At 40.8% G+C, this 72,089-nt stretch overlaps 1 long non-coding RNA gene across 1 annotated transcript; it reads left to right on the forward strand.

Moving 5' to 3' along the window:
• The first annotated feature begins 20,419 nt into the window (after window positions 1–20,419).
• On the forward strand, window positions 20,420–45,424 carry LOC134319225 (uncharacterized). The gene is made up of 3 exons (XR_010013478.1): window positions 20,420–20,528; window positions 44,586–44,735; window positions 44,838–45,424. It is a non-coding gene; the product is annotated as an uncharacterized LOC134319225 (long non-coding RNA).
• Window positions 45,425–72,089: the final 26,665 nt, after the last annotated feature.

Raw genomic sequence — 72,089 nt, forward strand, 5'->3', positions numbered from 1 at the left:
CACCTCTGGGAAACTCTGATCACTGTCTAATTTACTTAATTCCAAATTACAGGCAAAAACTTAAAACGTCTAAGCCTGTAGTTAAAACAGTGAAGAAATGGACCAGAGAGGCTAAACTAGAACTACAGGACTGTTTTGAACACACGGATTGGTCTGTTTTTGAAACTGCAGCTGCAAACCTGGACGAACTGACGGACACTAATATCTTACATCAGTTTCTGTGAAGAGGTGTGTGTGCAAACTAAAACCTTCTGCACATACAGCAACAACAAACCATGGTTTACACCCAAACTCAAACAACTGCGTCGGGTCAAGGCGGACGCCTACAGGAGTGGAGATAGGGCCCTGTACAACAAGGCAAGAAACACACTAACCAGGGAGATCAGTGTGGCTAAAAGAAACTACACTGAAAAGCTGAAAAAAAACGTTTTTCAGCCAACGACCCTGCTACAGTGTGGAGAGGCCTTGGAGAAATCACCAGTTACAGGAAACCTCCCCCACCCATAGATGCAAATAAAGACCTTGCAGACGACCTCAACGACTACTTTTGTAGGTTTGAAAGTGACCACTTCACACCCATCAATCTACCCACCCCATCTGCATCTGTTATTTCATCTCTGACACCACCACCACCTTCCCCCCCAGTCACCCAGGCTACACTTGAGATAGGTGTGAAAGATGTCAGCCAGCTCTTCCGGAGACAAAAGACCAGGAAATCGTCAGGCCCGGACAACATCTCTCCCTCCTGTCTCAAAGCCTGCGCTGACCAACTGGCTCCAATTTTCACACGTATCTTCAACAGATCCCTGGAACTGTCTGTTGTTCCCTCCTGTTTCAAATGCTCCACCATCATCCCGATCCCCAAGAAACCCTCCATAACTGGACTGAATGACTACAGACCGGTAGCATTGACATCAGTAGTCATGAAGTCATTTGAACGATTGGTGCTAGCCCATCTGAAGGAAGCACTGGACACCTACTGGACCCACTGCAGTTTGCATATAGGGCTAACAGGTCAGTGGATGATGCAATCAACATGGGCCTTCACTACGTCCTGCAACACCTCGACTGCCCTGGGACTTATGTAAGGATCCTGTTTGTGGACTTCAGTTCGGCTTTCAACACTGTCAACCCTGGAATTCTCTCCTACAAACTCTCTCAGCTCACTGTGCCCCCTGCCATGTGTCAATGGATTACCAGCTTCCTGACAGGCAGAACACAGCAGGTGAAGCTAGGAGAAGTCACTTCTCACACTCAGACAGTCAGTACTGGTACTCCTCAGGGAAGTGTTATCTCACCACTGCTCTTTTCACTCTACACCAATGACTGCATCTCCAGTGACCCATCTGTGAAACTCTTGAAGTTTGCAGATGATACTACAATCATTGGTCTGATTCGCGACGGAGATGAATCTGCTTACCGGTGAGAGGTCGACCAGCTGGTGCACTGGTGCAGTCAGAACAACCTGGAGCTTAACACGCTCGAGACTGTAGAGATGACAGTGGACTTCAGGAAACACTCACAATTTTAGGCAGTCCTGTTTCAACTGTGGAGTCCTTCAAGTTTTTGGGCACTATCATTTCCCAGGACCTGAAGTCAGCTGAAAAAATCATTGGTGCTCCTCTGCCCTCTCTCCAGGACTTGTATACTTCAAGAACCAAGAAACTGGCAGAGAAAATTATCACTGTCTCCACACACTGGACATTACTTTATCCAACCCCTCCCCTCCGGCAGGCGCTATAGATCCATCCACATTAAAACCACCAGATTCAAAAGCAGTTTCTTCCCACAGGCCATCTCCCTACTAAATAAATAAATGACTGATAATACATAATACGTAAGCGTAAAAATATTCATCTGCTGCCAAATTGACTACACTGTAGTACTCATCCTACATGTTGTGCACTTTACTGTTTTGTAAATATTTCAGATGCTGCTAAATTACATATCTGTATATTGTGTGCTTGTACACTGTATCGTACCATTACTAGAGAGATACCATCAGCCGGAAACAAATTCCTTGTGTGTATCCACATACCTGGCCAATAAATCTGATTCTGATTCTGATGTATAAACTTACTGACCACCAATGCTAATTGCAGGGTTTTAAGTGATTGTATAACTGACCACCAATGCCAATTGCATGGTTTTAAGTGATTGTATAACCGACCACCAATGCTAATTGCCTGGTTTTAAGTAATTGTATGACTAGCCACTAGTGGCACTTGCATGGTCTTAAAGCAGTGTATGACTGACCCAGGGCTTTTCATTTTTGTATTTTTCTTTTTGTTTGAGTGAGCACTTATCACCTCCGTGTTTGATTTAAGGTTGTTTTGGGGAGTGGTTAATTTTCATTCTTTTTTTGGTTTGTATTTTGGGCTGATTATTGTCTATTTTCTTTTTATTGGTTGGTGCCTGTGGGGTTTTATGTGCTACACTCTCTATTATTTTGTTATTTTCTTTTTGGCTTATGGTTCAGGATTTAATAAAGCACTGGGGCACATTGGGACTGCTGGTATAACTCCCCTGATTGTTGCGAGTATTTATTAAATAAAGTTTATCTTTCTTTGTTAAACTGCCTTATCTCTCATTTATTTGAGAATCTCGCAGGGATCCCCTACCCTTTATAAAAAAAAAGTGGGGTGGCGTTGTCACAGTTTATGGGGTGCTGTTGGCTCCTCTCCCAGCACCCCCCTGAGTCGGCCACATCATGAAAGTAGGGCATTTAAGTAGAAGCATGCATTGGTGATTTCCTTATCTCAACAATTTATTGAAACAAAAGCCAACAACAGTGGTGGGTATACCCCAACAAAAAATATCAATGTCTCAATAACTTGTCATGTGCCCTTGAGCATCAATTACAGCTTGACAACGACGTCTCATGCTGTTCACAAGTTGACTTATTATCTGCTGAGGCATGGCATCCCACGCTTCTGGAAGGGTGGCCCTCAGGTCATTGAGGTTCTGGGGTACCGAGTTACGAGCCTCTACATGACATCTACATTGAGAAAGTGCAGGCCACTCCATTTGAGGTACCCCATTCTCCAGCAGCCGTTCCCTAATGATGCGACCTCGATGAGCTGGAGCATTGTCGTTCATGAAGATGAAATTAGGCCTGTGTTGTTCATGCAGAGGCACAATGACTGGACTAATGATGTTATTCAAGTAGTATGGGCTTGTCACAGAGAGTAGGGCAGTTCTGTATTGACTAGACACACCTGCCCACACTGTAACACCACCACCACCAAAGGCTCATCTGGTGACAACAGTGGCTAATGCTCCCGTAAATGACGCCTGTGCCTGGTGGTGTGGTCAGGTACCCTTGCAGGTCATCTAGCATGCAGACTACGCTGATGTAAACGATTTCGAATAGTCTGATGTGGCACTTGGGTGCCTCTCACCTCCCTTAAATGTGCCTGGAGTTGTGTGGCATTCATCATCCGGTTCCGCAGGGCACTGTTTACAATAAAGCGGTCATCAGTGTGGGATGTGGCCAAAGGAAGTCCACTCCTATGCCTTTTTGTGACTCCTCCAGTCTCTCTGTATCTCTGTTGCAGTGGTCATCTGTGTGGGATGTGGCCAAAGGAAGTCTACTCCTATGCCTTTTTTTTTACTCTTCCAGTCTCTCTGTATCTCTGTTGCAACATATATATACATATATATATTATGGCAAGCCAAACAGGAAATATATAGCAAACGCTGATATATATATAATGAAACTCGATATATATATAATGAAACTCGATATATATATATATAATGAAACTCGATATATATATATAATGAAACTTGATATATACAGTGTATCACAAAAGTGAGTACACCCCTCACATTTCTGCAAATATTTTATTATATCTTTTCATGGGACAACACTATAGAAATAAAACTTGGATATAACTTAGAGTAGTCAGTGTACAGCTTGTATAGCAGTGTAGATTTACTAACTTCTGAAAATAACTCAACACACAGCCATTAATGTCTAAATGGCTGGCAACGTAAGTGAGTACACCCCACAGTGAACATGTCCAAATTGTGCCCAAAGTGTCAATATTTTGTGTGACCACCATTATTATCCAGCACTGCCTTAACCCTCCTGGGCATGGAATTCACCAGAGCTGCACAGGTTGCTACTGGAATCCTCTTCCACTCCTCCATGATGACATCACGGAGCTGGTGGATGTTAGACACCTTGAACTCCTCCACCTTCCACTTGAGGATACGCCACAGGTGCTCAATTGGGTTTAGTCCATCACCTTTACCTTCAGCTTCCTCAGCAAGGCAGTTATCATCTTGGAGGTTGTGTTTGTGGTCGTTATCCTGTTGGAAAACTGCCATGAGGCCCAGTTTTCGAAGGGAGGGGATCATGCTCTGTTTCAGAATGTCACAATACATGTTGGAATTTATGTTTCCCTCAATGAACTGCAGCTCCCCAGTGCCAGCAACACTCATGCAGCCCAAGACCATGATGCTACCACCACCATGCTTGACTGTAGGCAAGATAAAGTTGTCTTGGTACTTCTCACCAGGGCGCCGCCAAACATGCTGGACACCATCTGAGCCAAACAAGTTTATCTTGGTCTCGTCAGACCACAGGGCATTCCAGTAATCCATGTTCTTGGACTGCTTGTCTTCAGCAAACTGTTTGTGGGCTTTCTTGTGCGTCAGCTTCCTTCTGGGATGACGACCATGCAGACCGAGTTGATGCAGTGTGCGGTGTATGGTCTGAGCACTGACAGGTTGACCGCCCACGTCTTCAACCTCTGCAGCAATGCTGGCAGCACTCATGTGTCTATTTTTTTAAAGCCAACCTCTGGATATGACGCCGAACACGTGGACTCAACTTCTTTGGTCGGCCCTGGCGAAGCCTGTTCCGAGTGGAACCTGTCCTGGAAAACCGCTGTATGACCTTGGCCACCATGCTGTAGCTCAGTTTCAGGGTGTTAGCAATCTTCTTATAGCCCAGGCCATCTTTGTGGAGAGCAACAATTCTATTTCTCACATCCTCAGAGAGTTCTTTGCCATGAGGTGCCATGTTGAATATCCAGTGGCCAGTATAAGAGAATTGTACCCAAAACACCAAATTTAACAGCCCTGCTCCCCATTTACACCTGGGACCTTGACACATGACACCAGGGAGGGACAACGACACATTTGGGCACAATTTGGACATGTTCACTGTGGGGTGTACTCACTTATGTTGCCAGCTATTTAGACATTAATGGCTGTGTGTTGAGTTATTTTCAGAAGACAGTAAATCTACACTGCTATACAAGCTGTACACTGACTACTCTAAGTTATATCCAAGTTTCATGTCTATAGTGTTGTCCCATGAAAAGATATAATGAAATATTTGCAGAAATGTGAGGGGTGTACTCACTTTTGTGATACACTGTATATAATGAAACTCGATATATATATAATGAAACTCGATATATATATAATGAAACTTGATATATATATAATGAAACTTGATATATATAATGAAACTCGATATATATATAATGAAACTCGATATATATATATAATGAAACTCGATATATATATAATGAAACTTGATATATATATAATGAAACTCGATATATATATAATGAAACTTGATATATATAAATTGAAACTTGATATATATATAATGAAACTTGATATATATATAATGAAACTTGATATATATATAATGAAACTCGATATATATATAATGAAACTTGATATATATATAATGAAACTTGATATATATATATAATGAAACTCGATATATATATAATGAAACTTGATATATATATATATAATGAAACTCAATATATATATAATGAAACTTGATATATATATAATGAAACTTGATATATATATAGTGAAACTCGATATATATATAATGAAACTTGATATATATATAATGAAACTTGATATATATATATATAATGAAACTCGATATATATATAATGAAACTTGATATATATATATATAATGAAACTCGATATATATATATAATGAAACTTGATATATATATAATGAAACTCGATATATATATATATATATAAAATGAAACTTGATATATATATATATATAATGAAACTCAATATATATATAATGAAACTTGATATATATATATAATGAAACTCGATATATATATATATTTAATGAAACTTGATATATATGGAATGAAAACTACCCCCCAAGCGCAATGCAAAGGGGTTTGTGTACCTTTGGTCATTAGTTTTTCACTTCAAATCCCAAAGTTGAAAAGGTTTCAGTTTTCAGTTTCGTTTCAAATAATAAACAAACACACATTGATAGTAATAATGACATGATCTGACCCCTGTTCTGACTTTTGTCTATAAAACTAGGGTTGCCAACTTTCATAATTAAGGAACACCCTGGGCTAGCGAGTTGGCGGGTTGGCGGAAGGCATAGGGTGTGGGGTGGGATGTTGGGCCAGTGTGACAACCAGCTTGGCCCCCCTACGGCCCCCCCTAATTGCGAACTTGCGAACATACGGCGACAAGGCTGCACACCAAAGTAACCCACATTTTATTAAGTAATTGGCCCCTCTAGAACCCCCACTGTAAAGAACATCATGTAACATTTTTTCTCAATAGTGCAAACAACATTTTTACATAATCCATCATTACACTGACATGCAGCCCCGGTTCTGGACGCGCTGCCCACTGCGCTACTTAAACACTGAAATAGTAAAAAGTTTATGCTGATATGTCTGCGCACACAACTTAAATACTACTTAAATACAATAACCAGACGCTTTCTTATTCCCACGACAGCAGCAGTTTCCTTCTGTTTCATACAAATTGCCATCGTCTCAGTCTAATCTGCGGCATTTCTCTCCCATTGATAAAAATACAGAACAAAGCGCGTCCTGTATCATTTTAATACAGAATGCGATGTTTAGTTTCCAAATAAGGAACGATTCTGTATTTTAGAGGACAGTTGGCAACCCTATAACTTACATGACAACGTTACAACGTCCAGTACGAAAATCGCTTCCCCACATTGTTTATTTAATTTTTTGCAGATAGAGCAAATATGTGCACGTCACTAATACAAACACAAAAGTCAGAACAACAGGACGCGTTGTTATTATTACTTTTTAAACACTTGTGTTTGATTTACACTGTCTAAACAATAATATAAGCATGTAAGCGCATGCACGCGCGTGTGCGTTTATTTCCGATCTCCAGTGAGAAAATCGGGGGTCCTAGGGCCTGCCCTGGTTTCATTTAAGTTTCATTATATATATATCAAGTTTCATTATATATATATCGAGTTTCATTATATATATCAAGTTTCATTATATATATATCAAGTTTATTATATATATATCAAGTTTCATTATATATATATCAAGTTTCATTATATATATATCGAGTTTCATTATATATATCAAGTTTCATTATATATATATCGAGTTTCATTATATATATATCAAGTTTCATTATATATATATCAAGTTTCATTATATATATATCGAGTTTCATTATATATATATCAAGTTTATTATATATATATCGAGTTTCATTATATATATATCGAGTTTCATTATATATATATCGAGTTTCATTATATATATATCGAGTTTCATTATATATATATCGAGTTTCATGAAACTGGATATATATGGAATGAAACCTGATATACAGTGTATCACAAAAGTGAGTACACCCCTCACATTTCTGCAAATATTTGATTATATCTTTTCATGGGACAACACTATAGACATGAAACTTGGATATAACTTAGAGTAGTCAGTGTACAACTTGTATAGCAGTGTAGATTTACTGTCTTCTGAAAATAACTCAACACACAGCCATTAATGTCTAAATGGCTGGCAACATAAGTGAGTACACCCCACAGTGAACATGTCCAAATTGTGCCCAAAGTGTCAATATTTTGTGTGACCACCATTATTATCCAGCACTGCCTTAACCCTCCTGGGCATGGAATTCACCAGAGCTGCACAGGTTGCTACTGGAATCCTCTTCCACTCCTCCATGATGACATCACGGAGCTGGTGGATGTTAGACACCTTGAACTCCTCCACCTTCCACTTGAGGATGCGCCACAGGTGCTCAATTGGGTTTAGTCCATCACCTTTACCTTCAGCTTCCTCAGCAAGGCAGTTGTCATCTTGGAGTTGTGTTTGGGGTCGTTATCCTGTTGGAAAACTGCCATGAGGCCCAGTTTTCGAAGGGAGGGGATCATGCTCTGTTTCAGAATGTCACAGTACATGTTGGAATTCATGTTTCCCTCAATGAACTGCAGCTCCCCAGTGCCAGCAACACTCATGCAGCCCAAGACCATGATGCTACCACCACAATGCTTGACTGTAGGCAAGATACAGTTGTCTTGGTACTTCTCACCAGGGCGCCGCCACACATGCTGGACACCATCTGAGCCAAACAAGTTTATCTTGGTCTCGTCAGACCACAGGGCATTCCAGTAATCCATGTTCTTGGACTGCTTGTCTTCAGCAAACTGTTTGCGGGCTTTCTTGTGCGTCAGCTTCCTTCTGGGATGACGACCATGCAGACCGAGTTGATGCAGTGTGCGGCGTATGGTCTGAGCACTGACAGGCTGACCTCCCACGTCTTCAACCTCTGCAGCAATGCTGGCAGCACTCATGTGTCTATTTTTTAAAGCCAACCTCTGGATATGACGCCGAACACGTGGACTCAACTTCTTTGGTCGACCCTGGCGAAGCCTGTTCCGAGTGGAACCTGTCCTGGAAAACCGCTGTATGACCTTGGCCACCATGCTGTAGCTCAGTTTCAGGGTGTTAGCAATCTTCTTATAGCCCAGGCCATCTTTGTGGAGAGCAACAATTCTATTTCTCACATCCTCAGAGAGTTCTTTGCCATGAGGTGCCATGTTGAATATCCAGTGGCCAGTATGAGAGAATTGTACCCAAAACACCAAATTTAACAGCCCTGCTCCCCATTTACACCTGGGACCTTGACACATGACACCAGGGAGGGACAACGACACATTTGGGCACAATTTGGACATGTTCACTGTGGGGTGTACTCACTTATGTTGCCAGCTATTTAGACATTAATGGCTGTGTGTTGAGTTATTTTCAGAAGACAGTAAATCTACACTGCTATACAAGCTGTACACTGACTACTCTAAGTTATATCCAAGTTTCATGTCTATAGTGTTGTCCCATGAAAAGATATAATCAAATATTTGCAGAAATGTGAGGGGTGTACTCACTTTTGTGATACACTGTATATATAATGAAACTTGAATGAAACAGGGCAGGCGCTAGGACCCCGCGATTTCCTCATTGCTCCTCCAAACGCAAAGCAAGCTCTTTGATCATCAGTTTTATACTTCACATTCCAGGTTTCAGTTTTCAGTTTGTTTTCAAATAACAACAAACACACATTGAAAACGGCTCGTATTTTAATTTTCCGAAATCAACATTTATATCAGTTCAATTGGAAATAAACGCGCCTGCGTGTGCATGCGCTTACATACTTATATTATTGTTTAGACAGTGTAAATCAAACACAAGTGTTAAAAAAGTAATAATAACGACGCGTCATGTTGTTCTGATTTTTGTGTTTGTATTTGTGACCTGCACATATTTGCTCTATCTGCAGAAAATTAAAGTGAGGAAGCGATTTTCGTACTGGACGTTGTAACGTTGTCATGTTTTATACACAAACGTCAGAACAGGGGTCAGATCATGTCGTTATTACTATCAATGTGTGTTTGTTTGAAACGAAACTGAAAACTGAAACCTTTTTAATTTTGGGATTTGAAGTGAAAAACTAATGACCAAAAGGAACCCAAACCCCTTTGCATTGCGCTTGGGGGGTAGTTTTCATTCCATATATATCAAGTTTCATTATATATATATATCAAGTTTCATTATATATATATCAAGTTTCATTATATATATATCAAGTTTCATTATATATATATATCAAGTTTCATTATATATATATCAAGTTTCATTATATATATATCAAGTTTCATTCCATATATATCAAGTTTCATTATATATATATATCAAGTTTCATTATATATATATCAAGTTTCATTATATATATATCAAGTTTCATTATATATATATCAAGTTTCATTATATATATATCAAGTTTCATTAAATATATATCGAGTTTCATTATATATACAACCCCTGGCAAAAATTATGGAATCACCACTCTTGGAAGATCACCACTCTTGTAGAAAAAAAATAAATCACAGACATGCCACAAAACTATCATTTTTCAAAATGTCAAACTTCTGGCATTAAGAAACAATAAAAAAAAGAAACAAATATAATAGTTGTGGTCAGTCACAATTGCTTTTTTTAGATCAAGTAGAGGAAAAAAATATGGAATCACTCAAATCTGAGGAAAAAATTATGGAATCACTCTGTAATTTGCAGTTTAAAAACAAAACATCTGCAGCAGATTAGATTTGCTAATTATTCTTCAGTTTAAAAAGAGTGCTTACACCTCGGAGAGCTGTTGCACAAAGCAGATTGTCATGAATCATGGTTCCAACACAAGATATGTCAGTTGAAACAAATGAGAGGATTATAAAACTCCTTCAAGAAGATAAATCATTGTGGAATGTCGCAAAAGATGTTGGTTGTTCCCAGTAAGCTGTGTTTAAAATCTGGACCAAGTACAAACAAAATGGGAAGGTTGTAAAAGGGAAGCATACTGGTAGACCAAGTAAGACATCAAAGCATCCAGATAGAAAACTTAAAGCAATATGTCTTGAAAACAGAAAATGCACAACAAAACAAATGAGAAACAAGTGGCCGGAAAGTGGAGTCAATGTCTGTGACTGAACTGTAAGAAATCACCTAAAAGAAATGGGATTTACATACAGAAAAGCCAAACAAAAGCCATCATTAACACCTAAAAAGAAAAGAACAAGGTTAAAGTAGGCTAAAGAAAAGCAATCGTGGACTGTGGGTAACTGGATAAAAGTGATCTTCAGTGATGAATCACGAATCTGCATTGGGCAAGGTGATGATGCTGGAACTTTTGTTTGGTGTCTGTCCAATGAAATTTATGAAGATAACTGCCTAAAGAAAACATGTTAATTTCCACAGTTGTTGATGATATGGGCCTGCATGTCGGGTAAAGGCACAGGGGAGATGGTCTTCAATAAATGCCAAAGTCCACATTGAAATTTTGGACGCTTTTCTTATTCCATCAGTTGAAAGGATGTTTGGTGATGATGACTTCATTTTTCAAGATGATAATGCATCTTGCCATAGGGCAAAGGACGTGAAAACTTTCCTTCAAGAAAACATATAATGTCAATGGCATGGCCTGCCATGCCATTGGATCTCAATCCATTTGAAAATCTCTGGTGGAAATCGAAGAAAATGGTCAATGACAAGGTTCCAACCTGCAAAGCTGATCTGGCAACAGCAAGAGACAGTTGAAGGCAGATTGATGAAGAATACTGTTTGTCATTAGTTAACTCCATGCCTCAGAGAGTTTAAACCATTATAAAAGCCAGAGGTGGTGCAACAAAGTAATAATGGTGCAGTGTTTTCTAATGATTCCATAATTTTTTCCTCAGATTTGAGTGATTCCATATTTTTTTCCTCTACTTGATCTAAAAAAAGCAATTGTGACTGACCACAACTATTATATTTGTTTCTTTTTTTATTGTTTCTTAATGCCAGAGGGTTGACAGTTTGAGAAATGATAGTTTTGTGGCATGTCTGTGATTTTTTTTTTTTTCTACAACATTAAACAATTGAAAGAACATCTTCCAAGTGGTGATTCCATAATTTTTGCCAGGGGTTGTATATATGGAGTTTCATTATATATATATCAGGTTTCATTATATATATCGAGTTTCATTATATATATATCAAGTTTTATTATATATATATCGAGTTTCATTATATATATATATGAGTTTCATTATATATATATCAAGTTTCATTATATATATATCGAGTTTCATTATATATATATATATCGAGTTTCATTATATATATATCGAGTTTCATTATATATATATCAAGTTTCATTCCATATATATCAGCATTTGCTATATATTTCCTGTTTGGCTTGCCATAATATATATACAGTGTATCACAAAAGTGAGTACACCCCTCACATTTCTGCAAATATTTCATTATATCTTTTCATGGGACAACACTATAGACATGAAACTTGGATATAACTTAGAGTAGTCAGTGTACAGCTTGTATAGCAGTGTAGATTTACTGTCTTCTGAAAATAACTCAACACACAGCCATTAATGTCTAAATAGCTGGCAACATAAGTGAGTACACCCCACAGTGAACATGTCCAAATTGTGCCCAAATGTGTCGTTGTCCCTCCCTGGTGTCATGTGTCAAGGTCCCAGGTGTAAATGGGGAGCAGGGCTGTTAAATTTGGTGTTTTGGGTACAATTCTCTCATACTGGCCACTGGATATTCAACATGGCACCTCATGGCAAAGAACTCTCTGAGGATGTGAGAAATATAATTGTTGCTCTCCACAAAGATGGCCTGGGCTATAAGAAGATTGCTAACACCCTGAAACTGAGCTACAGCATGGTGGCCAAGGTCATACAGCGGTTTTCCAGGACAGGTTCCACTCGGAACAGGCTTCGCCAGGGTCGACCAAAGAAGTTGAGTCCACGTGTTCGGCGTCATATCCAGAGGTTGGCTTTAAATAATAGACACATGAGTGCTGCCAGCATTGCTGCAAAGGTTGAAGACGTGGGAGGTCAGCCTGTCAGTGCTCAGACCATACGCCGCACACTGCATCAACTCGGTCTGCATGGTCGTCATCCCAGAAGGAAGCTGACGCACAAGAAAGCCCGCAAACAGTTTGCTGAAGACAAGCAGTCCAAGAACATGGATTACTGGAATGCCCTGTGGTCTGACGAGACCAAGATAAACTTGTTTGGCTCAGATGGTGTCCAGCATGTGTGGCGGCGCCCTGGTGAGAAGTACCAAGACAACTGTATCTTGCCTACAGTCAAGCATGGTGGTGGTAGCATCATGGTCTTGGGCTGCATGATGTTGCTGGCACTGGGGAGCTGCAGTTCATTGAGGGAAACATGAATTCCAACATGTACTGTGACATTCTGAAACAGAGCATGATCCCCTCCCTTCGAAAACTGTTGAAAAACAGTTTTCCAACAGGATAACGACCCCAAACACAACCTCCAAGATGACAACTGCCTTGCTGAGGAAGCTGAAGGTAAAGGTGATGGACTAAACCCAATTGAGCACCTGTGGCGCATCCTCAAGTGGAAGGTGGAGGAGTTCAAGGTGTCTAACATCCACCAGCTCCGTGATGTCATCATGGAGGAGTGGAAGAGGATTCCAGTAGCAAACTGTGCAGCTCTGGTGAATTCCATGCCCAGGAGGGTTAAGGCAGTGCTGGATAATAATGGTGGTCACACAAAATATTGACACATTGGGCACAATTTGGACATGTTCACTGTGGGGTGTACTTACTTATGTTGCCAGCCATTTAGACATTAATGGCTGTGTGTTGAGTTATTTTCAGAAGACAGTAAATCTACACTGCTATACAAGTTGTACACTGACTACTCTAAGTTATATCCAAGTTTTATTTCTATAGTGTTGTCCCATGAAAAGATATAATAAAATATTTGCAGAAATGTGAGGGGTGTACTCACTTTTGTGATACACTGTATACATATATATATATATATATATATATATATATATATATATATATATATATATATATATGTATATATTTGTTAAAAAGTTCTCCACACATTCTCAGAAAACTTAATATTGCTTCTGGACATGGTTAACATAAGGCTTTTTTTTACACAGTTAAGTTTTAAGTGGCATTTGTGAATGGAACTCATATTGCAGTGTTTGACTAAGGTTTACCAAAGTAATCCCCTGCTCATGTGGTTATATCAGCTGTTAATGAATGATGGTTAATTGATGCAGTGCTGTCTGAGGAATGAAGGATTATAGGCGTTCAGCTTAGGCTTGCACTCTTGGCCTTTATGCACTATAATTCCTTCTGATTACTTGAATTGTTTAATGATATTATGCACTGTAGAGCAAGAAATATGCAAATCACTTATAATCGTTCTATGAGGTACATTGTTTTTCAATATTTCAACAATTTTCTCATGTATTTGTTGACAGACTAGAGATCCTCTGTCAATTTTCGCTTCTCAAAGACCTTTGTGGGTACTGCGATGTTAGCAATGACATTAAGTAGAGCTTCATTCATGTAAGTTTTTAGCTGCCATGGAAGTAACAATGGCCTAGTTCTCAGAAGAAAACATTACATGCTATCTGCTATCACAAAAGCACATTTCTAAAGTTTGCTAAAATGCATTTCAAAAAATGAACATACAAACAATTCAGAACAAAGTTAATGTTCCACTGACAGTGGTTGTGCTGTTTTCTAGTTTGTCTAGCTTATCCTTTGTTCAATTTTATGTTCACTGCTTATTTGTCATACATTTAGTGTGAAGCAATGACACAGGCAGTTAGAAAATATACAAATATTTTTCACACCACTGAAAAAACTTGGGTCTGAAAATAGTTGCAGAGGAGAGAGAAAGAGATCAAACTAAACTATTATTATTATTATTATTATTATTATTATTATTATTAGGCTTATATTACCATTACCTTGACTGAACATGACTATAAGAACAAATCCCCTTCCCTCTGTATCTTTTATTTCCCAGAGAGAAAAGCACCTTTTTTCACCATAACATGCAAGTGTATGATTGTCTTTATGGTCTAATGCCAGGACTAATCCTGTGGAGGCAAGTGGACATTCTGCTTTCCCTTACACTAACAACGGATGATGCAAGCAATTACTCATTACAAACATTTGTCATTAGATACATGGAGCAGAACTTGGAACAGTGGTCTGTTTACCAGAGTCAGAAGTGCAGGAGGTTCAGATGTGTTTTGTCTCTGCTGCAATGTTGTACAGTATGTAGGTGTTAGGTTTTTAATTCTATGCTGTCCAGGTCTGTCATGGTTCCTCATTTGTGGCCAGGAAATCAGGAAGTATGGACACACAAGAATTGTTAGTTCTTCATAAATCTAAGTTTATTCATCGAAAGCAACACACACACGGTAAGCAAAAGTACAAGTACAAAAATAATGAAGTTAGCATTTACCAGAAGTGCAAATAATAGCAATGTGCAAAAATAAACACCAAAAAAGGTATCATGGGTTCATGACAACTTGTACGTATACACTTATTCATTTAGAGTGTAAACTGGAACCAAGTTGAGTTGTGATGAGATAGCAGATAAAGTACATTACAGAATGTTCTAGAAAGTCATTCTATACAACTAGAAAAGGTATTTAAGCTAGAATCTTGTGTATATTATTATTTGTTTTCATAGCTCATGGATCTTTTTTGTTGGCTGCATGTACTGCAACACTACAGTAGAATGCTTTTATAGAGCAGAATCATTTTGATAAACATCTCATAAGACATAAAATAATGCCAAGCTGTTTTATTTGGATATTAAATACCATTAACAAGTGACATGGTAGAGCACCTGGTAAAGTGGTTGGCAAACAGCAACAGGAGTTAAAACTGCACCTAGGTGTAAGTTAGATAAAGCTAGTGATTACTAGCGAATACTTTTGGCAATATAGTGTTTTTCATGTTTTATCTGCTCAACTACATTTCATTTATTAATAAACATCCATTCCTGCATTTCAGGGACAGTAAAGCATTTACCACTTTGTAATGTTGCCATTCCTTTTCACCACACTTAAAAGACGTTTTGGCACCGAGGAGACCAAGTGATTTAATGTTTCAGCTTTTATTTTGTCTCATTCTTCCTGCAAACACGTCTTAAGATGTGCAACAGTATGGGGTCGTTGTTGTCTCATTTTCATTTAAAAATTCTCCACACATTCTCTATTGGGGACAGGTCAGGACTGCAGGCAGGCCAGTCCAGTACTCGTACCCTCTTCTTACGCAGCCATGCCTTTGTAATGTGTGCAGCATGTGGTTTTGCATTGTCTTGTAAAAAAATGCATGGACGTCCCTGGAAAAGATGACGTCTTGAAGGCAGCACATGTTGCTCTAAGATCTCAATTAACTTTTCTGTATTAATGCTGCCATCACAGAAGTGTAAATGACCTTTGCCAAGGGCACTGACACAGTCCCATACCATGACAGACCCTGGCACTGACACCGCCCCATACCATGACAGACCCTGGCACTGACACCGCCCCATACCATGACAGACCCTGGCTTTTGGACTTGTTGCTGATAACAGTCTGGATGGTCTTTGTCGTCTTTGAGCACACAGCGTCCATTTTTCCCCCCAAAAAAGACCTGGAATGCTGATATATCTGACCTCAATACATGTTTCCACTGTGTGATGGTCCATCCTAGATGCCTCCGAGCCCAGAGAAGTCAACGCTGCTACTGGACATGGCTAACATAAGGCTTCTTTTTTGCACAGTACAGTTTTAAGTGCCATTTGTGCATGTAACTCTGTATTGTAGTGCTTGAAAGTAATCTCTCACCCATGTGGTTATATCAACTATTGTTGAGTGGTGGTTCTTGATGCAGTGCTGTCTGAGGGATCAAAGATCACTGGCATTCAGCTTATGCTTGCGCCCCTGGCCTTTACACACTGAAATTCCTCCCAATTCATTGAATCATTTAATGATATTATGCACTGAAATATGCAAATCCCTTCCAGAATCAGAATCTTTATTTTCGCAGGTGTACAAGGAATTTCTTTTGGTGCAGGTGTCAACATATAAACATCTAATTAAATGATAGAAAGTTGTACTTTATATAAACTTAGAAAAAAATATATTAAAAAAATATATATAGCAGCAACAACAACAGTATAGCATCCAATAAGTGTGAAATACAGATGTATAGTACAGTAGAGTTCAAGTATAAAAAAATTGTGCAATAGATATTTAGTAAAAAGGTGCAAATGTGCGTATGGACAAATGTGGAAGGCACGTGTGATGTACAGCATGTTTGTTGAAGTCCATGTGTGATTATTAAAGCGGAGAAATGAGGGAATAGTCCATAGTCCTTATTAAGTATGGTGATGGCCTGTGGAAAGAAGCTGTGCAGGTGACGGTTGGTCTGAGTCTTTAAGGCACACACTCTCTGTCTCCGCTGGGATGTAAACCACTGGAAAAATGAGTGACCGGGGTGTGAGAAGTCCGCCATGATCTTCTCTGCCCTCTTTCTCATCCTAGACGAGTACAGATCTTCCAGAGTAGAAAGCTGGCAGCCGATGATTTTCTCTGATGACATCGCACTGTACGCTGTAGCTTACGCTTGGTGTGCAGAGATGCCGAGCCGAACCAGATGGTGATGGAAGATGTGATGACGGATTTGATTATCGCAGTGTAGAATTGAACCAGCAGAGCTTTGGGCAGTCGAAATTTCTTGAGCTGTCTCAGGAAATACGAGCGCTGCTGGGCCTTCTTCATAACTGCTGTGCCATGTCTGTCCCATTTAAGATCCTGTTGGATGGTCGTGCCCAGAAATTTACAGGACTTGGCTCTGCTGACTGTGGATCCATGTATGACCAGTGGAGGCAGTGGAGAGGGTTTTTTTTTCCAAAGTCAACGATCATCTCCACAGTTTTTCGTGTATTTAGCTCCAGGTTGTTTGCTCCGCACCATGACACCAGCTGTGTTATTTCCTCCCGGTATGTGGACTCATCATTGTTTGAAATGAGTCCGACCAGGGTAGTGTCATCTGCAAATTTAATTAGCTTAACTGAGTTGCTGTTTGATCTGCAGTCATTGGTGAGGGAGTAGAGCAGAGTAGAGAGCACACATCCCTGTGGAGCACCAGTGCTAAGGCAGAGAGGATCTGAAATGTGGTTGCCCACCTTTACATACTGTTTCCTGTTAGAAAGGAAGTTGTGGATCCAGTAGCAGATAGATAGGGGGACATTGAGCTGCCATAGTTTGTGAAGCAGAAGGTCAGGAATGATGTTATTAAAGGCAGAACTGAAGTCTACAAACAGTACACAGGCGTAAGTGTTAGGGCTGTCCAGATGTTGTAGGATGTAAGAAAGAGCGAAATTAATGGCATCATCCACAGACCTGTTAGCTCTATACGCAAACTGGAGAGGGTCACTTTGAGGTGTTGAAGTACCAGTCTCTCAAAACACTTCATCACTACAGATGTGACTACTGGTCTGTAGTCATTCAGGCAGGAGATCTTCTGCTTTTTCAGAACTGGGATGATGACAGAGGTTTTGAAGCATGCAGGAACAGCAGACATGCTCAGAGACTGATTGAAGAGATCAGTGAGGATGGGAGAGAGCTGATCAGAACAATGCCTGAGTGTTGCAGGTGATACGTTGTCAGGTCCAGCAGCTTTCCTGATTCCTGAGAACACAGCCGACCTGCTGTTCAGTGAAGGTGATGGGTGGAGGTGGGGTGGGGGTTACAGGTGTTGGTGGTGAGGTGTGAACAGGCAGCAGACAGTTTGTGGCAGACAGACTGAAGCTTGGCTGGGGGGAGGAGGGAGATGTCCCTCCTATTGAGCTCGTTTGGCAGCAGGGGGTCCACAGTTCCGTTTGATGGTTTGGGTTTGTAGTTTGTGATGGATTTAAGTCATTTACAGATGGAGGAACAGTCATTTGAGGAGAATTTCTGCTCCATATTTTTTCTGTATTTGTGTTTGGCAGCTTTAATTCCCTTGTTTAGTGCCTTCTTTGCTTTTCTGTAAGCATCACAGTCCCCACTTTTAAAAGCCATCTCCTTTCCTATGTGCATTTCGCTTCATTTGAGAACCAGGGTTTGTTGTTCTGATATGCATAGATGGTCTTTGATGGGATGCAAGTCTCTTCACAGAAGTATGTATGAGGTGACTGCATCAGCATGGTCGTCCATGTTGTTGTTTTCAGCTTTGAAGTCCCAGTTTGTAGAGTCCAGACATTCTTTTAAATTTTCTATGGCTTCAGGAGACCATATTTTCACTGACCTCATTTCAGGCTTTGTGGTTTTAAGCTTGTGTTTATATAAGGGAATGAGTGTTTATGTTTATATAAGGGAATGAGATAAAGTGGTCAGACTTTCCCAAATGCTAAAATTATAATATCTACTCTCCTACCACGACGAGACTTTCACCCCGACACCATACAGAGAGTAAACACGGACATTACCAGAGGATGTGCCCACATCCCAAATATTCACATTGCCCACCACACCAACATCTCGCTCCATCACCTGTACGACCACGTACACCTGAATAAGTACAGCATCAGAAAATTCGCAAGAACTCTGAAAAATGCAGCACGGGGAATGAACGAATCCACACACACACCAGGACAGCGACCACATCAGAGACACAGCACACCCATCAGAAGACCACCGACACACCCGCTTTCAACTGGACCTGCACATCACTCCAGACCAGCACCTCGACGCCCTCCAATCCTTCCAACCCCACCGAACCACCCAACCAGACAAGGACCAACCAGATCAGCACCTCGATGCCCTCCAGTTCCGCCAACCCCTCCGAGCCACCCAACCAGACCAGGACCAACCAGATCAGCACCTAGATGCCCTCCAGTTCCGCCAATACCAACGAACCACCCAACCAGACCAGGACCAACCAGATCAGCACCTAGATGCCCTCCAGTTCCGCCAATACCAACGAACCAGCAACCACAGAGAACCCCAGCAGCAACTCTGCAACGCCTCACCCACACCTCAGAAACGCAGCGCAGCTACGCTGAGTCTCAGAGGACCAGCGCAACACAACGACATGGGTGAGATCAGACAATTATTACAGTACATCTGTAATAGACTTAACTAAAATAAAACACTGGACAGAATAATAACCACTTTGAAAAAAATGTAACAAAATGTATATGCACATACAGTATATACAGTTATATAAACATTTATATATAAAGATAAACATAAGTATATACATATATATTAGGGCTGTCGAAGTTAACGCGATAATAACGCATTAACGCAATCTCAATTTAACGCGATTATAAAAATTAGTGCCGTTAACGCAAATTCTAGTTCATGTTGAGACTTGACTGGTAGAACAAACATTTGAATGTCGGACTTGCCACCGTTTTTCATTTGCGGTTTGTTAACATAATGTTACAGAGCGTGGTAGTGTCGTAGTAATGCACTTGCATAATAAAGAAGCTGCCAGTCCTCCATTCACGTAACGCTAGGACGGACACTTCAAAATCCTCCTTTTGGAGTGAACTGGTTTCATTTTTGATCAATATTATTTACCATTGGCTCAGGTACATGTCGAAACAAATGCTTTGTATTTCATTGGTTTAACAGCCTCATTTGACTCCTTATAGAGCTACCACTGGCCAATCGGAGAAGGTCCGCCCTCTAAATGCTAGTCTGTGATTGGGTGGTTAAATTTCGCCCGCCCTCTCTGTTTTGTAAACACCGCTACTTGAGTCAATCACTCAGCTCTCATGATCAGGAACGCGGTGAAAATGCCAAAAAGTAAACTTTTGAGGCAGCGATGAACGGACCTAAATATGAAAAGACACAACATTTAGTGAGTAAAACAGTCATTTGTTATATAATTCTTGCTTAAATTGGTCAAAAACTGTTATATGGGTTCTGGATTCATTCTGTGTGTTGCAGTAGCATGTCCCCCTGTTCCTAATATGATGTCCGGCTTTTTGGGGTGTAATGTCCTCCTTTTTGTTACTATGAATCTGGCCACCCTAGTCTAAACACACTCAGTTCGTGTAGAAACGTCCATTAAACCACTGGATAGTATTACTGCCTAGTATGTGAGTGAATAAAACAGTTTTCTCTTGTCCCAGCAGTTTTTAACATCAGTACATTTAGCATAAAATGTGTTCACCATTTTAACTGTAACATTTCACTTAAAAATCCTTGTTTTCTATAACATTTACACAGATTTTTTTTTAATGCGATTAATCGCGATTAACTTATATGAAATTCTGAGATTAATCGCGATTAAATTTTTTAATCGTTTGACAGCCCTAATATATATACATAAACACAAAAAATCTGATATCTTTTTACAAAGTTTATCTCATTTTAAACACTGCAACTGCATAATATCACTTACTATTGCTAATTGGAACATCCAAGGCCTGAGCTCCTCAGCCTTTGGATTAAAAAGCGTACACACTGACTTCCACACACACATTAAAAACCTTGACATCATCATCCTACAGGAAACATGGTGCAAGGCCGAGACGGTCACTCACTGTCCCCGTGATTACAGAGAAATCATACTACCCTCCCAAAAACTTAGCACAGTGCGCCAAGGCAGAGACTCAGGAGGTCTCATAATCTGGTACAAATCACACCTACACACACTAATAAACACCATGAAAATTGGAAAATACCACAATTGGGCTAAAATAAACAAAACTATACTATCATCACAGAAGGATCTGTTTCTCTGTGCCATTTATATTCCTCCGTCAGAGTCTCCATACTACTCTGAAGACATGTTCTCAGAGCTGGAGAGAGAGACCTGCCATTTCCAAGCCCAGGGAAACATGCTCGTCTGTGGAGACCTGAACGCCAGAACAGGAACCCAACCTGATATTATAAATGATCAGGGAAACAGATTCATCAATAACAACCAAATTCTTAACACCAATTCGAACCTAAACCACAGAAACAATTATGATCATGTTATTAACAAAAATGGTAAAGACCTCCTGCAGCTCTGTCGAACTTTAGGTCTGTACATCGTCAACGGTAGAACACGAGGGGACTCATTAGGAAGGTTCACGTTCTGCTCACCTCTTGGTAATAGTACAGTACACTATGCAATAACAGATTTAGAACCTTTCTCTCTCAGTGCATTTACTGTTAAACCTCTAACCCCTCTATCTGATCACAGCCAAATTACTGTGTTCATCAAAAAGACAGAAACTAACCCCACCACACACACACACAGCCCAGTAAGCTGTACAGCATCTCCAAATCCTACAGATGGGCTGAGAACAGCACAGAAGAGTTCCAGAAAGCAATTAGCAGCACAGAAATCCAAATTAGCTTAGATAACTTTCTGGACACTGCGTACATTCACAGTAAAGAAGGAGTAAATCAGGCAGTTAAAAATATTAATCAGATCTTTAAAAATACAGCAAATAAAGCTCAATTAAAAATTAAATCTAAATCAAAACCTAAATCTACAAAAGATGACAGCTGGTTCGACAAAGACTGTCAAATCCTAAGAACAGAACTCCGTAAAATATCAAACCAAAAACACAGAGACCTAAACAACAGTAACACACGACTTCTTTACTGTGAAACCCTCAAACAATATAAACGTACACTCAGAACCAAAAAAGCTCAGTACACCCAAAAACAACTAACAATTATTGAACAATCAATCAACACACATCAATTCTGGGACAATTGGAATAAATTAAAACATAGAGAACAGGAAGAATTGGCCATTCAGGATGGGGATATCTGGACAACCCATTTCCAATAACTCTTTAAAAATGTAGAATTAGATTCAAATCCTGAACAAAATCTAATTATTAGTAAATTAGAGGAACTGGAATGGGCTGTTAAAGACCACCAGAATCCTCTAGACTCTCTCATTACTGAGCAGGAACTTAAAGACAACATTAAAAAACTAAAAACAAAGAAATCATCAGGACCTCCAAATTTCACCTGGCGATGTTAAAAGTCTTTAACCTGGTTCTGAGTGTCGGTTCCTTCCCTGAAATCTGGAATCAAGGTCTCATAACACCCATCTACAAAAGTGGAGATAAATTCGAGCCTAATAATTACCGGGGCATCTGTGTGAACAGTAATTTGGGGAAGTTATTCTGTAGTATAATTAACTCACGATTATTACACTTCCTTACCCAACACAATGTCCTGAGTAAAAGTCAGATTGGTTTTCTACCAAATTACCGCACTACCGATCATATTTACACCCTACACACCCTGATCGAAAAATATGTAGTTCAAAATAACTCTAAAATATTTGCATGTTTTATTGATTTAAAAAAAGCTTTTGATTCCATTTGGCATGAAGGATTGTTTTATAAAATGTTAGAGAGTGGTGTAGGGGGTACAACATATGATCTTATTAAATCCATGTACACAGAAAACCAGTGTGGAATAAGAATCGGCAGTAAGAGAACACATCTCATCTCTCAGGAGCGTGGAGTGAGACAGGGCTGCTGTTTAAGTCCAACTCTATTTAACATCTATATTAATGAATTGGCCTCCATGTTAGAGCACTCAGCCACGCCCGGTCTCACTCTACACGACTCAGAGATTAAACTCCTGCTATATGCAGATGATCTGGTCCTGCTGTCCCCCAGCGCCCAGGGTCTCCATCACAAACTGGACCTGCTGCAGCAGTACTGTCAGACCTGGGCCCTGACCGTCAACCTCAAAAAGACCAAAATTATGACCTTCCAGAAAAGAGCCAGATCTCAGGGAACCAAACACACATTTAAATTAGGACACCATGAAATTGAGCACACTAAAGATTATACTTACCTCGGACTAAACATCAGTTCCACAGGAAACTTTAATCCGGCAGTAAATGAACTGAGAGAAAAAGCTCGCAGGGCCTTCTACGCCATAAAACGTCAAACATTCGTGGAAATTCCAGTTCGAATCTGGCTTAAAATTTGTGAATCAATAATTGAACCGATTGCTCTATATGGCAGTGAAGTTTGGGGTTCGCTTACACACCATCAATTCCGTAATTGGGACAAACATCCATTAGAGACCCTGCACACAGAGTTCTGTAAAAGCATCCTAAAGGTGCACAGACACACCACGAACAATGCATGCAGGGCAGAATTGGGCCGATTTCCTCTAATTATCAACATACAGAGAAGAGCATCAACTTCTGGAACCATCTAAATGAGAGCGACCCCCAATCTTATTATTATAAAGCCCTGAAACACCAAGAGCTGAGCAAACATACCAGTCCCCTCATCCAACTGGTCCTGAGTCACTGCACCCATACACCACTAACACACACCGACACACTAATAACACACACAGACACATTACACACGCCGACACACCACTAACACACACTAACACAATAAAGACTCAGGAACAGGAGAAATCTGCAAACCCAATTAGAATAAACCAAATTACACAAAGACTCAGAACTAAATATCTGAATTATTGGGAAACTGAAACTAAAACTCAAAGTAAAATGCAGTGTTATTTGGCCTTAAACAGACACTACAGTGCAGCAGATTATCTGAGCACAGTATCCGACCCTAAATTAAGAAACACCTTGACGAGGTACAGACTGAGCGCACACGACCTGGCCGTGGAGACGGGGCGACACACCCGGTCCTGGCTGCCCCGGGAGGAGAGGTTGTGCCAGCACTGCACTCTCAGCACAGTAGAGACGGAGCTGCACTTCCTCACCCGGTGTACCAAGTACCACCACGTCCGCTCCCAATTCTTCCCTAAATTTAATAACATCATCCCCAACTTTACCTCCCTCCCAGACCCCGACAAACTGCCCCACCTACTGGGGGAGCACAGAGAGAGCTGCACACTAGCAGCACTCTATACACACACCTGCCACCAGGTGAGGGACAGTGGGTGACCATGTCTCATACACACACACACACACACACACACACACACGCACACACACACACACGCACAAACTGATTGTTTTACTACCTCATTATTGTAAATATTATACTTTTTATTGTTATTATTTTGCACTGTTTTTATTAATATTTTATTCTATTCTATATTTTTTGCACATGTAACTGTTCTGTATATTTTTGTTCTTTCTTATTTTTATTGTTAATATTTCTCTGTAACTTGCTTTGGCAATACGAATGTCATTATTTGTCATGCCAATAAAGCTTCTTTTGAGTTTGAGTTATTAAGTGGGGCACGGGTCTAGGCCTGGTAAGCGTCCTTAATGGTGCAGTAGATAAGATAAAAGATAAAGATGCCTTTATTGTCATTGCACAGTGTACAACGAAATTGAGTAGCAATCCAATGGTGCTTACACATACAGTAAGTAAGAATAGAAGCAATAAAAATTATATACAAATACACAAAACACACATATGTGTAAGTGTGTGTGAATCTTAAATATAAAGAATAAAGTCTAAACTATAAAACACACAGCAGTGAGGTAGTAGTGGGGTATTGCACATGCCCTGAGTGGCTTAGAATATTGCACGGAATAAACTGCACGTTCTACAAAACAATAGTGCAGCCATAATAAATATAATTATAAATACTGTCAGAGTAAAATGAAGCATTGACCATGTTTAAAGAGAATCCAGAGTTCAATGTTTGTTCAGTTTTTACTTTGCAGTGATTTATAAGAGTCAGTCAGTTGTTAGTGTGTGGTTTGGAAGTGTTCAGTTACCGTATGGCCCTGCGGTAAAAACTTTTTTGGTTTTTTAGCCTGTTTGTCCAGGCTGTAATGGACCTGAAGCGTTTTCCAGAGGGCAGCAGGTCAAACAGATGATGTCCAGGGTGAGATGGACCTCTCAGTATGTTGGTTGCTCTGCTGAGGCAGCGAGAGCTGAAAAGGTCCTCCAGGCTGGGCAGTGGGCAGCCGATGATCTTCTGGGCTGTACTGATGACCCTCTGAAGAGAGCTTTTATCTGCCGCTGAGCAGCTGCTGTACCATGTTGATATGAAGTATGTCAGCACACTCTCAATGGCGGAGCGGTAGTAGGGCACCAGCAGCTTCTCCTGAAGGTTGTTTTTTCTGAGAATTCTCAGGAAGTAGAGTCTCTGCTGTGCCTTCTTCACTACTACCATGGTGTTGGTGGTCCAGGAGATATCTTCAGAGATGTGTGTGCCCAGAAATGAAAGGAAGGGACAATTTCCATGCAGTCTCCATTGATGATTAGAGGTGCAGGGTCTGCATGCTTTTTCCTAAAATCAATTATTAGTTCTTTTGTTTTTGATGAGTTCAGGGTGAGATTGTTCTGTAAACACCACTCAGACAGTCCTTCAACTTCACCCCTGTATGCGGTTTCATCTCCTCCCGAGATAAGTCCAACTACAGTTGTGTCATCCACGAACTTGATGATGGTGTTGCTGGAGTGGGTGGGGGCACAGTCGTAAGTGTACAGAGCAAAAAGAAGTGGGCTTAGCACGCATCCCTGAGGAGCACCAGTGCTAAGTGTGATGCTGGAGGAATGAAGGCGGCCTAATCTAACAGACTGGGTGCGGTTTGTCAAAAAGTCCTTAATCCAGAGGCAGGTGGGTTGGGAAAGATCTGCGAGTTTGATCACCAGTCTGCTCGGTATGACTGTGTTGAAAGCAGAACTAAAGTCTATGAAGAGTATCCTCACATAGCTCCCCTGGTGTTCCAGGTGTGTGAGTGCTGTATGAAGAGCAGTGGTGATGGCATCTTCGGTGGCTCTATTAGCTTTGTAGGCAAACTGGTGTGGATCAAAGGCAGGTTGGAGACTGTCTCTAATGTGATGTAAAACCAGTTTCTCAAAGCACTTCATTATGATTGGAGTGAGTGCGACCGGGCGATAGTCATTAAGTTTGCTGATGTGGTACGATGGTGGCAGACTTCAGACAACTTGGTATGATGGATTGGGATAGGGACAGGCTAAAGATTTTGGTGAAGACCACAGAGAGCTGGTCTGCACATACCTTCAGCACCATTCCTGTCACACTGTCAGGACCAGCAGCTTTTCTGGGGTTCACTGCTCTCAGCACACATCTCACCTCATGTTCCTGCACCGTGAGGATGTTGTTGTTGGAGACTGGTGGAGGTCTTGTGTCTGTCTCCGCTGTTTTTACCTCATAGCGAGCAAAGAAACAGTTAAGCTTCTCTGCCAGTGAGGCGTCACCTTCAACCATCGTGCAGTTCCTGGTCTTGTGATTGGTTATGTGCTGGATGCCCTGCCATACCTGTCGTGGAGTGTTGTTGGCAAAGTGGTCCTCAATCTTCCTCTTGTAGGCAGTCTTAGCCTCCTTGATGCCTCTCTTCAGGTTGGATATGGCAGTGCTGTATAAGTCTTTGTCTCCAGACTTGAAGGCGGTGTTGCGTTCATTGAGGAGAATTCTGACCTCCTTTGTCATCCAAGGCTTTTGGTTTTGGTACATCCTGATGTTTTTGTCAACTGTAACATTGTCCACACAGTTCTTAATGTAGTAGAGTACAGTTAATGTGTACTCCTTCAAGTCCTGGTCCTCAAAGACGTCCCAGTTGGTCCTTTTAAAGCAGTCCTGCAGCTGTGAGGAAGCTCCTTCGGGCCATACCTTGACAGTCTTTGTGATTGGTTGAGCTTTCCTTTTGAGGGGGGTGTATGCAGGGGTTAAAAATATGGAGCAGTGGTCTGACTGGCCCACGTGTGGTAAAAGTATTGATTTAAAACTATTCTTGATGTTTGCATAAACCTTATCTAATGTATTTTTCCCCCTGGTAGCACATTTAATGTGTTGATCGAATTTCAGGAGAACTGTTTTTAAATCAGCGTGGTTAAAGTCACCAGCTATTATGTGTGCTGCTTCAGGATAGCTATTCTGTTGTGAGCAGGTAGCCTAGCGCTATGCTAGAGTTAGCATCGGGTGGAATGTAAACAGCGGTTACCGTGACAACAGTAAACTCGGGCGGAAGGCAAAAAGGTCTACATTTAACTGTTAGGTACTCCAAATCAAAAGAGCAATGTCTATCAATGATTTTGATATTAGTGCACTAGTTGTTATGTACGTAAATGCATAACCCCCCTCCTTTTGTTTTACCGGAGTCTTTTTTTTTGTCCCAGCGAAATGCAGTGCGGCCTGTTAGCTCAATGGCTACATCTGGTATGAGCGAGTGTAGAAAGTGGAAATCAGCAGATTCAGTTCGTCCAATTTGTTGGTGATGGATCTGGCAATGGTGAGGAAAACGCTGGGTAGCGGTGGCTTGTGTGGTTGTTCCTTTAGCCTAGCCGCTCTTCCAGACCGACAGCCCCGCTTTTGCTTCCTGTGTCTCCTCTGCCTCCTCTGCCTGCCGGAGCTGACAACAAAACACGGAGCGCCGGGTGTCCTGGCTATCTCCTCCGGTATGCTGTGCGAGTGCAGAAATTCACTTGTAACTGCCCGATTCTGCAGTAATCCGATTTTTAGAAGATCCTGTCGGCTGTAGGTAGGATTTGCGGTACTAAACGCGACATTAGTGGACAAACATAAAAACAAAAACACAACATAAAAGCACCGTATCGGAGAGCGTCGAGCTGCTGCAACTGTGCGCGCCGCCATCTTCACCTGGTGGCGTGGTCAAGAGTCTTATCTTCTCTGGTGGGACAGTTGATTAACTGTTTATATTTTGGCAGTTCAGCACTCCAATAATGATAATAGGAGAGTCTGGATGTTGCTGTTCAGCTTCTATAATCTGGTCAGCCAGCTGTTGTTGGGCTAGGCTGGCATGTGCCGTCGGGGGAATATATAATCCAACCAGAATAATAGAATTAAATTCCCGGGGTGAGTAGAATGGTTTACAGCTGATAATAAGAGTTTCTAGATCTGGAGAGCATGTCCTGTCCAAAACAGTTGCATCTGTGCACCATCTGTGGTTAATATAAAAACACACTCCTCCGCCTTTAGTTTTCTGAGTGAGAACAGGGTTGCGGTCTGCTCTGTGCAGTGAAAAGCACGGTAGCTCCACCGCAGCGTCGGGAATTGTGTCATTTAACCACGTTTCACTGAAGCACAAAGCGGAAGCGGTAGAGAAGTCTTTAGTCATTCTTACCAGCAGTTTTAATTCATCCATTTTATTGCTAAGAGAGTGCACATTAGAGAGAAGTATTCCGGGAAGCGCTGGTCTGAAGCGAGCACGCCGCCTCGTCTAACGCGAGTTCTCCGGCGCCGCTGCTCATCGTTACGGGATACCGGCTGGTGATACTCCGAAGAATTTCAGCTGGTATGCACTCTAAATCCGGTAAACTGTTTAGTGGAGTTAAGCCTCTGATGTATAGAGGCTCATTCCGATTAAAAGTTATATAAATTGTGTTGCTATACGCAAGTTTTACAAGTAAAACAAACAAACACACAAGGCACCAAAACACCGTGGCTGCCTCTCTGTGCGCCATAGTAGTCTGTTATATTCCAATCTTTATTTGAGGTTCATTGTTTTTAAACATTTCAACAATTTTCTTATACATTAGTTGACAAACTGGAGATCCTCTGATCATCTTTGCTCATCAAAGACTCAGCCTTTCCTGGATTCTGCTTTTGTACCAAACTTTGATTACAATCACCTGTTGACATCACCTGTTTGGAATCACATCATTATTTGGTTTTTTCACCTCGTTACTAGCTGTAAATTGCCCCTGTCCCAACTTTTTTTGGAATGTGTTGCAGGCCTGAAATGCAGGAATGGAGGTTTATTAAGAAATGAAATGAAGTTGAGCAGATAAAACATGAAATATCTCAGGTTCATCCTGTCTGCAATCAAATAAAAATTAAAGTAAATGTAAGGAACACTGCATTTTTATTTTATTTGCATTTTCCATACTGTCCCAGCTTTTTCTGATTTGGTGTTGTATATTGTTTCTTTATACCACTTAATCACAGAGAGGGTGTGCCAGCTGCAGCACTAACAAAGAGGATGTGATATTTAATGGAAACCATTTCACCTGGAGCACAATAGCACTCTTGAATCATGAGTGGCATGGTAGAGCGGGTGGCAAACAGCAACATGAGTAACAGAAACCTCGCTTCAATCCTTATTTTTTTAGTCACTGTGTAAAAGGTGTTTGGTATGATCTCCCCATATCCAAAACATGCAAAAGTGAACTAGATGCTCAAAACTGTTCCTAGTCCTCTATGTTATGAATTTACTTTTTGTTGGGAAAAAAATATTTAACCCTGTTTTTTATGGAGGTAAATATGTAGCAAAAGTTTTGCACCTGTAAAAAATAAATCTGTAAAATTTCTACCTGTAAAAAATAAATCTGTAATTGTAAAAAAAGATTTGTACCTGTAAAAAATAAATCTGTAAAATTTGTATCTGTAAAAAATAAATCTGTAACTGTAAAAAAAGATTTGTACCTGTGAAAAATAAATTTGTACTTTTATTTTTGATGTGAGAATAAAAACATTACAGCACAGTTTTAAATCTGCCCGCCACGAGTATTGCAACAAATATCTCAGTCAGCGTGTTGCAAAACTGATTTGTACCTGTAGCTGCCGAGGGACGGGGCATGGGGGCGCAGGGGGCGGGACAAAGGAGCTTGTTTAGCTGCCTAATTCCAAATAATCACATCATCATAACTCGCGTCATAACTTCTTTAGTAGTGTTGCTGTGGGTTTTTATGGTGGATGCTGTCTGCATGTTGTCTGCTAGTTAATGTCAACTTTTTAGCTAATGCATTTAACCCTGGTAGTTTTATATTGGACATTTGCCTGACATTCAAGTTTCTTTCATCTCGTTCTCGGCTAATAAACATTCAAAGATGAACAAACCTGCACAAACTGACTCTGCAGTTAACAAGACACAAACTACAATCAAATATGTTTTTAAAAGTAGTTACCTAGTGACATGTATCATTTACTACCCCTAAATTACAGTTTGTTTGTTTGTTTATCAGGATTTTAACGTCATGTTTTACACTTTGGTTACATTCATGACAGGAACGGTAGTTACTCATTACACAAGATTCATCAGTTCACAAGTTTATATCGAACACAGTCATGGACAATTTAGTGTCTCCAATTCACCTCACTTGCATGTCTTGGGATCGAACCCAGGACCTTCTTGCTGTGAGGCAACAGTGCTACCCACTTAGCCACCGTGCCGCCCTTCTAAATTAATTTTCTATATTTCATTCTTTATTATTGTACTCATGATGTAGTACATTATATGATTCGTTACTGTACCCACACTGTAAGACTTGTATTATGTAATGTAGTTGTAGTAAGTAGTTCAAGTGACATGGTAACTACAACCTTCGTTATATAAAAATTTACGTTTCTCCATTTTTGTTTTGTTTATGTTTGTTTCTCCAAGTTTTTATATTTTTATATTTTATAACTACATTGCTTATTACATTAAAATGTATCTTTATCATTTTTAGATTTTTTTACACAATAAGTATTTCATTGTACCTGTACTGTAGGACTTAATACATGTGTGGTAAATGGTACACATCACTAGGTAATACGTTATTATAACATGGCTTCATGCACTTTTGAGAGGCATGCAGATGAACCTCACAATCACGAAATAGCGTTAAATAAAAATAAACTGAAATACTTTTAAAAACATATTTGATTGTAGTTTGTGTCTTGTTTACTGCAGAGTCAGTTTGTGCAGGTTTGTTCATTTTTGAATGTTTATTAGCCGAGAACGAGATGAAAGAAACTTGAATGTCAGGCAAATGTCCAATATAAAACTACCAGGGTTAAACGCATTAGCTAAAAAGTTGACAACAGAAAACAGAACACTGGACTTGTTGTATGCTAATGTCAAAGAAGCGTACAAATCCACAGCTCTCCCTCCGCTGGGACGATCTGACCACAATCTGGTACTCCTCAATACACAGTACAAGTCTGTGGTCCAAAGACAACCAGCATCCACCATAACAGTGAGGAAGTGGTCACCTGAGGCCTTGGAATCACTGCAGGGTTGTTTTGAGGCCACACAATGGGACGTTCTCTGTGACCCTCACAATCAGGACATTGATGAGATAACAGTGTGTGTCACAGACTACATCAATTTTTGTGTGCACACTGTTGTACCCTCTAAAACTATCCGATGCTTTTTAACAACAAGCCATGGGTTACAAGCAACCTAAAATCCCTCCTGAACCAGAAGAAGAGAGCCTTCAGAACAGGGGACAAGGATGAGCTAAAGATAGTGCAAGCAGAGCTCAAAATAAAGATTAAGGAGGCCAAGGACGAGTATAGGGCTAAGCTGGAGGCCAATTAGGAGAAAAACAATGCTTGTGAGGTGTGGAGAGGCCTGAGAAACATCACACGCTTCAATCAATGCAGCTCAGAAACATCAACATCAACTGAGGGCAGTCATGAATGGGCGAATGAGTTAAACCAGTTTTTTCTAAGGTTTGACAACAATTCTCCTTCTGCCCCATTGTCCTCTGCTCTGTCTCCAGCCGTCTTGCATCTTAACACCCCAGCACAACAACAGCCATCATCATTTGCAGCCCATACCTCCACCCTACTGAACATTTACACCTCACCTGACATGAATGTTCCTTTCCCCAACCACACTCTGGACCAGTCAAGCAGCAGGGTACCAACTTTTACTGCTGACCAGGTGAAGAAAGAGCTGAAGAAACTCAAGCAGTGTAAAGCTGCTGGACCGGATGGCATTCAGTCTAAGTGTGGAGTCCTTCAGCACATCTTCAACCTGAGCTGCAGCCTAGAAAAGGTCCCACTCGGGTAAAAAACTTCTTGTGTGGTTCCTGTCCCCAAGAAGAAGCAACCAGTGGCGCTAAATGACTACTGTCCTGTTGCTCTGATCTCCCACCTGATGAAGACACTGTAAAGGCTGATGCTGGGCCACATGAGATCACTGGTAGGAGCTGACCTGGACCCCCTGCATATCAGGATGGCATTGGAGTGGATGATGCTGTTATCTATCTGCTGGACAAAATGTACTCCCATCTGAAAAATACAGGCAGCACTGTGAGGATTATGTTTTTCTCCAGTGCGTTCAACACCTTACAGCCTGTCCTACTTGGGGAGAAACTTCGGCAGATGAAGGTGGGTCTATCATTTCATGGGTAATGGACTACCTGACTGGTCAACCCCAGTTTGTGCGATTGCAGAGCTGTGTATCAGACATGGCCATGTGCAGTACAGGGGCTCCCCAGGGGACTGTATTAGGACCGTTCCTGTTTATGGGCAGGAGGCTGAATACAGGAAGCTGGTTTCAGACTTTGTTGACTGGTGTATACTGAACAAACTGCAGCTTAACATCAGTAAGACGAAGGAGATGGTGGTGGACTTCAGGAAACTTAGCCCCCCTGTCACCAGTCACTATCAAAGGAGTAGAAGTGGAGGTGGTTGACACTTAAAAGTATCTGGGTGTGCACTTGGACAACAAACTGGACTGGAGTTTTAACACCAGTGCAGTGTTCAAAAATGGACAGAGTCGTCTGTACTTTCTGAGGAAACTGAGGTCCTTTGGAGTGTGTACTAAACTCCTATGGACATTCTACCAGTCTGTTGTTGCTAGTGCCATATTATATGCTGTTGTGTGCTGGGGCAACAGCATCAACAAAGGTGCAATGACCAAAATAAACAAACTAATTAAGAAGGCTGGCTCTGTTGTTGGAGTCAAATTGGACTCTGGAAGAAGTAGCAAAAGACCGGACACTCAATAAGCTGCTTGCCACTATGGACAAAACATCACACCCCCTGCATACTACAGCGGAGAAACAGAGAAGCACATTCAGTGGTAGACTGATACAGCTCCGCTGTACTAAAGAGCACTGTGTGAGTTCTTTATTTTCCACTGCAGTAAGACTTTACAATGATTCTCCTCATTTCAGACACACTTGATTGATTTTTGCAGTGCAATATCATTTTATCTCTTTTAGTGCAATATACTTTTTTTTTTAAATAATTTATTTATACATTTTTCTCTTAGTGCAATAATACATATGCTGCTGTTTTTAATAATGTCCTGTCTTTTTGCCTATGCCCTGTTATGTTTAATTGTGTTGTTTTCTGTCTGTCTTCCCTTGTGTAATTTGTACTGTAATTTGTAAATTGTAACTTGTAATTGTGTAATTTGTAAAGTACTGTGACACTGCAATTTCCTTCGGGACCAATAAAGTGTTATCTTATCTTATCTTATCTTATCTTAATAGACTGAATTAACTGTAGTCATAGTTTTGCATCCCAGATCATCTCCATCATTTTGGATAATATTGCTCTAACAATTGCACAACGTTGGTTTGAAGCAACAATGAAGACAAAACAGTTTAAAATGTATTTGAACAATTAAATATACATCTTTACAGATTAATGTATATGCATTTATTTTTTGTATGTTTACATTCATTTAAACTGGTTTAAAATGATTTTTTACGCTTTGCTAGCAGTCTATAAATAAAAACAGAATACGATGATTTGCAAATCCTTTTTAACCCATATTCAATTGAATACTCTACAAAGACAAGATATTTTATGTTCAAACGGATAAACTTTATTGTGTTTTGCAAATATTCACTAATTTTGAATTTGACGCCTGCAATACGTTCCAAAGAAGTTGGGACAGGGGCATGTTTACCACTGTGTTACATCTCCTTTCCTTTTAACAACACTCAATAAGCATTTGGGAACTGAGGACACTAATTGTTGAAGCTTTGTAGGTGGAATTCTTTCCCATTCTTGCTTGATGTACAACTTCAGTTGCTCAACAGTTCGGGGTTTATATTGTGGTATTTTGCGCTTCATAATGCACCACACATTTTCAATGGGGGACAGGTCTGGACTGCAGGCAGGCCAGTCTAGTGCCCGCACTCTTTTACTACAAAGCCACGCTGTTGTAACACGTGCAGAAGGTGGCTTGGCATTGTCTTGCTGAAATAAGCAGGGACGTCCCTGAAAAAGACGTCGCTTGGATGGCAGCATATGTTGCTCCAAAACCTGTATGTACCTTTCAGCATTAATGGTGCCTTCACAGATGTGCAAGTTACCCATGCCATGGGCACTAACACCCCCCCCCCCCCCCCCCCCCCCCCCCCCCATACTGGCTTTTGAACTTTGCGCTGATAACAATCCGGACAGTCCTTTTCCTCTTTGGCCCAGAGGACACGACATCCATGATTTCCAAAACCAATTTGAAATGTGGACTCGTCAGACCACAGGACACTTTTCCACTTTGCGTCAGTCCATCTCAGATGAGCTCGGGCCCAGAGAAGCCGGCGGCGTTTCTGGGTGTTGTTGATATATGGCTTTCGCTTTGCATGGTAGAGTTTTAACTTGCACTAGTAGATGGAGCGACGAACTGTGTTCACTGACAATGGTTTTCTGAAGTGTTCCTGAGCCCACGTGGTAATATCCGTTACAGAATGATGTCAGTTTTTAATGCAGTGCCGCCTGAGGGATCGAAGGTCACGGGCATTCAATGTTGGTTTTCGGCCTTGCCGCTTACTTGCATAGATTTCTTCAGATTCTCTGAATCTTTTGATGATATTATGGACTGTAGATGATGAAATCCCTAAATTCCTTGCAATTGCACGTTGAGAAACGTTGTTCTTAAACTGTTGGACTATTTGCTCATGCAGTTGTTCACAAAGTGGTGAACCTTGCTTGTGAACGACTGAGCCTTTCAGGGATGCTCCCTTTAAACCCAATCATGACATTTACCTGTTTCCAATTAATCTGTTCACCTGTGGAATGTTCCAAACAGGTGTTTTTTGAGCATTTCCCAACTTTCCCAGTCTTTTGTTGCCCCTGTCCCAACTTTTTTGAAACGTGTTGCAGGCATCAAATTCAAAATGAGTGAATATTTGCAAAAAAACAATAAAGTTTATCCGTTTGAACATTAAAATTCCTTGTCATTGAAGTGTATTCAATTGAATATGGGTTGAAAAGGATTTGCAAATCATCGTATTCTGTTTTTATTCATGTTTTACACAACATCCCAACTTCATTGGAATTGGGGTTGTAAAAGGCTTTGCTTGCTGAAAGGATTGCTCCACCCTAAATAAAGAATGAACTTCAGCCCCTCATTTTATTGGTCCCATACATATCTTGCAAGATGAAACAAACAAAAAAAAGAAATAATAAAATGAATGCTTTGTGGCCAGTGTTTCTGGGTGGCGTTGGACAAGGATGAGTAAAGATTAATAAATAAATAGATGATTTTTTTGTAATACATCTAAATATGTGGTCACATTAACTTTAGTGTTTATATTTCGTTTTTTAAAAATGGTTCTAATGAATTTTCTGCATTACTTTAAAAAATAATGGAAGTGGAAACAAAAATGTCATGACTATGATCCATGTACCACATTGGTTGCTGAATGTGATGAAAAATTGACTGATTTACCCATATTTACATAACCATAAAACTACTTCATTTAACTTTTTCTGCACAAAATAACAAACTAAATAATGCTAACAAACTAAATAATGGAGCCAATAAAATAAAATGTGCTTCTCACCCCCACATGTTTGCACATTCTCTAATCTAGTAAGAAAACTTTGAAACTTTAAAACTATGTAGCTCAGTCTTTGTATTACAGTGAGGGCAAACAAGTATTCCATTTGTAAATATTATTTTGTTAATTGATTTGATAGATCTGTGTTTCAAGGCCTCTGTGCTGGAATTACGTGCAAGATCCCTAACATGAGTCAGCTCACTTGTTCCAGTCCTGCCCCCTCTCAATGAAAAAATCTTGGATTTTACATTGTATTGAATTGGTTGTTAGTGAAAGTGAAAGCAGAAATTTCATTTGCTTAGAGGATCAGAAGATTCCCCTCACTTTCTGCAGAAGTTCCTTTATTTCAGTTTCACATTTACTCAAGTCTTGTTTGGCTTCATGCTGTAAACAGTTGCTCCAATTTGAGTTTGCGTGAGTACTAGAGAAGTACTGATAATAGGACATTGACTGTAAAAGGAAACCTCCTCCCCTGGTCTAACTGTTATTTACCAGACAGGAAAGTATCCATTTTTTACCATGAAGTGCAAGTGTGTAACTTTTAAAGTCTGTATGGCAGTTGTAGCCTAGTGGTTAAAGTACTGTACTTGTAATTAGAAGGTCGCTGGTTCAAGCCCCACCACTGCCAGGTTGCTGCTTGAGCAAGGCCCTTAACCCTCAATTGCTCAGACTGTATACTTTAACAGTACTGTAGGTCGTTTGGATAAAGGTGTCTGCCAAATGCTGTAAATGTAAATATGGTTTAATCCTGTTTAATCAAGTAGAATTTCTGCTTTCACTTATGGTACAAAAAAATGTCATTAGGTACATGGAACATCTTGTGAACGAAGTAAACATGCTGGGCTGTAGTGTTGAATAAGTATGAACAAGTAATAAATGCTATGATCAAACTTTCTAGTTCTGGTTAGCACTCGAGCTGCTGCATTTTGAACCAACTGGAGTTTGTTTATGAATCTACCAGAGCATCCAGTTAAAAGAGCATTACAATAATCTAAGCAAGAAGTTATAAATGCATGGATCAGTTTTTCAGCATTAATAATTATGCAAATGCAACTCTAATAATATTAGTCAAGATCTGAATCAATTGTAACACCCAAGTTTTTTACATCTGGGCTGGGAGTAACAGGGAAAGTGTTTAGGTTTAGCACCAGGTTAGACAACTTGTCTCTTACAGCCTTACAGCCAACAAGTAAAACCTCAGTTTTATCTGAATTAATTAAGTGACACGACATCCAGTTTTTTATGTCGTTTACACAATCTTCTATCTTACTGATTGTGTTAGTATCATTTGGTTTGGCTGATATACACAGCTGAGCGTCATCTGCATAGCAGTGAAAATTGATGCCATGTTTTTTTTTTTTCTAATGGTAACATATAGAGTGTAAATAATATAGGTCCCAATACTGACCCCTGTCGAACATCATACTTAACTTTGTAGTTTCTGAACATTTATTATTTACACAGACAAATTGAGAGCGGTCAGTCAAATTAATTTAAACCAAGAGTGTGCGAGTCCTTCAACACCTATTGTATTTTATAGCCTATCCAGTAAAATGTTATTATCCACATGTGCTGCACTAAGATCTAATAGAACAAAAAAAGAGACACATCCATTATCAGAGGACATTAATAAAACATTAACTACCCTAATTAATGCAGTTTCAGTACAATGGTTGAGTCTAAATCCTGATTTATTTTTTTCATAATTACTGTTTTCATGTAAATAAGAACAAAACTGTTTAGAAACGACTTGTTCTAGAATGAAAAGGAAGGTGTGAAATTGGCCTATAATTAGACAGAATGTGTGGATCAAGATTACGTTTTTAATCAGGGGTTTAATAATAGCGCATGTTAACAATTTGGGTACGCTTAAATTTAAAACGATGTAGTCGCTGTATATTATTAGATAGGGACAGTTCATATATTAGGAGGGAGTGGTCGGAGATCAAGTAATTCTGTGGTAAAACTACTATGTTGTCTATGGGTGTTTTCAAAAAACTAGTGCGCTCTCTACATAGACACATTATTACATCATCCTACGTGCGCTCCTGAGAATGAGGCTGTTCGAAATTCTAGATCATTTAATAAGCTGTCTACTAAGGTATCTTTAAATTTCAATGTTATTTTGACTTAAGATACTGATACCAATACTTTTTACTTTAGCAGTGTGTCATAATGTATGAGGTGAATTTATCATCAATATGCTTTGATGACTAAATGATTTTGTGTTAATTAGTTAATCGCGTGCATGTTAAAAACCACTACAGAAAAGTTTTCAGGCAAATAACAAGAACTTTTGTTACTGTAATGAAGTCTAAGGTTTTTATTCAGAAACAATTATATCATAAGACAATTTCTCCCTCACTTTGCACTTTTCTGTTTTTTTTTTAAATAAGCAAAGTACACTAAATTATTAAAGAACCTCAATTCTTTTTTCAGTGAAAGGTTTGTGTTCATAAACAATAATATAATAAGACTAAATGTATGCATTTCACTGCACTTTTTCTCTGGCTTAAAACAATACACAGTGCAACAAATTATTACTGAAGAACAACTGTTTTAAAACTATAAACTCAATTTAATCAATTTACTGATAAAAAATTTTCACCTTTCACTTTCACTTACAAAATTGATTGGCTATGTCAGCAACTTCAATTGAGTTGGTTATATATATATATATATATATATATACAGTGTATCACAAAAGTGAGTACACCCCTCACATTTCTGCAGATATTTAGGTATATCTTTTCATGGGACAACACTGACAAAATGACACTTTGACACAATGAAAAGTAGTCTGTGTGCAGCTTATATAACAGTGTAAATTTATTCTTCCCTCAAAATAACTCAATATACAGCCATTAATGTCTAAACCACCGGCAACAAAAGTGAGTACACCCCTAAGAGACTACACCCCTAAATGTCCAAATTGAGCACTGCTTGTCATTTTCCCTCCAAAATGTCATGTGATTTGTTAGTGTTACTAGGTCTCAGGTGTGCATAGGGAGCAGGTGTGTTCAATTTAGTAGTACAGCTCTCACACTCTCTCATACTGGTCACTGAAAGTTCCAACATGGCACCTCATGGCAAAGAACTCTCTGAGGATCTTAAAAGACGAATTGTTGCGCTACATGAAGATGGCCAAGGCTACAAGAAGATTGCCAACACCCTGAAACTGAGCTGCAGCACAGTGGCCAAGATCATCCAGCATTTTAAAAGAGCAGGGTCCACTCAGAACAGACCTCGCGTTGGTCGTCCAAAGAAGCTGAGTGCACGTGCTCAGCGTCACATCCAACTGCTGTCTTTGAAAGATAGGCGCAGGAGTGCTGTCAGCATTGCTGCAGAGATTGAAAAGGTGGGGGGTCAGCCTGTCAGTGCTCAGACCATACGCCGCACACTACATCAAATTGGTCTGCATGGCTGTCACCCCAGAAGAAAGCCTCTTCTGAAGTCTCTACACAAGAAAGCCCGCAAACAGTTTGCTGAAGACATGTCAACAAAGGACATGGATTACTGGAACCATGTCCTATGGTCTGATGAGACCAAGATTAATTTGTTTGGTTCAGATGGTCTCAAGCATGTGTGGCGGCAATCAGTTGAGGAGTACAAAGATAAGTGTGTCATGCCTACAGTCAAGCATGGTGGTGAAAATGCCATGGTCTGGGGCTGCATGAGTGCAGCAGGTGTTGGGGAGTTACATTTCATTGAGGGACACATGAACTCCAATATGTACTGTGAAATACTGAAGCAGAGCATGATCCCCTCCCTCCGGAAACTGGGTCGCAGGGCAGTGTTCCAGCATGATAATGACCCCAAACACACCTCTAAGACGACCACTGCTTTATTGAAGAGGCTGAGGGTAAAGGTGATGGACTGGCCAAGCATGTCTCCAGACCTAAACCCAATAGAACATCTTTGGGGCATCCTCAAGCGGAAGGTGGAGGAGCGCAAAGTCTCGAATATCCGCCAGCTCCGTGATGTCGTCATGGAGGAGTGGAAAAGCATTCCAGTGGCAACCTGTGAAGCTCTGGTAAACTCCATGCCCAGGAGAGTTAAGGCAGTTCTGGGAAATAATGGTGGCCACACAAAATATTGACACTTCAGGAACTTTCACTAAGGGGTGTACTCACTTTTGTTGCCGGTGGTTTAGACATTAATGGCTGTATATTGAGTTATTTTGAGGGAAGAATAAATTTACACTGTTATATAAGCTGCACACAGACTACTTTTCATTGTGTCAAAGTGTCATTTTGTCAGTGTTGTCCCATGAAAAGATATACTTAAATATCTGCAGAAATGTGAGGGGTGTACTCACTTTTGTGATACACTGTATATATATATATATACAGTATATATACACTGCCTGGCCAAAAAAAAGGTCACACACTCTAATATTTGGTTGGACCGCCTTTAGCTTTAATTACGGCACGCATTCGCTGTGGCATCTTTTCCACAAGCTTCTGCAATGTCACAACATTTATTTCTGTCCAGAGTTGCATTAATTTTTCACCAGGATCTTGTATTGATGATGGACATCCCAAAGATTTTCAATGGGGTTCAGGTCTGGACTCTGTGGTGGCCAATCCATGTGTGAAAATGATGTCTCATGCTCCCTGAACCACTCTTTCACAATTTGAGCTCGATGAATCCTGGCATTGTCATCTTGGAATATGCCCGTGCCATCAGGGAAGAAAAAATCCATTGATGGAATAACCTGGTGGTTCAGTATATTCAGGTAGTCAGCTGACCTCATTCTTTGGGCACATAACGTTGGTGAACCTAGACCTGACCAACTGCAGCAACCCCAGATCATAGCACTGCTTCCACAGGCTTGTACGGTAGGCACTAGGCATGATGGGTGCATCACTTTAGCCGCCTCTCTTCTTACCTTGATGCGCCCATCACTCTGGAACAGGGTAAATCTGGACTCATCAGACCACATGACTTTCTTCCATTGCTCCAGAGTCCAATCTTTATGCTCCCTAGCAAATTGAAGCCTTTTTTGTCGGTTAGCCTCACTGACAAGTGGTTTTCTTAAGGCTACACAGCTGTTTAGTCCCAATCCCTTGAGTTCCCTTCACATTGTGCATGTGAAAATGCTCTTACTTTCACTATTAAACATATCCCTGAGTTCTACTGGAGTTTTTCTACCATTTGATTTCACCAAACGTTTAAGTGATCACTGATCACCATCATTCAAGATTTTTTTCTGACCACATTCCTTCCTCGAAGATGATGTTTCCCCCACTGTCCTTCCACTTTTTAATGTGTTGAACAGTTCTTAACCCGATTTTAGTAGTTTCAGCAATCTCCTTAGATGTTTTCTCTGCTTGATGCATGCCAATAATTTCTGAAACAAATTAACTTTTTCACGACCACAGGATGTCTTTCTACATGGTTGCCTAACAAATGAGAAGCTACTCACTTTATCAGTTAGGGTTAAATAACTTGTTGCCAGCTGAAACATAATAACCCATGCAGTAATTATCAAATGAGAGGCTCTTACCTATTTGCTTAGTTAAATCCAGGTGGTGACCTTTTTTTTGGCCAGGCAGTGTATAAACAGATGGCAAAAACAGAATTCAGTGGTAGAGCCATCACCTGCAACTAGGTGTGCTTTTATTGTGCTTTTCCCATATCCAAGGCATCTAGTCCCAAATGCATCAAAGTAACCGCAACATATACGTAAGCCTTATCCATGTATGTTTTATGGGAAGTGTTTTTTATTGCTTTGTTTAGTTTGCTGTAGAGGTCATATTTTCTATTGTCTATTTAAAACCAAATTAGAGCTGTTTAGTAAATCACATTTATAAAGTACAATCATGCTGATCTACCCAATGATGACCCTATACATTCTCAACCATTCTTATACAACAGTGGAAGGAAAAAGGATTTGATAATTTGATTACTAAAGTGTCTCAAGGTCATGGTGCTTTTAAATTTCTAGCATGAGTAATCTGATTTGTTACAACGCAGAATCAGATATTAGTGCAGGTTACATCTGATCTGTTACCACTTAGGTCCACTTTGTTCTTTGAAAAAGTATTTGCCCTTTCCAATTCCTCTGTTTTTGTATACTTGTCACACTTGTATGCTTCAGATGAGCAAACTACTTTTAATATTAAACAAAGAAAACCCAAGGAAACACAAAGATTTTTTAAGTAAATGATTTTATTCATTGAAGAAAAATGCTGCTCAGCCCTTCCTGGCCATATGTAAAAATTAACCTAAATCAACACTACTAAATCAACCTGTTAACCAAATTCATTTGGCAATAGTTTTAATTTCACTAGCAGAGGCTAAAAAGCAGTACATGGTGCCACAATATAAAGAGTTTTAAATACAAATGCAAAATGAATAATTGAAATCTACCAGGATTACAAAGCCATTGCTAAGGCTCTGGGACTCCAGAAACACATTTAGAGCTATTATCCACAACTAGAAAAAAAAACATGGAACAGTGAGTGGCCAGGAGTGGCTGGCCTACCAAAATTTCACCAAATTTCACATCAACAACTAATTCAGAAAAAAAAGAGGAAAAACAAAGGGTGTGCTGGGCAAAAATGGCATTTATGAGAGAGTAGCAAAGCTCAAACCAATGCTTATTAAAAAAAACATGTAGATAATCCCCAAGACTTTTGGGATAACATTCTGTGGACTGATGAGACAAAGGTCCTGTGGATCCTGATACATATAACATAAAGCTAACACCACAGGAGGGGGTGGTTGTACTTCAATTTTGTTGTGCAATAATTCCTAAAAGACATTGTATGTACCTACAGCTCAATTGCAGCTGGACTATGCAACAGAATGATGTTAGGGATGATTACTTTTTTTCACATGGGTGATGTAGGTTTTCAAATCTTTATCTTCAGTAAATAGAATGATTTTAACAAATGATTGGCTTGGGAACCAAGTATCTATGTTTGTATATGTTTACATTTATGTATTCCATGTTTGTTTTTTATTTGTTATCCTTCCCATGTCTATATCAATTTCAAATCTATTTGTCTATTGATTTTATAGATGGAAAATATGTGTTAATAAGAAGAAAGAAGATATACATAAAATGCTTAAGGGGAGCACACTTTAGGATGTTTGTCCATCTTATGCATATTCATTACTTGTATCTGCAGCACAGATAGCTGCAAGTTTCTGGTGGTTCTCCCTCATCTGACAGACGAGACTCAATATTCCGTTGTTATTAAGAAGCTGGTTGTCTGATATTTGCTCTGCGGCCTTCATCACTTCATCCATCACCCTCATCACAGGCTCCTGAAGGATGAATTTGTGAGTCTGGTGCTCCAACACACTGGCACGGCCACTTAAAACACTCAGGATTCTAACAGCATCTCTTACTTTTCTCTGGAAATCTGATACATTGCCTATTAGTTTGATCAGCTTTTGGATATCTTTGTGAATTTGCTCCAACTTGGCGTTTTGATGTCTGATGTCACCCTTTGTGTTGGAAATCTTGGATTCATATTTGGACACTTTGACTTTGTATTGTTCCACTTGATTCACAAAACGTTGTACGTTCAGCATCTTCAGCATCTTTAATAGCTTCGGAGGCTTCATCCAGTTCTGAATCACTGACAGCCACCATAATAGGACCTGCAAAAAGAAAACATGCATAACATATTTGAACCATGACCAACAAAATGTATCATCTGAAATAAGTTTTTAAATATCCAATACCTGCTTTAATGGGATTCTTTTTAACAGAGTAAAAAACAACTCACATTTAGTGGGGCACTATTGAACTAAAGCTGTATGTAAAATTAAAATGGTTTGCCACAAATTCAATGCTGCTTAACCACGAGTGACACTATACGGAGGTCTCCAGAATGGCCATGTGTTATTACACTTTTTTACTGTGTGTAGTTATTGGCTCTTCATGAGTTCCAGAACAGAGACGACCTATGCATCTGATCACCAGAAAAGTTGAGATCACAAAAAAAATAAAAATAAATTATAAAATAACACATGGCCTTTCTGGACTTCTATAGACACTGTCTACAGTTTAGCACATTTTATTATAAAACAGATAGTTCCAGTCCTAAAATCTGATTGGCTGAGCTGCGTTTGAAACCGTTGTAAAATCCCCGATATACGCACACCTATGACCACCTCACATCATTCCATATTAATACGCCACTAAAAAGAAAAAGTAAAAACTTGGTTGAACACTATTTTAAGTCATGTACTATACATGGAAATGTCCAGATTAATATAAACAATAATAAATAATTTAAAGGATAAATAATCCTAATCATTAAGCGGGTGTTTCGTCCAAGAAATAGTGTAATAGTGTTTGTGGAGGAACGTTTATTGCTGCTTTTGCGTCTCAGTAACTTACGGTTGCAGTATCCTCATATATCCAATAACACCAAAAGTCGATTCCAATGATGATTTTTTTTTACAAAACATTTTACTCATACAATGTCATTTGCTTTTTTAATTTATTTTGTTATCGTATTTGTATTTTTTACCAGCAATCCATCCAAGCACTGGAACAGCCAACACTCCCAGTCCTACGTCCCTGACAGTCTCAGCATGTTGTCGTCTGTCTTCCTGATTTTAAAGTGTCTGTCTTGCTGAACGCAGATTTTCCTTGAGCATGCTCCAAAGCTCCTTCAGATTCTGTGAGTAACTTTTTTATAAGACCTCTGCCTGGTTCTCAAGTCATTTAAAAATTGTTCTGTTGCATTCTTGTTTTGTTTAATTTTTCCCTCATCTTGTGTAAGTCTCTCCAAACTTTCATCCTGAAGAGGCTTCCTGCTCTGACCGCTGCAGGCTCTGCTCTGTCCTCTTAATCTGCTGCCTAATGGCATTGTAGTTGGAGCATTTCCCACTGATGGGATCTACATCTGCATCAATGAGGGTCTTGTAGACAATGTTGAGGGAGCAGATACCATCTTTCAGTGGCACCATAAAAGCCTCAGCTGTGTTTTTACCACAACACTGGAAAACATAAACAAGAGACAAACAGAAAAAAATGTCAACAGAAAAATAGCATGTGTTTGGTCAAGACATTGGTACTTTATAAGTAACTAAAAGGGGTCATAATGAAACCAGATGAACTGTCTTTCAAAACAAGCCAGAGTCCTTGCTTTTTCTTTTCAAGGAAAGCTTGAATGTATGCATTACTTTCTTGGCAAAAACGTTCACTTGCAGGTCACAGTGCAAAGCAGGCACCCCTCCTAATTGTCCAATTTGTCTTTACTGTTTATTATTTACTGTTTTTTTTTTTTAGATTTTAAGATTTCTTACATTAATGACATGCTACAAGTTGGCAAAAGGGATTCTGGTTGGTTTATCTTGTTCACAGCAAAGTTGGGAAATTTTGAAATGCAAATAAAACAAGAATCTGTGATTTGTTGATTCTATGTAGAAAAGAACAGAATGTTTTTATTTGTCATTTATACATATACAGATGTACAGTACAATGAAATTCTTTTTTCACATATGTACAGTACCAGTCAAAAGTTTGGACACACCTTCCCTTCAATGGTTTTTCTTGATTATTTTTATTTTTCTACATTGTAGATTAATACTGAAGACATCCAAACTATGAAGGAACACATGGAATTATGTAGTGAACAAAAAAGTGTTAAACAAACCAGAATATGTTTTATATTTTACCAACTCTACCTCTGCACAACCCAACTGATGGTCTCAAACACATTAAAAAAGCAAGAAATTCCAGAAATTAACTCTTGACAAGGCACAAACGTTAATTGAAAACCATTCCAGGTGGCTACCTCATGAAGCTGATTGAGAAAATGCCAAAAGTGTACAAAGCTGTCATTAGAGCAAAAGATACTTTCAAAAGAGCTACTTTAAAGAATCTAAAATATAAAACATATTCTGGTTTAACACTTTTTGTTCACTACATAATTCCATGTGTTCCTTCATAGTTTGGATGTCTTCAGTATTAATCTACAATGTAGACAAAAAAAAAAATCAAGAAAAACCACAGGAATGAGAAAGCGTTTCCAAACTTTTGACTGGTACTGTATAATAAGACTGTTGCAACGTTTAAATGTTGTATTATTATTATTTTTATATATTACAATTTTTTTGTTAATTTTTAACTTCTCATTGAAAATTGATTCTGGTAACTTTTTACAGTTTTTCTGAATTGCTAAAACACATTTTCTGAATTGTCCTCTCCTGTTCTCAAAACAGTAAACACAAAACCCAAAATGTAAGCTACTTTCACAAAACCTCTGACTTATCTTGCAAAATCAAACAATCAACTCAAAACTATTTTATCTTTGCTCAAAACCAAACACAGCCGTCAAAATACACACAAATCCAGCCAATGCATGAACACTACACATCAGTTATTACACACTACATGAAACAATACAAAACACTGTGCTTTTATCATAGCAAAACCAAATATCTTTATTCTGGAATTCTGGAATGTTTTTTGTTTACAAGAAAACATATTTACTGATGTGTTTATGTATTTATATACTAGAGAACCAACAAAGAAATACAGTATATGAACTGCAATATAATATATTGTATATACAGTTTGAAATGTCAATCATTTATTCTGCCTCAGGATCATGTCTCTGGGCTCGGTCAGGCCACAGGACTTCATCTACATCACAGGCAATATTCTTCCTATCTAGACAACGCAAAAAAAAAAATCCTTTTGCATGCAGAATCCAGGCTTTAGAAAAATCGACTCTAATGTCATCACATGTTGCATCCATTGACTGGAGTAGATTTTCCTGGGTATGCTGAGAAGAATTCCTCAATCGGGTTTAGAAAGAGAGAGTATGCTGGAAGGCTGGAGGTTATTGATAAACCCTTACATACATTTTGACAACGGTGAAAGCTCACATTGTCCCAAATGACATCCAGAAATGTTAGATGTTCTGTGTTGTAGGGCTATAATGTAACATGGTGATGCAGAACCACATTGCTGTTGATGGCTGAACATACATTTTCAGCAATAAGCAGACGCTTTTATCCAAAGCAACTTACAGTATACAGTCTAAGCAACTGAGGGTTAAGGGACTTGCTCAAACAGTGGCAACCTGGCAGTGGTAGGTTTGAACTCTCAACCCTCTGCTTACTAGTCCAGTACCTTAACCAATAGGCTACATGGCCACATTGCCACTATGAAGGACAGGCATTTCTATAATTGCAGGTTGATCAGTAATGTTGAGACCTTTTCTCCACCTCTTAGTGAGACTAAATCCAGCTTTGTCCAAATATAAACATTCATGTTGCGTCTTCATGGGTTTTAGTTTAAATGTGACACATCATGACAGACCTCATGTTGTTGTATACATGTGCTGCTTTACACAGAATACAGTATTTGATGTGACTGCTTTTGTTCTTGGTCATTCTCATCTTTTTCTTCTTCACCACGCTCTCCTCTTCTTCTTCTATTGTTGCCTCCATTGCTAAAGTCAAAATACACCTCAGAAATGCCACATGCATTTGAACTGAATTTTATCTTGTTTACCTACTAATTTTAACCCTATTTACTGATATGACATGTGTGTGCACAGTTTTTACCTGTAGTGTGTTAACGATGACAATAGTGTGTTTGTTGTGTTTAACTTTTGTGGCCTGTGTGTGCTATTTTGAATCAAAGTGCACTACCATGAGAAATGTGTGTTAGTCAGTGAGAATGTGTTTAGAGTTTTGCAAAAAGGTTCAATCAGGTGTAAAATGGTGTCAGACTAGGAGAAAATGGTTTAAGGTTTTGTGAAAAGAGTGAATCATTCAATAGACAAGTTTTGGCAGTTGACAGTTGTGTTCCAAGAATGGGGTTTAGTGATTTAGCGATTGAGAAAAACTGTAATATGATGTACAGTGTCACATTTTTTTCTGTGTAGTTGTTAAAAAATTACAATTTCTACTTTATCTGGTGCACGTGAGTGTTGGTGACATACTTACTCTGATGATTGGATCTGGGTCATGTTTAGCTTCTAGAAACACCAACAAAAAGAAAAAAAATGTTACTAAGAGCATAAAATATAAAAACATAGAATCATTTAACCACAGCACATGTTTCTACTGTCTTTTGATTAATCTAAGATTATCTGGGGCCTAGAGAATTTAGGCCATAAGCAGGGCTGGACTGGGAACAAAATTCGACCCTGGACTTTTTTCTTGACCAACCCACTACAAGCACATCGCGCCACACTTTTATTCACACATGATTCACGTTTGTTCTAAATTAGCGCATTGATCTGATGAACAAAGAAATAAATCGCATTTGTAAATACTTTAATATGTTGACAAGGAATATGAACCATGAGCTATGCACATAATCACTCTAAAACATGTCCTGAACAACTGCATTTTCCTTTCTGTATTATAGATAACTACTTATTAATCATTCAGTGACTGTTAAAATAAATGTTTTGTACTGTTAGGAAGTACCCTAAGTAGGGCATAGGCCACATTTGAGATGGGCCCACAGTCTCTTCTTAAACGGCGTTACTAACTATACTTTTCTGCTCTTTGGCTATGCTGTAGATCCTTACTGCCAAACAGGTTGTCCAGTTCCCTGCACTTTTCTGCATCTGCTTGCAGCCCTCTGAAGTTAGGGTGCCAGTACGACTGCAGTGAAGATTCACTTTGGTGGCCAGTTACAGCCATAATTTCCCTTGCCTCCAACCCTGCATCAGAAAGTTTCTGCACTGACAGTGCAAACTGACAGTGGCGTATTAATATGGAATGATGTGAGGTGGTCATAGGTGTGCATATATCTGGGATTTTACAACGGATTTGAATGCTGCTCAGATTTTAGGACCAAAACTATCTGTTTTATAATGTGTATTTTTTTATTACGGTTTATCCTGGGGGAGGGACATTTCTGTGATTGGCCAATGGACATGCAGCGAGGATACTGTGGTGGGCCAATGCACACTTCAGAATTATTATTTAGAAATATTTAAAACAAAATTTATTTTTCACTCTCTCAGCGGCCCACATACTCCTAAATCCTTTTACAATATTTATGTTTATGAAAGACCTTAATTATTCTAAAATTTAAACCTAAACCTAAAATCTTGTTTTAACATCCTTGCTGCCTTTCCCTCGTGTTGATGATTTCCCATGGAAGCACTCAGATGTCATATACTTTTCTGTGTTTTGAAAAATAACTTTATTACAGGATGCTTATACAAGCAGGTGAATTAGTAACAAGTGAGGGTATCATAATTGTCTGCCTTTGGACAAAGGTGCAGTGCTTGGAGGTTCATAGTCATGGACATTTGCAATGATCAGAGTAATTCAAGTTGAATTGCTGTCATTCTGCCTCAAATACAAACAGGTTTGTTATCAGTTGGGAAGTTGGGCGCAGATGTCCCATAAAAGCCCCTTGTGTTTTTATGAACAGCATTTACTTGTACTTCCAATACTTAAGTACGTTAAATATCAGTTACTTTAAGCCTTTTACACAGGTAATATTTTAAAAGATGACTTTTAAGTCTACCATTTAGGTTCATTCTGCTAGCCAATTAATTTCCTATTATATAAAAGCTCTTTTAAAAAGCTCATTATATAAAAAGCTCTTTTAAAAGATAAAATCCTACCCCCTGCTGTTTCTTTTGTAGCTCACTGAAAACATAAGAGTTTATTATGGACTTTTCTAGACTGCTGCAGTGGGTTTTCATGGTGGGCTGGTAAAGAAGTGGCAGAAAGGGAGGAGATTTATCAGGGTATAAAAACTGGGGATGTCAGAAGTGGCAAACAACTGAATTCAGACTTTTACAGAAAACTGTCAGGATATCAAGGTAAGGAAACACTATTATTTACAGTATTATGTTTTATTTAGTGCATTAGATAAAACAAGACACAGTATGCTTGTACAATCATACAGTAACTTAAATGATTGATTTAGTGATGCAGAAATTTTTGTCATTTTGTGACAGAACCTCCTTATTGTTAGTGATTGACTATACCTGGTGACTTTTCTAAAATAGAGCTAGTTTGACTAAACTTAATGTAAAACAGTTAGATGGACATCAACCATGTTCATCCCAACACTTCAGTGCTATAGTTTAGATAGCCCAGGTAGAATTTTATGTTTAGTTGATTTTCTCAGTAAAATGAAATTACTGCAGGGGTGTCAAACAAAAGTGGTGTACTTTTGAAGGGCCACGTCGCATGGCATGAAATAATAGCAAAACACACTTTAACTGTAGATTAATGTAATATCTTAACTGACTTTTACATTTGTTAGGTCAAGTAATTGCCAGAACACCCAGAGGTAGGGTGAAGGTAGAACTATACACATTTCAGCTGTGTCTTTAATAATGAAGATGTATAAAAAATTTAAAATTGTTCATAAACCCAAAAAAGTGATTTACAGGTTACACGTTTACACTGCAGCTGAAGCTAAAGCTATACAATTACAGTTACATGCTCCAATTTTTAGTTCCATTTTTAAATTAAAATTGTTATGTACATTACCTGTTTTTGTGTGCAATTTTAGCCACTGTTAGGAAAATAAAATAATACCCTCTTCTATTAGGCCCTGACTGACCGTGAAAAATCGTGGCAAAAGACAGTAGATATGTCTGTACGTGCTAAAAGCACACACTGTTCCTCCACAACCATTGTTTTTGGTACGTGGTGTTGCTTAACCCCCAAGGCTGCAAGAGGCGACAACTGCAGATGTATCTGATAGTAAGTCCACTCTCCCCGGAACCAAGGAAGTGCTAGATATAAAAAAAAGCCTCTCATGCACTCGTGGCGAGGAGGTTTTGATTGATTATTGATCAGTTTTTCCCAATTTCATCGGGACGCCTGAGTGAGGCCAACCAAGTGACCGGATCATCTTCCATACTCGCCAGGGCCAGACTAAAAGGTAAGGATGCTTTCTGTCCATATTTAGGTGCAATTTTATTTAGTTTGGCGAGTATGGTGGATCTTCTGTCACTGTAAGTGTTACCAAATTGATTTCTATACATTTTTACCCATTGTGACATCTGGAAGCGGCAACATTCAGTCTCAGAGTTAGAAAAATTGTGAGCATAAGTATTTGAATGGGCTCCTAGTACAGGTAGTACTTCATTGGCTTCCTTTACTTGTGTGGATTGCGAGACACCCTTGGCCTGACGTGGGGAGGCGAATTGCTAGAAGTCCGGACCTCTTTTAGTGAAGGGATGGAGCTGGTTCGCTTTACCAGACCAAACTAAGTCAGAGTTGCAAGTTGCTGGTCCACGTCGTGAATTGCTAGCGCCTGGTTCTAGTCTTGGGGGGTAGATTGCGAGAAGTCCGGATCTCTTTTAGTGAGGTGACCGTGACTGGTCTGTTTTACCTTATCAAACCAAGGTTAGAATTGCTAGGGCTGGTTCACTTTATTGGGTGACACCACGTACGTCGTGAATTGCTAGCGCCTGGTTCCAGTCTTGAGGGACAGATTGCAGAAGCCCGGATCCTCTTTTAGTGAGGAGAAGTATCCTGGTCTGTTTTACCATACCAAACCGAGTCTGGAATTGCGAGGGCTGGTTCACGCCGTTGGGTAGGTGCGTAGGGAAATAATTACTGTCCAATTTTGGACCGCCCCCAAATTCTAGTTTCAAATTGTTAAATTAATCAATACTTATTGCTCCAATACCGGTGTGTAAGTACATCTAGTGGTGTTCTTGGTGAAAGGGTGATATGTGTGCGTGGGCTCTATGAGCACGCAGCTGCTGTGTGTGTGCATATGTGTATTGTGTGGCGCCTGTTTTAATCGCTGGTGTGTGATATTGTGATAAGATTACAGTGGTGGTTAATAGAAGATTTAATTAAAAATAATGTGCCTTTGTTGTTAGATGCAAATGAGCCCTTGAAGGAGACTTTTATAAGTTGATGAGTAATGACAAATGAGCTACTTCAAAGGGACAGTTGATACTAATTAATTAATAATAACTGATGAGCTTCCTTTGGGAGATTAAATAGTTAATAACTCATGAGCCTCAGAAACAATTAGAGGACATTCTTAGTTAAATGAGAATAAGCTCCCAGAGTGAGACTAAGAACGGATAGATATTAGTAAGAAGCAAAAAAAAAAAGAAACTGTATATATTTATAAAACGGATAGTTCCGGTCCTAAAATCTGATTGGCTGAGCCGCGTTCGAAGCCGTTGTAAAATCCCCGATAAACTCACACCTAGGACCACCTCACATCATTCCATATTAATACGCCACTGAATAGGAAAAGTTAATGTTATTTTCGCCCTCATGTTGCCTAGCAACACTGTTAATCGGATTACCTTGCGTCGCGGAAGAATGCTTTATTGTAAGTTTATACACAATAAATACATTTATGAATTAAACATTGTATTTATTATATTTTATGTTGACCGCCGTTTTATAAAAGCAATAAGCCACTCGAGACCGTACGTTACTGTTATGATTTTAGTACGGGGAAAGAAGTTTTAGGCACTCCGCTTCGTGTCGTGCCAAAAACGTCATCCCCGTGCTAAAATCACAGTAACGTACGGCCTCTCGTGGCTTATTGCTTTAATATATATATATATATATATATATATATATATATATATATATATAACCTTGTTGTAACCTGTGTCGAAATCTCAACTGCTGCTGAGTTACTACTATTCCTGCTGGGTTTTCTTTTGATTTTTGCTGTCTGAATCTGTTTGTAACATGAATTGTAGTATGTTGAGCCAAGCATAGGAGACCCAAGGAGGACAAAAGCTCAAGAGTTCCAGTTCCAACACCTTCAACTTTATTTGTTCACACACACCAGGGATATTTACAAACGCATTATTATTTTAAAAGAAAAAGAACCACAGCTGGTTCACATAGTAACTCCAGGCAGTTACTGGTGTTATACATTTTAGGCCTCCCACCATTCTTTCTTCCCTCCCCCCTTACTTCCTCCTCTTTTATCAAAAAGGTCCCTCCCCTCTAGGACCTGGCAGCCAATCCAGCTACAGCTGAAACTGGAGGGAACATTCTCAACACATACAATTCCTAACAATTCAGCTAGCTTAATTAACAATTTATTCTATGCTTTCTCTCTGTTCAGGCACCTTCTACCCGGCAACGTCACGTATCATCCCCAATACCCAGACCATCCTCACCACGACAGGTAAGCATTTATTTATTTATACTATTTACCACATTAACTGGGTTAGCCCCTTTCCTCATTCATTACACCCAGACTTAGTGATGTGTAAGGTATCCTTACATCCTTACATCATCACACACCTCCCTCCTCAAGCACATTACTCATCGGAGTGGTGGGATAAAAAGTCTGCTGTCACATTATGAGTCCCTTTTTTGTACTTCACCTGAAATCTAAAAGGTTGAAGTGACAAATACCATCTGGTAATTCTTGCATTGGAGTCTTTCATGTTCCTCATCCATTGCAATGCCCGATGGTCTGTTTTGCAAGACAAAGTCTGACCCTAAAAGATAGTATTTCAAAGAGTCTAATGCCCATTTTATTGCAAGGGCTTCCTTTTCGAATATCTGGTCTCTCTGGGAAAAAGTTTTCTGCTTATATAGAGAACTGGGTTCAGGACCTCACCTTCTCCTTGTAACAAGACAGCCCCCAGTCCTGTACCTGAAGCGTCCGTTTGCACCACAAACGGCTTTGTGAAATCTGGACTGCATAGTACTGGCTCTGAGCACAAGCAGTTTTGGAGGTCTCTGAAAGCTTTCTCGCAGTCTTCGGTCCATTTCACCCTCTGTGGCTGGTCTTTCTTTGTGAGGTCTGTCAACACGGCCGCCCGGCTAGCAAAATCAGGTATGAAGCGCCGATAATACCCCGCCAAGCCAAGAAAGGACCTCACCCTGCGTTTTGTTGTGGGTGGCTGACATGATTTGATTGCCTCAACTTTGTCCACTTGTGGTCTTATGATACCATTCCCTAGGACATATCCAAGATAGGAGACTTCCGTTTTCACCAGGCAACACTTTTTTTGGATTTGCCGTCAGGCCAGCCTCCGCTACCCTTCTGAATATGACCTTCAGATGCTGCAGATATTCTTCCCACATTGAACTGTAGATAACCACGTCATCTATATAAGCGGTGGCAAAGTTTTCTGTACCTTTAAGGATCTCATCCATGAGTCTCTGAAAGGTTGCTGCAGCTCCCTGTAGCCCAAAGGGCATGGTAACAAAATGGTATAATCCAGTCGGTACGCGAAAAGCTGTGAATTCTTTTGCTGCTTGGCATAACGGAACTTGCCAATAACCTTTACACATATCAATGGTCGTCAGGAACTTTGCTTTACCAAGTCTTTCTATTAGTTCATCAGCTCGTGGCATGGGATAAGGATCAAATGAGGATACAGCATTGACTTTAGAAAAGTCTATACAGAAACGGAGTTCACCATCTTTTTTCGGTACAAGTACAACTGGACTGCACCACTCACTTTTAGAAGGCTCAATTACCCCTTGCTGCAACATGATCTCCACCTCTCTTTTCAGCTCAGGAACAAGGCGAGCAGGTACTCTACAGTTGGTTTGCCGAATTGGCTCTTTTTTCATCAACTTGATGTTATGTTCTGTGATATTCGTTCATCCTGGCTCTGCTTTAAACAGGTTTACCGGTATCACCCGTTTTACTTGCTCCTGCTGCTTCCAACTGAGGTGTGACACGTCAGGGGTTGTACTGTCTTCAGACTTCGTTGGAAAATATTGCTCTATGACCTCTTCTTCCTCTTGGATCACTCGGACCCAGAACTGTGTTGTAGATTGTCTCTCCTCATGCCACCTTCGGAGCATATTAATGTGAAAGGTTTGAAGCTTTTTCCTTCTTTCAAGCATCTCAATCTCATATGTGGTATGACCCAGCCTTCTTTGCACCACATATGGTCCTTGCCATTTCGCTAGAATCCCTGTGTCAGATGTCGGAAGCAATATGAGTACTTTCTCTCCTGGTTGCAACTCTCTGTGCCTTGCTGTTTAGTCATACTACTGCTTTTGTCGGACTTGTGCCTTCTCCATGTTTACGTGAACAGTGTCCGTGAGTTGTTTTAACTTATCTCTCATCTTCAGTACGTGTGATAAGATGTTGAGCTTTCTGGGTGGATTTTCGCCTTCCCATGCTTCTTTCAGCACATCGAGTCTTCCAAACACAAGTTCGAAAGGAGAGAAGCCTGAAGACGACTGCGGCACTTCCCTGTATGCGAAGAGCAGATACGGCAGCCACTGGTCCCAATCTGACCCTGTATCAGACACATACTTCTTCAACATTGATTTCAAAGTCTTATTGAAGCGTTGGACCATGCCATCAGTCTGTGGGTGGTAAGGTGTGATCCTAATACCTTTAATTCCTAATAAAGTGTACACGTCCTTGAGCTGTCTAGACTTAAAGTTTGTGCCCTGATCTGTAAGAATCTCCTTTGGTATGCCCACCCTTGAAATGAGCTGTACAAGTGCATTCACTATTTGACGTGCTTTACACTTTTTTAACGGAAATGCATCTGGGTATCGTGTTGCGTAGTCACAAATTACTAAAATGTACCTATTTCCAACTCGACTCCTCGGCAAAGGACCAATCATGTCCATCGCGATACGAGAAAACGGCACGTCAATTATGGGTAGGTTCACCAAAGGCACTCTATCTACTTTCTTAAGCGGGGCTGTTAATTGGCACTCTGGGCATGTTTTACACAACTCTATTATATCTAGATGTTGTCTTGGCCAGTAAAACCTCATTGCTATAATATTCTATTATGGGTTTTTGCTTGTCCCAAGTGACCTGCCCATGGGTCAGAATGACCCAAGCGCATTACTTCATCCCTCAAGCACTTAGGGACTATCAGCTGTTCTACTCCCCCTTTTACTCTATACAGCTTATTTTCTTTTATTACTATGTGATTTCTAGCAAACTCTTCGTTAACAGCAAGTTTTTCAAAAAACGGTTGAAGAGTTGGGTCATCTCTTTGCAATTGTTCAATGTTAGCTGGCAATTTTTTAAAGTCACCTGGAGGAAGAGGTAATTGTTCATCTACCTGTGTACCCTTAATTTTTTCCTGCCTTCTCTCAGTTTTGGTTTTCTTTCTTTTACTCTCTCCACTGAAATGCATTTCAGTTAACAGGTTTTGTGTTTCCTCTACAGCTTTAATGTTTTTGGACTGCATTCTAGTAGTGACCATCACTTCAGCTGTACTTAGCTCATCCTTTAACAGATCTATTAAGATGGGAACATCTCTACCCAGGATAATTGGATATGGAGAGTTTTGGATAATGCCCACATTCAGTAAATAAACTTGTCACTCGATCTCAATGTTTACTTCGACCGTGGGGTACACTTGCTCATCGCCATGGATACACCTGACGCAAACTTTGCCTGAATGGTTACTATTGTAATCTGGTAAATATCGCTCTGCTACCAAAGTTTGACTTGCTCCCGTGTCAATCAGAGCCAATTTTGTCAGCTATTTTTACTTGGATTGTTGTATCTTTGTTATAGTCATGAGCTATACAACTATTATTTGCTCTAGGTACATAACAAAGGCTATTAGAGCTGGATGCGAGTTTAGGGCATTCCCTAATTATATGACCGCTTTGACCACAATTGAAGCACTTTAACGGAGCTTTTTCTCCCTGGCGTCTGCTAGAGTATTGAGTGGCTTTGCCTCTTACATTATTATTATACCAGCACCCCTGTGTGTTCACCTTGCCTAACTGTGTACTGGGACCAACACCAAACTTAGCCCCAGACTTACCGGCGGCACTGTTGTGCTCAGCTCCACTGTGGCTTCTTCGGTACACCACCTCAGACTGCCTCGCTGCAACAAACGCTTCTGCCATGTCAAGTGCTTGGAGCACCGATGCTGGACTTCTTTTGATGATCCAGCTTGTCACCTCTGGCTAAAGAACTTTCAGGTATTGTTCCATGATGATTGTTTGCCCGATCTCCTCTTTTGTTTTGGTTTGCGGTTTCATCCACTTCTCATATAGTCCTTTTAATCGCGTGTACAGTGGGGTCAAAAAGTATTTAGTCAGCCACTGATTGTGCAAGTTCTCCTACTTAGAAAGATGAGAGAGGTCTGTAATTGTCATCATAGGTACACTTCAACTATGAGAGACAAAATGAGAAAAAAAATCCAGGAAATCACATTGTAGGATTTTTAAAGAATTTATTTGTAAATTATGGTGGAAAATAAATATTTGGTCAATAACAAAAGTTCAACTCAATACTTTGTAACATAACCTTTGTTGGCAATGACAGAGGTCAAATGTTTCCTGTAAGTCTTCACCAGGTTTGCACACACTGTAGCTGGTATTTTGGCCCATTCCTCCATGCAGATCTCCTCTAGAGCAGTGATGTTTTGGGGCTGTCGCTGGGCAACACAGACTCCACAAATTTTCTATGGGGTTGAGGTCTGGAGACAGGCTAGGCCACTCCAGGACCTTGAAATGCTTTTTACGGAGCCACTCCTTCGTTGCCCGAGCGGTGTGTTTAGGATCATTGTCATGCTGGAAGACCCAGCCACGTTCCATCTTCAATGCTCTCACTGATGGAAGGAGGTTTTGGCTTAAAATCTCACAATACATGGCCCCGTTCATTCTTCCCTTAACACGGATCAGTCGTCCTGTCCCCTTTGCAGAAAAACAGCCCCAAAGCATGATGTTTCCACCCCCATGCTTCACAGTAGGTATGGTGTTCTTGGGATGCAACTCAGCATTCTTCTTCCTCCAAACATGATGAGTTGAGTTTTTACCAAAAAGTTTCATCTGACCACATGATATTCTCCCAATCCTCTTCTGGATCATCCATATGCTCTCTGGCAAACTTCAGACGGGCCTGGACATGTACTGGCTTAAGCAGGGGGACACGCCTGGCACTGCAGGATTTGAGTCCCTCTCGGCGTAGTGTGTTACTGATGGTAGCCTTTGTACTTTGGTCCCAGCTCTCTGCAGGTCATTCATCAGGTCCCTCCGTGTAGTTCTGGGATTTTTGCTCACCGTTCTCATGATCATTTTGACACCTCAGGATGAGATCTTGCATGGGGACTCAGATCGAGGGAGATTATCAATGGTCTTGTATGTCTTCCATTTTCTTACAATTGCTCCCACAGTTGATTTATTCACACCAACCTTCTTGCCTATTGTAGATTCACTCTTCCCAGCCTGGTGCAGGTCTACAATTTTCTTCCTGGTGTCCTTCGACAGCTCTTTGGTCTTGGCCATGGTTGAGTTTGGAGTCTGACTGTTTGAGGCTGTGGACAGGTGTCTTTTATACAGATAACAGGGTCAAACAGGTGCCATTAATACAGGTAATGAGGGGAGGACAGAAGAGCTTCTTAAAAAAGAAGTTACAGGTCTGTGAGAGCCAGAAATCTTGCTTGTTTGTGGGTGACCAAATACGTATTTTCCACCATAATTTACAAATAAATTCTTTAAAAATTCTACAATGTGATTTCCTGGATTTTTTTTTCTCATTTTGTCTCTCATAGTTGAAGTGTACCTATGATGAAAATTACAGACCTCTCTCATCTTTCTAAGTAGGAGAACTTGCACAATCAGAGGCTGACTAAATACTTTTTGGCCCCACTGTAAATCTCGCGGGGTGTCTCATCGGCATATACTTCTCCATTTCGGAAGCGCTGCCGGTAAGTTTCCACATTTATTTCATATTTCTTTTAAGACAGCGTCCTTCACTTTGTCGTAGTCGCACACCTCGGCACAGTCCATAGCAACATAAGTGGCTCGTGCTTTTCCTTCTAGCAGGGAGGCTAAATGTAATGCCCAATCTTCTTTCGGCCAGCGCGCCGTATGGGCAATACGCTCGAATGTAGTTAAATAGTTTTCAATATCATCACTTTCTTTGAGCTGTGGCATTCTTAATGCTGACCATGACGTGTGCTGACCATCCTCGTGATTCAGGTGCAACAGTCTCTCGGTGTGTACTCACCGGTCTCAAAACTTGAACATTAGATGTTAGTCCGTCTTCAGCCTCTTCTGTACCAGTTTGCAGTGGTATGTCTCTCTCCTTATGGACCATTTCCTGTAGCAGTCCAAACTGATGATGCATTGAACGCCACCTTTGTTCTTGCCTTGTTACTTCTTTATGCATCCTTTCATCCTTCTCATTCTGCTGCTTCACAAAGCTCTTGAACATTTCATACAGGTTCTCAATGCTCGCTGTTGTACTACTGGTTGCTGTGTGAGAAGTTGTAGGCTGATTTTGCAGGCTTTAATCATTGCTTTCTTGTATTTCCTCTGTGTGAGTACTTTGTTGGACTGGCACTTTCTTTGGAGCCATGCTGTTAACTTGTCTTTGTCCTCAGGTTGCTTCTGTTGTTCCTCTGCAAAGCTTTTCCTTGATGTTGTTCTTTCCGCTGCCACCATTTGTAACATGAATTGTAGTATGTTGAGCCAAGCATAGGAGACCCAAGGAGGACAAAAGCTCAAGAGTCCCAGTCCCAACACCTTCAACTTTATTTGTTCACACACACCAGGGATATTTACAAACGCGTTATTATTTTAAAAGAAAAAGAACTACAGCTGGTTCACATAGTAAATCCAGGCAGTTACTGGTGTTATACATTTCAGGCCTCCCGCCATTCTTTCTTCCCTCCCCCCTTACTTCCTCCTGTTTTATCAAAAAGGTCCCTCCCCTCTAGGACCTGGCAGCCAATCCAGCTACAGCTGAAACTGGAGGGAACATTCTCAACACATACAATTCCTAATAATTCAGCTAGCTTAATTTACAATTTATTCTATGCTTTCTCTCTGTTCAGGCACCTTCTACCCGGCAACGTCACGTATCATCCCCGATACCCGGACCATCCTCACCATGACAGGTAAGCATTTATTTATTTATACTATTTACCACATTAACTGGGTTAGCCCCTTTCCTCATTCATTACACCCAGACTTAGTGATGTGTAAGGTATCCTTACATCCTTACATCATCACACTGTTATAGCAAATTTTGTTTGATTGTATTGTGTGAACGTTGCAGCCCATTGGGCAAAATTTTTATATCCTTAAAATGACTACCTTTACTGCTAAGGACCTTAAAACTGCAGTCCTAAAACCCATAGAGTCCACCACCACTTCTGCCCAGGGTAAAACTACAACCATTAAATTGGCTAATAAATTGTTTGATCAATGGGAAAGTCAAGGTCTCTACCCAAAACCTGAAGATCCTGTCCCTGAGCAACCAGCCCGAGTGGCCATACTAAATTACTAAAATCAAGTTTTAATCAAGTTTTCTGCCAAAAGTACATTGGACAAACAGGGTTGTTTGAAAACCATATTAAATAAGGATAAGGTGAGCAAATTGTCTGATGAATTGAGCATGTCCAGATTGTTGGTTCAACGTATGGCATGTGCTCTCAGTGTTCATAGAGAAACACAAGCAGAGAGTGAACAGAAACCTGAAGTTTCTGAACCAGAACCATGTCCAACAGTTATCAAACCTGAACCCACCGCTTCACCCACTCCCCCAATGTATGGAGAATCCGTGAAAGCTCTACAGGAACACACACGTGTGTTTATTGTAGGCAGTGACAGCCAAGTGTGTGAAACTAAACCTGCTCCTAACATGACCGTTGAAATTACTGGGGGAACTGTTACAGGGTTTTCTCAAAATCAAGCAGAACTCGTAGAAGCGTTTCAAGAGATGAGAGACAAATTACAAGAAATCGCCTGCAAAACCGAATGTGCGGCCCACTCCACCGGACGACAATCAGTGCCTAATGATGATAGGGAAGCACTGCTAGTAACTGGATATGATCTAGATTATGAGTGGCAACAAAGTGGGGCTAAACCAAAATTGACAATGCCTAATAAAGTCACACACCAGAAACATAGATCGAACCAGCACACCGAAGAAGAATTCGAACAAATACTTCAAGAGGAGATAACATGCATGGAGAAACAACTTCAGAAACAACTCCAGGCCACACAAAGAACTATAGAAGGTGATCTCATTTGAGACAAAGTACATGTAAATGTCCAAAATGATCCACCCTTTGGACGGACCAGACCCGCCCTTAACCGACGAGCCAAGCATGAAGAACTCAAGTACTATCCTCTAATGACTGGACCCCAAGGTTCGGACCAGTATGTGCCCTGGACACATAGAGACATGCAGGCACTGGTTGATCAATTGCCAATTCTGACCAGAGGAGCACATGGATGGATCTTTGAATTCGAAAAACTAACAGCAGGAGATAGATTGTGTTTGGGAGACCTCAGGGCTGTGATGGTCAGGACAGAACAAATAGAAACTTGGTGAAGAGCTGAAATGCAAACCAACTGTCAGGATTTGCCATCTGACACACCTTTTGGACCATTAAGAAACACCCTGTGGCAGGTCCTTCGACAAATCCACCCAACTGAGCCGATTTATCAGGCATTGTCAGGAGTGACTTCAAAACCAGGTGAGAACTGCAAAGAATATCTTCAGCGATGCCAAAAACTCTGGAAACAAGAGACAGGAACTAGACATGACTCAAGTCACACCAACAATGTGCTATTCAGAATCCAAGTAGAAGAATCCCTGCCAGAACCGGTCAGATCAAAGCTGGAAGATGTAGTAGGATTGAGTCAGATGACCAATGAACTATGGCAAGCACAAGTGGAACATTTTCTGTCCAAACACAACCAAAAGATGGAGACGGCAAACAGTGAGAAAGTTTCAGTGGATCTCAAGTTGGCCAAACTAGCCCTACAAGATAAGACTAAGCCTACTAAAAGGCAAATGGCAGTTGTGGAGACCGAAAATCCAGTCACGATTTCTGTAAATCAAGCCCCAATTCAAGGGCCAAACCCGCCAAACCTTCAGACAGCACAATATTTGAGCCCGCCCTATCAGTCAATACTACAATACTACCCACAGCCCCAAACCTATGGTCCCAATGGAAGTAATCGCCCTCAAAGACCATTCAAAGGCTATCGAAAGAGACACCCATCTGGTCCTGGTCCAAGACAGTCGAATAATCCCAGACCGCCCCAATGCAATCAAGGATGCTTCTTGTGTGGAGACCCAATGCACTGGGTAAAGCAATGTCCATATAACCAACAGCAGAATTTCCCTGTTTATCCGCAACCTCACCCAATTCAGTCCCATCAGGTCCCAAATGCAAGCCTAACCCCGACCTTCCCTCCCTGGAGGGGTCCACAACAACACCGATGGTGCCCAGTGACCAGTCCTTCCCTGATTAAGACCCCACCAGAGCCAGTTATTGCAGCATCTGTGGAAGGACATGACACTGAATTTCTGGTAGACTCAGGTGCCACCACGTCAGTACTGACTGACAGTAGGTGGGATAGTATGCTGTCTGCAAGATCTATCAGTGCTACTGGTTTCGCGGGGACGACTAACAAAAGGTTTTTTACTAAACCACTGGTTCTGGAATTGGGGCCAATCACACTTTCTCATGCTTTTCTTTACTCTCCTGACTGTCCAGTGAACTTGCTGGGACGAGACCTTCTATAGATGTCAGCTTTCTGCTACTGTAAGGTGTAACCCTGACGGGTCCACTGAATTCTATGTAGGCGGAGATCGACCAACTGAACATTCTACCCATCTATTACACATGCAAATTGTCCCAGATTTATCTCCTACACCATGTGACATCTATTGGATACGTATAATTGACCAAGAACAACAGGGAGACACTACCAACATTCTCTTTGTCTTCCACACCTGGAGAGCATGGATGATGTCGATTTACCCACTTGCTCCTGTCTCTGACCCATTCCACTGCACCATGCATTACACCAGAATTCAAGATGATCTTTACCACGACGAATGGCTCGGAGACTACAACATGCATCTTACTGTGCTAAAATCTAGGGCTGTTTACTTAGGTCCAGAAGGGGCTGCCGCCTTTGTCAAGCTAACCAAAGACCAGAAATCAGCCTTTGAAACAGATCCAGAAAACCACAGTGTACCACACATTTCCCTATTGCTTACACCTGGACATGAAGCCAGATCCTTGGGTCCAATGGTCCACAAGGCAGAATCAGAATCAGATCAGAATCAGAATCACTTTATTTCGCCAGGTATGTTACACACACGAGGAATTTGCTTTGGTGATACACTCAATGATACACACAACAATCCACATAGTAGTACAAACAATACACATAATAGTACAGACACTTACACATGTATGACATGTAACATAGAACATATTTAACAGACCCGACAGCACACGGACTGTTAACCAGTATTTACCAACATTTGCCCAACAGAACAACTTTGGTTAAAATGTGTTACAGCTCTGGGGAAAAAGCTGTTAGCGTGTCTGGATGTGTTTGTTTTTATTGTCCTGAGTCTTCTGCCAGATGGAAGAGTTTGAAAAAGGTGATGTCCAGGATGAGAGGGGTCTGCTGTAATTTTGCCGGCACACTTCAGCACTCTGCTGTTGTAAATGTCCTGAAGCGTTGGCAGACTACATCCAATGATTCTCTCCGCTGTCTTGATTATACGCTGGAGTTTGGCTCGTTCATGTGATGTTGAGGAACCAAACCAGATGGTGATGGACGATGTAAGGATGGACTCTATTATTGCTGTGTAGAACTGGATCAGCAGACTCTGTGGCAGGTTGAATTTCTTCAGCTGTCTCAGGAAGAACATTCTCTGCTGAGCCCTCTTGGCGATGGAGAGTGTGTTCTTTTCCCACTTTAGGTCCCTGGATAAGGTGGTGCCCAGGAACTTAAGTGACTCCACCACTAAGGCCATAGAGCCATTAATTGTGAGGGGGTGTAAGGAGGGTGCGTTGCGCCTGAAATCCACCACCATCTCTACAGTCTTTTGTGTGTTGATCAGCAGGTGGTTGTCGCTGCACCAGGAGACCAACTGCTCGACTTCCTTTCTGTAGGCAGACTCGTCACCATCGGTTATGAGGCCCACCACAGTGGTGTCATCAGCAAACTTAAGGATCTTTACAGCTGGTTCCTTAGAAACACAGTCATTGGTATAAAGACTGAAGAGAAGGGGTGAAAGCACGCAGCCTTGTGGTACACCAGTACTTAGGTTCCGCTGGTCTGAAATGTGTTTTCCTAGCCGTACCTGCTGTGTCCTATTTGTCAGAAAGTCCATGATCCACCGGCAGATGGCATCCAGCACTGACAGCTGGGACAGTTTGACCTGCAGCAGCTCTGGCACTATGGTGTTAAAAGCTGAGCTGAAGTCCACAAACAGAACTCGAACATAGGTTCCAGGACTGTCGAGATGCTGTAGCATGAAGTGCAGGGCCACGTTGACTGCATCATCGACAGATCTATTTGCTCTGTATGCAAACTGCAGGGGATCCAGTAAAGAATTTGTGATGGTCTTCAGGTAGGCTAGGATCAAGCGTTCGAAGACCTTCATGACTACAGATGTCAGGGCTACAGGTCTGTAATCATTCAGTCCAGAAATGTTCGTTTTTTGGGGGACTGGTATGATGGTCGATGTTTTGAAGCATGAATGAACAGAGCAAAGTTCTAATGATCTGTTAAAAATGTGAGTGAAGGTGGGTGCCAGTTGATTGCTGCAGTGCTTAAGGGTGGATGGAGAGATTCCGTCTGGCCCAGGAGCTTTTCTCACCTTTTGTTTCTTAAAGAGTCTGTTAACGTCCCGCTCGTTGATGGTTAAAGGAGCCGGGGACAGAGGTGAGAGAGCCATGGTGGAGGAGGAGGATGAAGAATTAGCTGAGAAAGGCTGAGAATTGTCCTTATTGTATTCGAATCTGCAGTAGAACTCGTTCAGGTCGTTGGTGAGTTGACGGTCATTCAGGAGAAGGGGGGTCTTTCGCACCTTGCACCTCACATTTTAGTGATCTCTTCGGGGCCCCTCCAGACTGAAGTTGGGTCGTTAGCAGCAATCTGGCTTTTCAGCTTTTCTGAATATTCCTTTTTTGCTGATCGGATACCTTTCTCCAGCTTGTATTTGGCCTCTTTGTAGAGAACTCTATCTCCACTCCTGAATGCTGACTCCTTTTCCCTCCGAAGCTGTCTGAGTTCAGCCGAAAACCATGCTTTATTGTTGCTGTATTTAACCCGTGTTGTAGTAGAAATACAGCTGTCCTCACAGAAACTGATGTATGATGCTACAGCGTCTGTATATTCATCCAAGCTGTCTGTCGCCTCCTCAAAGACAGACCAGTTTGTGGATTCAAAGCAGTCCTGTAGTATTTCGATGTCTTCGCTGGTCCACTTCTTCACTGTTGTAATGACAGGCTTGTTAGTTTTGAGTCTCTGCCTGTATGTGGGAATGAGGTGAACGAGATTGTGGTCGGAATTTCCGAGAGCCGCACGCGTGACGGAGCGATAGGCATTTTTAACAGAGGTGTAGCAATGATCCAAAATGTTCCCTTCTCTTGTGGCACAGGTGACATGTTGCTTGTATTTCGGCATTTCTTTCGTAGGATTTGCGTTGTTAAAGTCTCCCATGATGATGAGCAGTGAGTCCGGGTTGTCCCTTTCTACTTTCATTATCTGATCGGCCAGCAGTTTCTGCGCATCTCTCGTGCGCGCATCCGGCGGAATGTAAACAGCGACCAGAATTAATGAAGAAAACTCTCTGGGAGAGTAGTACGGTCTACAGTTAATGAAAAGTGATTCAAGATGAGGAGTGCATGATTTTAACAGTACCGTTGCATCTTTACACCAGCGTTCATTGATGTAAAAGCACAGTCCTCCTCCTCTTGTTTTGCCGCTGAGCTCCGCGTCTCTGTCCGCTCGGTGCAGCTGAAAGCCGGGGAGATGCAGCGCGCTATCCGGGGTCAGCTCCGAAAGCCAGGTCTCCGTAAAGCACAGCGCAGATGTATTTCAAAAGTCCCTGTTAGTTTGGTTGAGCAGGAGTAGTTCTTCCAGTTTGTTGTGCAGAGATCGCAGATTGGAGAGGAAAAAAGACGGTAAAGGTGTTCGGACTCCACGTCGCCTCATCTTTACGAGCGCTCCGGCTCGTCTGCCTCTCCGCCGCTTTTTTGCCAGGTTGAGTAGAGCCAGCGCACCAGTTGTGAGGATTTCCAAAAACTCTGAAGCATTTTGAGAAAACTCCGGAATAAAAGTTGGTGAAACATTGTCTCTGAAGGTCAGTAACTGTTCTTTGCTCCAACTGACCGAGTTTGACGCACAATAAATAACATTAACAAAAAAAAACCAACACAAAACATAGAGAGCTCTCACCGAGGCAGCCATCTGCGGCGCCATCCTAAGAATCCCTTTATTATGTCCGCACTGAAGTACCATTGCTACGAAGATCAAATTGTGGGCAGTACTGGAAAATTGAGTGTGACTGTGAGGACTTGTCAATTTATGAACACATACAGCTGTCCAGACACCATGGGCGTGAGCAAACAGATCACCCAGGTGCAAAAGACATGCTCTCCAAGGTCCCCGACACATTGTGGACCACCAGTAAAATTGACATAGGGTGCGTCTCACACAATCAAGCCCCTATATCATTGAAACCTGATGTCTTGCCTATCTGGAAACCACAATACCCTTTGAAGGCTGAGGCGGAGGAGGGTATACAAGAGACCATCCACCAACTTTTGTCTTACGGGGTTCTTGTCCCAACTACCTCTGAATGGAACACTCCTATTCTACCAGTGAAGAAGCCAGGAAGAGATGAATACAGGATGGTCCATGATCTACGTTTGATTAATCAGGTCACTGTCACTGAGAACATTCCTGTCCCAGATCCTTACCGTGCCCTGCAGAACATCACTCCTGCCCACTCCTTCTTCACTGTCATTGATCTAGCCAATGCTTTTTTCAGCATCCCACTGTCCCGAGAGATGAGTCCAGTCTTTGCTTTTACCTACAGAGGTCTACAGTACACTTATACCAGATTGCCACAAGGTTACAAAGATAGCCCTGGTATCTTTAAAAAGTGCCTCCTACAGTACTTAACCAAGCTCACTGACAATTCTCAACTTCACAAAGATACCATTCTCATCCAATATGTGGATGACTTATTGATTGCCTGCATCTCACCAACTGAGTGTCTGGAAGACACCTTTTCCACATTGTGTCACTTAGCCACTTTGGGCTACAAAGTCAACAAAGCTAAGATCCAGGTCACAAGACCCATCGTTACATTTCTTGGCCGATTAATCTCAGCCAAAGGGCATTCCTTAACTCCTTCCTGCAGGCAGAGCATCTTAGCCTTCCCAAAACCAGAAACTGTCAGCCAGATGTTGTCCTACCTTGGTCTTACAGGCTACAGTAGAAGCTACATTCCCAATTACACAGGTTTGACTTCCTCCCTCCGTGCTGAAGTCACCAGATTGGGCCAAAGAAACCCCACGGCGAAAATCCAGTGAAACGCACAGCTAGAAGCTGACTTCATTCAGACGAAACAAGCTTGGGCCAATGCTGAAAATCTGCAGTCCCCAAACTACAATAAACCATTCTTCTTGGATGTTTCTGAAAGAGATGGCGTTGTGAACGCTGTTCTCTTTCAGAAAGGGGGGAGTAGTACAGCAGGACGAAAAATTATGCAATATCACAGCTCAAAACTTCACCCTGTGGTGCTCGGACAACCAGGTTGCACCAGACACATGGCATCACTAGCTATTGCCATTGAAAAAACATCACACATTGTAATGTGTCATCCACTACACATTAACACAAACCATGGAGTAGTGGCTTTTCTAACTTCCAAGGCTTTTACCCTGTCAAACACAAGAAAACAGAGAATCCAAAATACCTTGACACAACCACATATCACCTTTGTACCAGCCAACAGCGCTGTTAACATGGCTGAAACAATCCAACTACCTGCCAACGCAGAAATGCATGAGTGTGAGAAGCTCAGAGAAGATCTGTCTTCGGAGCCTCTGGAAGATCGTGAAATTTCATTGTTCTGTGACGGATGTTGCTACAAGGGAGACCAAGGGTTAATAGCATCATGCACTGTGATTGAACACACTGGATCAGGACTTTCAACAGTGGATGCAGGACTGGTGCCACAACCAGCATCAGCACAGCTGGCAGAACTGATCGCACTGACCAGGCCGCTAGAAAGAGAAAAAGACAAGGCAGTAAACATCTGCACAGACTCAGCATACGCTCATTCCGCTGTACATGTAGATGGACCACAATGGTTACAAAGAGGATTAGTAACACCGCAAGGAACCCCAATTAAACACTTCCATTCCATCAAAACATTGATAGATGCTATAAAACTGCCAAGGAAAGTGGCCATGGTCAAATGCAAAGGACATGGAAAAGGGAATGATTTCATCACTCGTGGAAATGAGACTGTGGATGCAGCAGCCAAATTAGCAGGAGGTTACACCATTAGAAGAGTAATGGTGTTGACTGAAAATCACCTACCTGAATTGACATTTGAGCACCTCACTGAAATCCAGAACAAAGCCCTAGCTTATGAAAAGAATGTATGGTTGTCCAGAGGTGCAAAGGAACATGAGGGAATCTGGAGAAGTCCAGATGGCAAAGTGGTAGTACCAAATTTGCTACTTTAGCTCTTGATGAAGGAAGCACATGGCCCCACCCACGTGGGAGTACCAGTGATGCTGGAAGCCTTGTCAAAGAACTGGTGGCACCCTCATTTTAAAGACATGATACAACAGCACGTTAGGGAATGTGAAATTTGCCTAACTTCCAACCCAAAACCCGCCTACAAACCGAAAACAGGAGTATTTCCTACTCCAGAAGGTCCCTTTAAAGAAATCTGTATTGATTACACTGATATGGGAATAGACAAAAGGGCAAAAGGTTATAGGTACATTTTAGTCATGGTTGACAGATTTACCAGGTGGGTGGAGGCCATTACTACAAAAAAAGAAGGATGCCCGATCAGTGGTGAAGTGGCTGAAAACTGAATTGATCCCTAGATATGGCGTACCAAAAGTAATAAGATCTGATAATGGTACTCATTTTAACAACAAAGCCCTACAGGAAGTGGAAAAGTACCTTGGAATTACCCACAGGTTTGGGTCAGTGTATCACCCCTGTTCCCAGGGAATTGTCGAAAGAGCCAACCAAACTATCAAAAACAAATTGAGCAAAATTTGTGGAGAGTCCAAATTGTTCTGGGTAGATGCACTACCTCTTGTGTTGATGTCTATGAGGTCATCCCCTAGGGGGGACACTCATTACTCTCCACACCAATTATTGACAGGCAGACCCATGCCAGGCCCACCCAGAGATTAGTAGAGTTGTGGGAAAAACTCTGGAGGTGTGGGAAGAAGAGCTGGATCTGTATATGGGGGCCTTAACCAAGCTTATTTCTAGCCTTCCTCAACAGGGTAAGGAGAACACAGAAGACACCACATCACCCAGTGTTTCTATAGGTGACTGGGTTCGAGTGAAAGTCCACAAGAGGAAGTGGGACGAACCCAGGTGGACAGGACCATGGAAAGTGACTGAAGCTACCTCACATGCTGTGAAGGTCCAAGGGAAAAAAAGGTAATTGTTGGTATCACCTAAAACATTGTGCTCCTGCAGATCCGCCTTTAAGAAGTCTCAAGGAAGTGAGAGAAGATTTGAAGAATCTGCTGGAGGTCATCTGGGAAGAACCCCCTCCTGGAAAAGAAGACCCCACCTGGTGGGAGAAAAAAGAAGGTGATTTGCTGAGAGAAGGAGGTAAGTATATAGCCAATTGCATTGGAGCTGATCTCGTTTTAGGTGCTGAGATTGCTCTACAAATCCGACAACAACTCAGAGTGGAAGGACTTTGCACAGGATCTGTAGGTGATTGTGTGGTACATTTTGGTAAGGGTGTGACCATCTTTAACCTGATTACCAAACCAGTGTCTAGAAGACTACCTAAAGTAGTTGACTTTGAAACAGCAGTAAAGAGCCTGACAGTACAATTATCAACCCACCAAGTGAAGCACTTATCCATTCCAAAATTGGGCTGTGGGCTGGACAGATTGCACTGGCCAGTTGTTAAATCCATCTTGATTAAACACCTAAAGCCATTAAACATTACTGTCACAGTTTATGCTAAGCCTGACCACCCGTAAACATGCTGTTCAATCCTGAGAGTGATGTGCTTGTCCAGTCGCTAAAACGACTGGGCTGTAGAACTAAATTCATAACTATGGTAGTGATTATGACAATATCAATAATACTGGTGGCCACAGTATTTGGAATTGAGCACCTAGTGATACCAGCAGCTAAAAGTAATGACACAAAACAAACTCAGTCTAAAAGCTATCTAACCGGCAATAATGAGATCAAACACAGAGTCAGGAGGTCAGTAGTCAAAAATCCAATGAGTTCTTGCCTACAGGTGAGAGTGAATTACAACACCACCAACGCCATTCTTTTTGACCTTTGTGCGGTAATTGACTGTGGACAGGATGCCGAATGGTACAGTCAACAGGACATCTATGGGTGTTTGTGGACTGCCAGGCGATTTGAAAACCCAAAGGAGTGGTATAACAATAATGCCTATTGCCCATATTGGAAATTTGTCTTTGCTCATACTAATAATGCTTATCAATCCTGGTACCAACCTACCTACCTAAAGAAACTGTTTGCATGGTCCACGGGAGCAACCAAACAAGACCAGGCATGGGTGTATGCCCAGCTGAGTTTCTCAGGTGCCAAGGTGTTATTAACCACTCCTGTATTGTCCCAATATGGCTACGATAAAGGGGGAATTAACATTACTATAGGAGTGGATCAGGCAGGGACAGATCATCTCGGCTTGCTATGTATCCTGCCACTCGAAGAGATCAGTACTCAGGAAAAGCAGAAGAAGCCTGCCGAGTCTGATAGCCAACGAGTGATAGTAATGTCAGGGAAAGAAATGACCTGGAGGGATCAACTAGCTATTGAAACAGGATATGATGATACTAACACCTGGTTGGAATGGGTTAGGTATACTGTTAACTCTATAGGTACAGACAATTGTTTTGTTTGCGCAGCAGCTATGCCTAACTTAGCCACACGACCAGTTAGAGCATCAGAGGGTAATTGGACATGCCTCCTGGACCTGTTTAACTCGGATAGTAATGCAGGCTGCAAAAACCTGTCTAGATCGCATCCTGCTACTACACAACACACACCCACCAACATTAGAACATATAAGGGAAATCACACTTGTTTCACATCGAATCAGACAACAGGGATAAATAGGGGGCAATTTGACGATGATTGGTGTTCTGAAGTAATTAACATTGGTGACTCGGATAACTATAATGAAAATGTGTTCAACAATCAAAGTTTCTCTAGAGCAGATATATTGTGGCTTTGTGGGGACATGAAAATAAGGAGAAAATTAGTGGGACAATGGAAAGGACAGTGTGCGTTGGTATATCTAATCATGCCTTTCAGAATCTACAAGCAAAAAGGAGTTGTAGACCCTGCAGATGTGATGAGACATCACAGAGTCACCCGAGAAGTCAAACCTGGAGGCTTCTTCGACAAGACCGTCTGGATCGATGGTATAGGTGTCCCAAGGGGGGTGCCTGATGAATTCAAGGCCAGAAATCAAATAGCGGCTGGCTTTGAGAGTGCGTTCTTTTCATGGGTTACAATTAATAAAAATGTTGATTGGATTAATTACTTATACTATAATCAACAAAGATTTGTGAATTTTAGCATCCAAGCCATTGACGGACTAAGAGATCAATTGGACAAGACATCTCTGATGACCATCCAAAATAGAATGGCTCTGGATATGCTCCTGGCTGAAAAAGGAGGAGTTTGCCAAATTGTAGGGACCTCCTGTTGTACTTTTATCCCTAATAACACAGCACCTGATGGTACAGTCTCAAGAGCATTGGAAGGTCTAAAAGCATTGTCCACAGAATGGAAAGAAAATTCAGGTATTACTAACCCATTCACCCAATGGATGAAGAATTTTTTTGGCTCATGGAAAGGTTTGATTACACAACTAGCTATGGCAGTTTGTGTAGGACTAACCATCTTGGTAGTATGCGGTTGTTGCTGTGTCCCATGCTTAAGGACCTTAACCGAAAAATTCATTGTGAGTGTGATCTGCCGGGGAGGCCCTACTGATAAGGCTGGACAAGTCACTGAATTGCGCTTGAGGAGTCCACCTGAACCTGAAGACTCGGAGTTGGAAGGGGGGTTGGCTTGAGAAGTAG

This window comes from Trichomycterus rosablanca, chromosome 1 (genome assembly GCF_030014385.1).
Source record: "Trichomycterus rosablanca isolate fTriRos1 chromosome 1, fTriRos1.hap1, whole genome shotgun sequence".
In the NCBI taxonomy this organism is placed as follows: domain Eukaryota; kingdom Metazoa; phylum Chordata; class Actinopteri; order Siluriformes; family Trichomycteridae; genus Trichomycterus; species Trichomycterus rosablanca.